Raw genomic sequence first — 72,089 nt, forward strand, 5'->3', positions numbered from 1 at the left:
GTTTTATTAGCCTTTTGTTTGGACCAGGGCTGCACCACTGACCTCCAGGACTCTGAAGCTTCCACCTTCCTGGTCAGAGTCACAAGACTGGCTTTTCTGGCCTCCAGCCTGCAGACAGTTATTACGGAAATACTCAGCCTTTGTGATTGTGTGAGTCAATCTTGTATCTATATCTGCATCGCTATCATCCTGTGAATCCCTCTATTTGTCTTCTGCTTCTTATTTTTCTCTGGACAACCCTGACTACTAAAACAAATGACCTGTGTATTTGGAAGAATGTGTGCCAATATGATGTACATATTTATTATGTGTGATATTTAAATACATGTACAATTTTAATATTTAATAAAAAATTTTAAAATACGTGATTTAAATGAAAAATGTTCTGAGTTGATTAGTATATATTGTACACATATAGTGAATGACACACTGTCTCACATGAATTTATAAAATTGAAGTCATAATTTATATACAAATTTAAGGTGTGAGGGTTTAAGTACATTTTTAAATTTAACCATGGTCACTTTTGTTCTCTAATTTATTTAAAGTTCAGAAATGATACTCATACTATTTATTTGTGTTACCAATGAGCTCAGCATTGTCTTGCTCGATTTGGATAGAAATCACATATAGTCAAAGAGCAGCTCCCTTAGTGTTAGCAGTTCTGAGCTCTGAATACCAGCAGCTCTCAGGTGCTAGTATTTGCATCTCCCCTCATTGCTCCCTAGTGGCCAGAGGTAGCTGCTGCTGGCAGTTATAGGGAGCTCTACATTGCTCACTGGCTACTACTAGCTGTTCTCAGTGTTACCAGCTCCAACGGCTGACTACTTGGAGTGGCAGCAACCTTTAGTGTTGCTTGTTCTTAGAGCAATCTGCTTTTCTTAGTCTACTTAAGATACTCAAGGGATATATAATGAGTAGGCAAAATTAAACCATTTTTAAAAAACTCTGTTAGGACATGCTGTAGCATAAGGGGAAGGAATATGTGGACTGATCCAATAATGCTATAAGAAGGTTGCTAATAGAGATAAAAATGTCAAGTTCATGCATATGCAAAGTCCAGCTGGCTCAAACCAGATTTTCTCCTCATTGGTAGGGAAGGCATTCCTCATGGATTGCAGTGGAGAAATGTGAAGCAGCTGCAGAGTGAAGTCATCCAGAGAGGCTGTGGACAGAGTCATATGAGAGTGTTGGTGTTCTTGGACATCCCAGGCTGCCCCAGTCTGTTTGGGTAGTTGTGGGATGTCAGATGTGACCACAAAGACCAGAAGTAGCAGGTGAGCTGTGCTCCAGTGTTAGTTGCACCTGATCAGCCAGATGTGTGGGAGGGGCATGGCGTCTTATCAGCAAAACAATAATCTATATGTAAAATGCAAAATCAGAGACAAAAAACAAATAGACCTTCTCAGGGAAGGTTATTTTCTTCTACTTTGTATGTACAGATGCTCCTCCCAGTACTATCATAATTTGAGAATATCAAAAATCTGACTTAGATTTATACACCTAATCAACTGAACATGTTAACTGAGTATTCTGTAGAGAATTGGTTATTGTTCCTGATGGTTGTGTGCCTGACTGGGTGCTGCACATCCTTGAACCATAAATCTTCAAAATTCAAAGTTGGATTTCTACTGAATGCTATTACATTCACATCATTTTAAAGTAAAGAAAACAAGTAAGTTGAGGAACCATTTCTATTACTTTCTGAGTTCAGATAATCCTTGTAATCCAAGATACCCATCCACAAAAAGATAATATTAAAAAGAAACATTGGACTTTATCAAAATTTTAAACCTAAAATATTTAAACCTAAAGAACTTACCTTGCTTTAAAACCGGTAAAAGCAGAAGTAGTCAAGGATTGGATGGAGGAGGCCAGGCTCCCCAGCCCTCAGTGTCAGGCACATGGCTACTCAGGAGAGTCCTGCCATGGTCCCTTCACTGAAAGGAACCATCATGCTGAGGAGTCTCCTTAGGACCTTTGCACATTCCTGCTCCTCAGATAGTAGATGAAGGGATTCAGGATTGGGTGACCTTTGTGCATATCACTGAGGCCACATCAAACTTGTCATAGAGGACAGAATGGCTGAAGGACCTAGGTAAGGCCCCTGTGTGAAAGACATGTTCCCTAGCTGGGTGGAATTGGGAGATGGTGGAAACTTAAAGAGGCGAGGCCTAGTGTGATGCCCTAGGTTACTGGGGACAGGCTCTTGAAAGAGTTTGTAGAATCCCAATCTCTTGCTCTTTCTTTCACTTCCATGAGGTAACAGATTTGCTCTGCTACATGCACCATGCCACACACCATGTGCTCTTTGTCACGGGCCCAAAGTCATGGGGTCAAACATCATGACCTGGAAACTTCAAAACTGTGAGCACCAAACAACCTTCCCTCTTTAAAAGTTGATCATCTCAGGTATATTGATATAATATCATAAAGCTAACTAACATCCAGTGCCAGAAAGCAAGGAGGAGACCACCAAGTGCTGAGACCCAGAGGTAGAAAAAGCTTTTGGACTTGCACCTGGCTGGGGAAATTCTCAGTATGTAGAATATATGAGAAGAAGTGTCCAGAAGAGAGAAAACACATAGGATGTAGAAGCTAATCCAGCTGATGTTATTGACAAGGTTTTGTGAACAGAGCAACTCAGGACTCTGGGAGGATCACAGATCAGTGTGGTATTTCCATGCAGAAGGGAGGAAGTGGAATGTGTCCATTCATGTAAACATCACATTTCCATCAACATCCCCACAATTTTCTAGCTTATTACAGTGTACATTCTCAAAGTAGTTTCTGAAGATCCTCTGGATCTCAGTAGTGTCTATGGTGACATCATGTCTGATTTTTTTGATTGAGATCTTTTTTCTCTTTCTTTTGGTTAGTTTTGCTGAGGGTGTCTCAACCTTGTTTATCTTTTCAAGAACCAACTCTTCATTTCATAAATCCATTTTTTTATATGCAATTTTATTAATTTTGGCCAATTTCATACTTAATTAAATGGAGAATTTCCTTGAAATTCAGAAACAAGAGAAGGATATCCACTCTCGGCACTCCTATTCAACATAGTCCTCAAAACTAGCCAGAGCAATCAAGCAAAAGAGGGAAATTAAAGGAATACGAATAGAAAAGAAGTCAAATTATCTGTTTGCTGATGAGATGATCCTGTATGCAGAAGATCCAGAAAATTCCATCAAAATTCCTCTAGAACTGATAAATGAACTCAGGAAAAGTAGCAGGATACAAGGTGTTGAATTGTTTTCCTATACTGCAATAATGAATGTGCTGAAAAAGAAATTAGGAAAAGTGTCCCACTCACAATGGCCTAAAACATTTAAAATAAAATACTTGGGAATCAATCTAAAAAATGAGGTGAGGGGCCTCAACAGGGAAAATCAGAGGACACTGAAGAAAACAAGTGAAAAAGATTTTAGAAGATGGAAGACCCTCCATGCTCTTGGATAGGCAGGATCATTATTGTCAAAAATGCCACATAAGTATTCAATGCAATTGCCATGAAAACACCAATAACATTCTTCACAGAAATAGAAAGAATAGATCTAAAATTCACTTGTAAGAAAAAGAGACGATAAACAGCCAAAGCAACCCTGAGAATAAAGAGCAATGCTGGAGCATCTCTACACTAGACCCCAAAATACTACAGAGCTATAGGGACAAAAACAGAATGACTTGGGAACCGAAGCAGACACAAAGATCATGGAATAGAATGGAAGACACAAACACACCCACACAAACACAGTCACCTGGTTCCACACAAAGGTGCAAAATACACACATTGCAGAAGACAGTCTTTAAAACCAGTGGTGCCAGGAAAGCTGGTTCTGAAGAAGGAAAGCAGGTGCCTCACTCTCACCCTATACAAAGTGAACTACACATGGATCAAAGATCTGGGAATAAGACCAGAAAGGCTGCAACTGCTACAGAAAATGTAGGCTCCGTGCTCCAACGTGTGGGCACAGGCACTGACTCTCTTCACAAGACTCCTAAAGAAATCAAAACAACAATGCAGAGAAGGACGACATCGAGTTAAAACACTTCTGTGCAACAAAGGAATCAGTTAAGAGCTTGAGGAGAAAGCCCACAGAATGGGAGAAGGTCTCTGCCACCTGATTCTCAGGGGATTCATATTCAGAATATTTAAAGAACTTAAAAAAATAACACACATGCAAAAAAAAATAATAAACCAAATAACTGAATCTATAAATGGGCAAAAAAATAAAGAGACACTTCTTAAAAGAAACACAAATGCAAATGCCCAATAAATACAATAAATGTAAGAAAACTTGCTCAAAATCTCTAGAAAACAGGAACTGCAAATCAAACTACATTCATGTTTCACTTCACTCCAGTCAGAATGACAAGTATCAAGAATATAGATCATAATAAATGCTGGTGAGTATGTGGGGAAAGGTTATACTCACACATTTTTTGGTGGGACTGCAGATTAGAGAAACTACTCTGGAATGTAGTCTGGAGATTCCTCAAAAATCTAGGAATGGAACCACCATATGACACAGCTATCCCACCCCTTGGAATATATCCAAATTCTAGAATCAGAATACTACAAAAATGGAGTCACAACAATGACTACAGCAGTTCAATTCACAATAGCTGTGATGGGCTGACAGAGCTGGCTCCATGAGAATATTATAGGCCAGACTCTAAGGGAAATGACTAAACAGACTCCATTTTGCTCTGAGACTCCACTTTATGTAGGAAATAAGCTTCTCCCATGGGAATACCCTGCAACTATGCCCATCATCAGTTACTTGGTGTGACCTGTTTAATAATATACAATGGCAACTCCTATGTAGTAAAGAATTGCTGTCTTTTGATTCCTATTGCTCCTAAACAATGTACCATGTGAACAGTGATTGTGTGGATGTTAGCAACCATTCTTTAGTTTGTACCTAGGTAAGGGTCATCCTGACCCACTTCCCCGTCTGTTGATGATCTCATGATATTAATGTATAATTTTGAATCATAGCAACAGACACTTATAATTAATGAGATTTGTGGTATAAGAACCCCTACAACCCTGTGGTCGGGGCTGTTCTCCCATTAGACATTTTTTGGGGCATTGTGTGAGACAGTCAGCTGGCCAGCTTAATGAAGACTTTCAAATTTGGACTTCTCAGTGGTGATCGGTCTGTTCTTAAGTTTTGCCCCATAACAACAGCCAAGCTTGCAACAGACCCAGGTGCCTGTCAGGAGACAAAAGAATAGAGAAAAAATGGTATATGTGCCCAGTGGAGTTTTAGCTGGTCATAAAAAAGATCGAAATTATAGCATTTGGTAGTAAGTAAAATAAGGCAGACTCAGAAAGTCAAGGTCAAATGTTTCCTCTCACATGCAGAAACTAGAGCAAAATAAAGAATACAAAAAAGAAAAACAAACTGAGGGGCAGGGGAATTCCATGAGAACGGAAGGGAGATCAGAGGAGTAGAGGAGGGGATTGAGGGGGAGGGAGGTGGATAGGATAAGGGGAGAATGGGGGATGAATGTGACCCAGCTTTCCTATGTGAATGTGTGAATTTCACTGTATGTATATCCATAGTGCAGGAATTATTAAACTATAAATAAATGGAGACTCCATTAGAAGAAAGGAAGGGAACAGGGAAGGGAGGGCAGAAGAATGGGGACGTGCTGGGACTGAGTAGGAGCCAGTACATTCCAGGCTTGCTTCCTCCTGTTTAAATGGACCTTAGTTATGCCTACCTGTAACAGCCTAATTTAAAAATCCTTTTCAAAAATCACTTTCCTAGATCACATTCTCCTGAGCACTGTCCTGTTCCTTAACCTGTCAACAGAAGACAGGGCCATGAGAACCCAAGGCTGGATGGCAGAGTTCCTTACTGTCCCAAATCTGTCTATTCCATTAGCTAACCTTCTACACGGACCTGAAAACAGGCTTTGTCAAGTCTGCTGTGCACCTACGTGGACCCAGCTCATCTAGAATGAACTGGAGACCTTCACACTGTCAGTTCAATTCCAGTCCCTTTTGTTTAGCGACTTTTACTAGAAGGTGGTAGGGGTCACATGAAGCAGAGAAGGTCTCATGACAGCCAACCCTCAGGTGGGGGAAAGTGCAACAAAATTGAGGTCAAGAGTAAAAGAGAAACGTCAAGGTTTGGACTGCTTAAGAACAGCTTGCTTAGATAAAATTTACTTTTTTTATTTACTATTTGGATGGAAACTCGTGAAGATAATTGTAGACCAACATGCAGTACTTAAGAAATGACACAGAGACAGTCATTGCCCCGATGCCCATCTTCCATGATGGGAACACTGGGCCAAAGCATGGAAAACATCACAGCCAGGAGGCCAACACTGTAACAAGGAAAGGAAACCAGCAGGTCCTGAGCTGCCGGCTGCCCACGCTTATTGTGGAACCATTTACTGTGGCTAAATGAGCAATCGACACGGTGCCGTCACCTCCCTCACCTTTCCTTAATGGCTAAAGAAAACGTGGTATATAGACACAACGGAGGACTATGCAGCCACAAAGAAGAATGGAAACCCAGCGTTTGTAGCAACATGGATGGAACTGGAGGACACTAGGAAAGGGCCAGGTACCAAAGGACAAGAACTGCCCTTCTTCTCTCTTGTGCTGAAGGTAAAAAGTAAAGAGTCTAAAAGAATCAGAACCCCCCGGGGTCTCCTTGTTTTATCGCACAGGCCTCAGTGTCTACCTAGATGAGGGGAAGGTGTGCAGAGAGAGGAAAAGAGGAAGTTGGATTTGATTACTGCGCAATGTGTACAAGTGTGGAAATATCACACTGAGCACATGAACATGTGCAGTAAGTACAAATTCATCAAAAAGAAAATAAAATAAAGGAATTCTTCCATCAACTCAAGGACACCATGGTTTCTCTCCTACAGCCACACCTAACCCCTCCCTCCTCATAAATAACCTCAAAGCACGTCTCTTTGAGCATCATTCTACCTAGTTGTCATGTAGAAATGCTGTCTAGAGGATGAATTACCTACAAGGAAAATGCTGAGCCAATGTCCTGGGGCCTGATTCCACCGACAAGGGCTGGCACTGTGGACACCAAGTTAAAGAGAGGCCGTGCCTGACCCTGAGCACTCAGCCCATAGCCAACTGGGGATCGGGGTGGGTGTGAAGTCATATTGTCAGGACAGGTGTCAGAGGAGCCACACAAGAAGAATGGACTCATACAGGTGAGACAGTCTCGACACGCATTATTCTATGATCACATTATGCACTCAGCCCAAGTGGAAGAAAGCAGATTTTTTTTCTCACATTAAGACAATTAATGACTATCTTTAGTCAAACATAAGAAAAATTATTTAGTGTTATATGTGTTGTCTGAGATGAAATTATGCCTAAAAAATGGGTCATTTGAGTTAGGTGAGAATTTTCAAATTATTGCTGTTCCAAAGACAGAAAGAACTTCCAGACAGTTGGAAAATGATACAGTGAAGAGACCCAGATGACCCAGGCAAGAAAGTGCAATCCAGTGAAATATGAAATTGAACTGTACAGAGAAAGTGAATCAAAGAAACTGAAACTCCAGGAATAAAACAGAAGGGCAAGTTCTGCTTCCACCCGCTGATGTGGACCTAGTTCTGGCTCTGAGGCTCTGAGCCCTGCAGTCACAGGCACATCTTCAGTCTCAGCACAACTGACGCTTTCATAGTTTCTCTCTCACAGAGTCTCCTCAGAGCGCTCTTGATGTCCTTATCCCTCAGACTGTAGATGAAGGGGTTCAGCATGGGGGTGACCACGCTGTACATCACAGAGGCTGTTGTAGTAGAGCATGCATTTTGGGTCACAGCAGAACTGAGGTACACACCTAGGCTCATGCCATAAAAAAGGAGATCACGGAGAGGTGAGATGCACAGGTGGAAAAGGCTTTGTACTTGCCCTGAGCTGATGAGATTGCATGGATGGAGGACACAATCTTGGAGTAGGAGTAAAGGATACCAGCAAAGGCACCACCAGCCAGCAAGACTGCAGCAACATACATCACCACCTCACTGACAAAGGTGTCAGAGCAGGTAAGGTGGACCAGGTGATTGAGTTCACAGAAAAAGTGGGGGATTTCCAAGTCTGAGCAGAAGGACAGCTGCAACATCATGATGATTTGCAACCAAGAATGTAGAATGTTAATGATCCAGGACACCAGAACCAACAACGCACATATCCAAGGCTTCATACTGACCAAGTAGTGCAGGGGGTGACAGATGGCCACAAACTGGTCACAGGCCTTTATGGTCAGCAGAAAAATGTCCAATCCTGAAAAGAGTATGAAAAACTGCATCTGGATGATGCAGCCTGCATAGGTAATGGCCTTGCTCTGTGTCTGGATATTTACCAGCATCTATGGGATGGTGGTGGAGGTGAAGCAGATGTCCACAAAGGAAAGGTTGGTGAGGAAGAAGTACATGAGTATGTGCAGGTGGGAGTCTGAGATGGTGGCCAGCATGATGAGCAGATTACCCAGCACAATGACCGGGTACATGGAGAGGAAAAGCCTAAATATGAATGGCTTCAGTTCTGGGTCCCCTGAAAGTCCCAGATGAACTCTGAAATTTGTGTCTCATTTTCTGGACCTCTCTAGTTTACATAGCTAACACAACAAGAGAGAAGAGCCAAGACTCAATTAGCAATCCTAACCAAACAGAAGCACAATCTAGTATGTTCCACAATCAGGATGCAAATTCTTGTTGTGTTAATGAGTTTGCTTCACTATGAAGGTCCCCTTGCCCTCTCCAGAATTTCCTTTCTCATTCAGAATTTCCCAAGCATTTACTTTCTCAAAAATCTGAATGACTTCAATGCATTTGATCAATGTGATTAAGTGATGATCAATTTCTAGGCACTGTCTAAGCAATGATTATTCAGCGCTTAGCAGAAAAAAAGGCATTGCTAAATTTAATAAGGAATAAATAATACAGGCAAATGTAAGTAGATAAAGAAATAATCGCACCAGATATTAATAGTAGATAACAGAATAACATGAGGGAGAAAAGGCAGATTTGAAAGAGAAATGAGAGAGTTTTCTTCTGTGCTGGGTGTTCAGGAAAGACCAGCACTAAGTGACACTTGACAACACCCCAGGAAGACAGGGAGGGAGCCACAAAGTAAGTCCAGAGGTGTTTCCTAGACAGGAAGAATGACCTGTGCAAAGGCTGAGGGAGGTGCTGGTTTCAGAGGTCCTGGGTCAACAGGGAGCCAGGGTGACCCTCAAGATGGGTGGGAGGGTTCAGCTCAGAGGATAATGAGAAGCAGAGGGCCCTTCATGCTGCTGAAGGTTCAGGACAAGAGGAGATTGTCCAGATGTTGTGGCTTTTGCATTTTAACTTGTCTCCCAAGGCACCTTCTGAGTGGAAAGGCACCTGTTGCTTCCTCTGTTGCCTTATGATCTGGCCCCTGTATCATGGGTTTGGTTTTGGAATAGATTGGGCCCTGGTCCCACATCTCTTAGACCTATCGTGACCCCTAAATTAAAACACCTGCTCCATTTCAAGCCTTCCATGCTCTCCTGGGGCCATGTTAACACCATGTTCTTCTCAGGCCCAGAGTAGTGGAAGCAAAGCACACCCCCAAGCTCTCAGTATCAATTATTTTTATTGAAATGGACGTACAATTGGCACCCAAAAATTCCAGAGTGTAAATGTTTTATATCCACGAACACTTGGCACTTACCTTTGCTATGGCCATTTTCTACTCCTCTGTTCAAATATGCATAGATCAAAAGTCATGCTGAGGGGGCAGCTCAGTGGTAGAGCATGTGATTAGCATGTACGTAGCATGTGCTTGGCATGTGAAAAGTCCTTGGATTCATCCCTAGCACACCAAAAACAAAGAGAGAGAGAAAGAAGGAAGGGAGGGAAGGAAAGTCCGCTTCACAGAGAAATTAAATGACCCTGATCAGGAAGAAGGTCTCGAACCTCAGGGGTCCCACAGAGACTCTAGGGAAGAAAAACATCCTTTCAATTCCAATCATATCTCTTTGCGGTCAACCAAAATATTTAAAATGTTAAAATTTTCTCAAAATCAAACATGATCATTTTTTATAGTGCTGAGAAACCTACACAATGATCACCCATTTGGGAAACAATAAGGTCAAAGGGAAAAAAAATAAGAATCCATAAAAGGAAATACACAAAGGATGACAAAATGTGTACATTATTATATGAAATATAAAGAGAAGTTTTTGTGCCATTCAGTAGTGATAAGACAAATAACAAGAGAGTAATGGTACAACACAGTAATCGTAGGTTATTTCTGGGGTGAGTTGGGAAGTTTCATTCATGTAAACACTGTCTAATGCCCCAACTGGGGTAATCAGCATATCCCCCACCTCAAACTGCTGTAAGTTCATTGTGCTGAGAGTCTTGAAAACATGCACCTATGGGTAGGTTAAAATAGGCCACATGTTGTTAACTAGGGTTATCAACCTAACCGAACACCAACACTGACTCTGTGCATGGAGCAGTGACCTGGCACATGGTGACCCACATTTCCCAGTAGCGTTTCCCAGGTGCAATGACCAGCCTTCTACTCCCTGCTTCTAGGAGATCAACAATTTTAGATTCCACAGGGAAAACCAAAAGGTATCTGTCCTGATGTGAAATAGGTCAGACACAGAAAGAAAAGTTCCACTGGGTTTGTATGCACAATAGCAGATGAGTCAGGGCCCTCTCTTGGTGTTCTTGTGTGATATATTTTCCGCATTATTTCAAGTCTTCCAGGTTGGGACATTCTGGGCAAACCCAGTGAGCACACTTTGTCCTGATTGTAGCCTTCATCCAATAATGAAATGTCTCCTAAGACCATAGCCTATAAAACTGCACACACCAAGACAAGTTTACATATGCACCCTCAATAAAATGCTGCATGTGGTGGGTGCAACCCTGAGGACATCACATCACATGCACGTTTATCACAATGAACTCTGGGCATGAAGATGCAAGGTCCACACCAGAAGACTCCACCTGCTTTATTCTCCCAGTTTCCTTGAGGCTGTGAATACGTGTGCATGGTCTAGATGAAACTTAAAGAACAGGAGAAAGTGTGACATAGAAAGAACAGCAGGGGAAAATACAGGTTGAACTGACCTGCACAACTCTAGTTTATAACAGAATAAAGCATCGACCATAAAGTGGAAGAACATACATAATAGAAATAATTTAATAAACAAGTTGACAATGATCTGGACCTGAAAGAATGGAATGAAAGAGGTTCCTCTAGTGCCTTTGTACACTGCAGGTGCTCAGTTTTCCTTTGTTGGATGAATCAGGATTTCTGTCTCAGGTGCACTGACAATATGATCAAGATGAATTTTCCTTCAGTTAGGAAACCTTGAATAGGTCAATAAAAGCTGGCTACATGGTTATCTGTGCAGAGGAAGTGAAGGTGGCCCCCTAGCTCATTTAACAGAGGAATTAAAGACCTCCATGTGGAAGTAAGAATACACTTTAGAGAAGCATCAAGAAAATATCATATAGGTTCATGGATGGGCAAAACTTCCTTACATAAGGCAGGAAATTCAGAAGTAATAAGAGAGAACTATTTTGCTAAATCAGATTTAAGACTTCTTATCACCAAAATATCTCTCCCAAATTCAAAAGAGAAAGAATAAAGTGGAAAATTTCACTGAAATGCTGACAACCATAGAAAATGGGCATTTGATAATAATAAACCAATTTATTGTTGCTTCCTCTAAGAAATAAGAAGTGCCTCACTTTGCTGTGTGTCCCTCCACAGATAACTCACATCTTTCTTCCACACAAGTGTTTGCAAAGGTCCTGGGACATGTGCTCTATGACACACAAACCACACTGAGCCTCCGCTCCCTCTTCTGATGGGGCTGCCTTTGCCATCATGTCATTGTCAACAAGGACCTGGCACTGCTGAGCTCCCTCTTCACTCCTCTTGTTAGCATGGTGGTCAGATGATTCAGCAAACCACCACAGCAGTCTCTTAGCTCTGGGCAGGGCTGGACTGGCTCTCATGTAACCTTAGGTACATGTCGTGGGTTTCCAGCATCTCAGATGTTTTTCTGCAGCACCTACTGGGCACTCAGAGTCACCTGGGTGGGTTCTGAACGGAATGTCTCCTCATGGAACCAGATTCCAGATTCCTCTGGGATGTGTGATGAGGGAGACAGAAGCTGTTTACAGACAAGACAGCAGAAAGGAGACAAGCAGCAGTGCCCACCAGATGCAGGACTCAGAGGAGACAACCACATCCCCTCCAGACCAAGGCAGCAGTGCTGAGGACTGGGAGGGAGGACACTTAAATTTAGTTGCTCATTAGGCGCATTTACCTCTTGCTATTCCAACCCCTAGCTCATCATTTCCATGGAGGATGTTGCTCTCCACCAAGCATACTTTTTCTTGCAGATTCTCTGTTCCCAAGACACAAGTTAAATGTCTACGGCTATTGGTCTTTATTTCTCCTTCTGGATGAAATCGTCTGACATCCAGAGAGCTAACCTCCTAACACCAGATCCCAGCCCTGACCCAAAATGTGTCCAAAGCTTAAGGTGGAAGATCATTTTCTCCTAGGTGTCCCCAAAGTCTGATTGTGTTGGTGACACATTTCTGATGTCTTTAGAATACTTACTTTTCCCCCTCTTCAACAAGGGGACTCAAACTAGCTTTTTCTCAGCAAAGGGTATAATCAAGAATGTAAAGAGAGAGCCTACAGAGTAGAAGAAAATCTTTTCCACACACACTTCAGATAGAGCACTAATCTCCAAAATTTGTGAAGAACATATAAAACTTTACACAAAAATACAAAGAACACAATCAATAAATGGGTCAAGGAACTGGACAGACACTTTACAGAAGACACACAGGCAATTAATAGACATATGAAAAAGTGTTCAACATCTCTAGTAATTAGAGAAAAGCAAACTAAAACAACTCTAAGATTTCATCTTACTTCAATTAGAATGGCTATTATCAAGAATACAAACAATAATAGATGTTGGCATGGATGTGGGGAAAAAGGCACACTTTTACATTGCTGGTGGAGTTTCAAATTGGTACAGTGACTCTGGAAAGTAGTGTGGAGAATCCTCAGAAAACTTGGAATGGACCCACATTTTGACCCAGTTATCCCACCCCTTGGTTTATACTCAAAGGACTTAAAATCAGCAAACTACAGTAACACAGTAACTATTTATAACAACTCAGTTCACAATAGCTATATTGTGGAATCAATGTAGATGCCCTTCAACAGATGAATAGATAAACTCTGGCATATATACACAATGGAATACTCTTCAGCCATGAAGAAAAATAATATTATGGCATTTGCAAATAAATGGATGGAATTGGAGGATATCATGCTAAGTGAAATAAGCCAAGCCCAAATAAACAAAATCCGAATGTTTTCCCTGACATGTGGAAAATGATATATAATGGGGGGGGAGGTTGGAAGTGAGAGAAGAATGAGGGAACTATAGATTATGTAGAAGGAAATGAGAAGGAGTGGGGTGTGAAAAATGGTGGAGTGAGACAGACATCATTACCCTAGTACATGTATGATTATGCAAATGCTATGAAACTACATCATGCACAACCACAGAAATGAAAAATAGTTTCCCATTTGTGTACAATGAATCAAAATGCAGTCTGTAAAAAAGTAGTAAAAGATAAATATAAATAAGAAAGCAATTTTACGAATGTCAAAATCCATGAGAAAAATAAGGATTTTGAATACATAATACTTGGATAATTATTTGTTGGAAGTAAAATAAAGTTGCATTCTTTTTAAATTTTTTTTTATTTCTAATAATTTGTTGTACATGACAATAGAATGCATTTTATCTTAATTCTAATCATAAATTATTATAATGATAATTTGACCTTGGAGAAAAAACTCCAAGAGTATAAGTATTCTGCAGGAAGTTCTAAATTTATACCCTAAAAATAAAACAAGATTGAAGAAATAAAAGGAATAAGTTGAGAGAACATGATTGATGGACTTCAGGACATTATGTTAAGTGAAGTAAGACACCTACAGGAAGAGAAGTCCCATGTGTGGTCTCTCACCTGTGGAGTTTTACAAGGCAGTTGAAATGTGCATTAGAAGTTGGTAGAGCCTGGGAGGGTGAGGAGGAGGAGGAGACCCAAGGGAGGCCAGAGAACTGGTGTCCACACACTTAGGAAGAAATAAGTTCTGTTGATCCCCAGAAGAGTGGGATGGCTCCATTTCACTGGAACTCATTGTGTATTTTATGAATAAATAGAAAAGGGAAGCTTAAATCTCCAATGAACCAGCAGTAATGAGATGGAAATGTTAATTATGACCATTAGGTCAGTACTAATTTTTACATGTTTTGAAATATCACACTGGACCCGACAACTATGTAAATTATTATGTGCTATTCTTAAGAATTTTAAAATTGCTTAAGAAAATGAAAACACTATCCTGAGTTGTTCAATATACTATATATATGTATCCATATATAATTATATGTATAATATATTATTATATTATTATTATTGTACCCCATAATTGGTACAATAATCATATTTTTAGATGAAACATTTTTTAAAAGTTCATGTCAAGATGACATATCAATGTTTATTCAGCTTAATTCACAACAGCTAAGCTACAAACCAACCTAGGTACCCTTCAGCAGAAGAACGGATAAAGAAAATGTAGTGTATAGACACAATGGAATATTTCTCAGTCTTACAGAAGAATGAAATTATGGCATTTGCTGGTAAATGGATGGAACTGAAAACTATAATGCTAAGTGAAATAAGCCTATCCCCCCAAAAAAGAAAGTCAAATGTTTTCTCTGATAAGTGGATGATGATACATAATGTGTGTGGTAAGAGAAGAATGGAGGAACTTTGGTTTCTATAGAGGGGAGTGAAGAGGGGAGGGTGCAGGAGAAGGAAAGATAGTACATAGTACGTACATGTATGACTATAAAAATGGTGTGAATCTACATCATGTACAACCACGGAAATGAAAAACCGCTCCCTATTTGTGTACAATGAATCAAAAAGCAATCTGTAAAAATAAAAATTTTAAAAAAGAAGTCACCCATCAAAGAAAATTGGGATCTAATGGCAACACTGCTGAATCCTAGAAAACATTTGAAAAGTAAATAGCAAGCTTCTTAAACTTCCTTCCAAAAGTGAAGAGATGGGAACTCTTCTAAACTCATTCTGTAAGGCATGAGCAGAACTTGCACTTCTGTTTTATTCCTGAAGTTTCAGTTTCTTTGGTTTCAGTTTCTTCATACAATTCATTTTCATATTTCACTGGAGTGCATCTTCTGACCTGGATGACATCTGAGCCTCTTCACTGTATCATTTTCCAACCATTTCGAAGTTCTTCCCATCTTTGGAACAGCAATAATTTGCAAACCCCACCTAACCCAAATGACCCATTTTTAGGAATAATTTCATCTCAACCAACTCATATGACATAAATTATTTTTTTATATTTGAATAAATACAGTTATTATTTGTCTTAGTGTGGGGGGAAAAATCTGCTTTCTGCCGCCTGGGCTGTGTGCATAATGTGAGGGTGGAGTAAGGTGTGGGGACACTTTCTTACCTTTGTGTGTAAGTCCTTCCCATGTGGCTCCCTCGATGCCCGTCCTGAGAATGTGGCATCACACCCAGCCTGTTACCCAGGTGACCACAGGCTTCATGCTCAGTTCCGGTGCTGCCTCTGTTCAGCTTGGTGTCTACAGTGCCTGCCACAGTCAGGGGAATCAGGCCCCAGGACATTAGCTCAGCATTTTCCCAGTAGGTAGTGCATACTCTACACAGCACTTCTACATGATGACAGGGTGGAATGGTGAACAGACAAGAGCTCCCTGTGGGTAGGCACTTCAGAGAGAGAGCAGTGGATGTGGTTGTAGGAGAGTGTTGAAGGCATGCTCCTTTATTTGTGTTTGATTAGCGTGTTTAAATGCTCATGTTACTTGGTTTTGGTGTGATACTCCCTCACCTGCATCCAGTGCATTATTTGAATCAGCCTCCCTTTTATCCACCCTCTTCCCCGCTCCTTCCCAGCTCCCAGCATCTCTGTTCTGCTCGACTTCATGAGGAAGAGCTTGCAGTGCTTCTTTCCTTCTGGCTTATTTCTCCTGGCATCATGTGCCCCCCCATCCATGGTGCCACAAAGGCCAGCCTTCATTCCTCTCCGAGGCTGACTGGAATCCCACTGTGTGTGGCCTCATCTCTGGGTCCATTTATCTGCAGTGGGCACTACCTGGGGTCCAGGTTCAGCCTCAGTGAACAGTGCCCGGTGAACACGCAGCAGGTGTCACCCTGCTCTGCCCGGGTCAGTCCTGCTCATCAGGGTTGGTGTCCTGCGTGATGCTCCACCATGACTGCCCTCCTGGAGGCTGAGGAGAGGGCACGGGGCCATATTTTGTCATTTCTGAACTACTGCAGGCTTGTGTGCAATGATCTCATAATAAATGTCTAATGACAATGATAAATGAAGAAAGGGGGTCACCTGAGCAAGCTGTGGGCAGCAGCTCAGATTCCACCACGTTTCCCTCTTCCCTTGAACCCCTGATTCCTCTTCAGTTTCCCCCACGTGACCAGATCCTGTTCTGGTCCATCCTGTGCTTCAAGTGTTCCTCGTCTTCTTCTAACCAAAGACGTTCATTAAAAAGGCCATAATGAAGCTGAGAGTGTGCATGTCTGCACTTCACTCTGGTCATGCTGGACTACACAGGTGCACAGCAGACCTCGGCCATGCTGTTTCCAGATCAGTGTAAACAGTTGGCTAGTGGAATGAACAGGCCTGGGACAGTAAGTCACGCTGACATCTAGCCTTCTGTGGTTACTGTGTTGTCTTCTGTTGACAGGTTAAGGGGGAGGACAGTGTGATGGACCCCTGATCTAGAAATGAGGTTTTTACCTCAGTGAGCACATTCCCCTCCTCCCTCTGCACAAACGTGGAAATCCCAGGCTGTTCTGACCTTCCCAGGCCCCAGCTGCCCTGTGCAGACAAGCTCATCAGTGACAGCATGTGCTTGGTGGCTGCCATCCTGAGCGTTCCCTCCTAAGGGTCCCTCTTCCCTCATTTTAGGTTTTTTCCCATCCTGAGCATTTCATCAGCCTGGACTTTGCCCAGAGCCTTTTACACTTGGTGGTCTCACCTCTGGGTGGTCTCCTGTCTTACAGAACTGGCTGTGTTACTCAGCTCTTCGTCACTGGAATAAAATCATGAGAAAATCAACTTAGAATTTATTTGGACTCATGGTTTTTCAGGCTTTATTCCAGAACAAGTTGGTCTTGTGATTTTGGGCTTGTGGCAAGGAAGCAGGTCATGAGGGATAGGGGACTTGTGTACAGCAATCTTTCCACCTCATGGTCAGGAGCTGACAGAGGAGGAGCCTGGATTCCCACAATCCCTTTCAAAGGATTCAAATATCTCCAATAACCTATGATCCCCACCAGATTTCCTCTACCTCTTCATAGTGTCAAGCTGAGAACTGAACCTTTAACACATGAAGCTTGACACACACACGGTAGCACTGGCCTTGGGGTCTACCTCAAGTCTGCAGTCACTCTGTCCCCCAGGAGACTTTGATGACCTCAGTGACATATTTTTACAGAGCATGTTTTGATTCATTATACACAAATAGGATGCAAATTTTTGTTTCTAAAGTTGTACACGATGTAGATTCATACCATTTGTGTAATCATACATGTACATAGGGTTATGATGTCTGTCTCATTCCACCATCTTTCATACCTCTGCCCCTCCCCCTCTCATTTCCCTCTATGTAATTCAAAGTTCCTCCATTCTTCTCTTACACCCCTACCCCCCTCCCTTATGTTTCATCAATCACTTATCAGAGAAAACATTTGTCCTTTTGATTTTGGTGATTGGCTTACTTCACTTAGTATGATATTCTCCAATTCCATCCATTTACCTGCAATTGCCATCATTTTATTTTCTTTATGACTGAATAATATGCCATTTTGTATATATACACCAGTTTCCTTATCCATTCATCTATTGAAGGGTTCTAAGTTGGTTAAACATTCTATCTATTGTGAACTGAGCTGCTATAAACATTAATGTGGCTGTGTTACCATAGTTTGCCTATTTTTAAGTCCTTTGGGTATAAACCAAGGAGTGGGATAAATGGGTCAACATGTGGATCCATTCCAAGTTTTCTGAGGAATCTCCACACTGCCTTCCAGAGTGCTGCACCAATTTTCAACTCTACCAGCAATGTACAGTTGTGCCTTTTCCCCCACATGCTCACCAACACCTATTATTGCATGTGTTCTTCATAATAGCTATTATAATTGGAGTAAGATGAAACCTTAGGGTGTTTTTAATTTGCATTTCTCTGATTCCCAGTGATGTTGAACAATTTTTCATATATGTGTTAATCATCTGCATATCTTCTTCTGTGAAGTGTTTGATTCATTTTCATTTCAGTTTTCTCTTCATACACGGTATGGATACCTTGATATTCAAGAGTAGATTGCAAGCATGTTTGTGTCTGTGATCTGTAGTACAGTTCTTGTTAAGGTATTTATACTCTCAATTTTTTTGAAATTTGAACGGGATGACTATATAGAGTTTCAACCAGAAATGTATAAATGAGTAGATTTAAGAAGAGGCTTTGAATTGGGAAAATAAATCAAATTCATTGACTTTGGTTTTAATAATTATACCACTAAGTAAATGAAGTCAGCATACAAAAATATCCCCAAAGTCCAACAATTACTGTAGCATTATTCACGATTGTTAATATATGAAGTGGATTACCTTCCCACGGATGGATGAATGGGAAAAGACAATGTGTATGTATACACAACAGAATATTATTCAGCCTAAAGATGAATGAAGTCTTGTCCTTAGCAGGAACATGGGTGGGGCTGTACATTCTGTAATGTTGAAGAAACCAGAAGACCAGTGCTGTGTGTTCCTTCTACTATGTAGAAGCTAAAGAATGTTGAGGCAAATGTATAACAGTGATTCCTGGAACCTGGGAAGGAAGAGAGGGAGGGAAGGAGGGAGGAAGAAGTGATGTGAGACAAGAATCCCAAAGGCAGTTAGGTAGCCCAACTTGGGGGACCCAGTGCACAGGATCTTGTTATGTACTTTATGAAGACCTAGGAGGGCAAAGCTCAGAGACAACAGACATGAAGAAATGATGTGGGCAGGGAAGTGGTACTCACCCTGACCCGGCCTGAGCACACTGCATACATGTTTGAAACATCATGCTGGAGCCATTAAAATCTACAGTGCTAACACATTCATAAAAATTAAATGAAATTTAAAATCGATACTCAGTACTTGCCAGTACTGGTGAGCCACCAGCCTGGTGTTCTCTCACTGAGGGATTCTATCAGCTCCTTTATGAGGAACAGGAGCTCATGGTAACTAGGCAACGAGCTGAGGTCACAGGTGGGAGGAAGAGGCTCCTGCCCACCACTGTGGATGCAGGCCCCTCTCTTAAGCTGGATGGTGAGTTGCCTAAGATGAGCTTTGTGATGATGATCACTAACACTGGAAGGAATCAGAAGCCTTCAGATGCAAACTCCTGCTTTGGACTTCTCCCCAACAAAGAAGTGCTCTGTCTCTGGGTGTTGCAGTCTTAGGAACAAAGCAGACACAGGTGAGCTTTCTGGAGCTTCCCTTGATATTTTAATGTCATTTTCTTTGTTCTTTTGTGAAACTGAGCACTTTTCATGTTTATGTGTCACTTGGATTTATTTGCTAAAACCCTTGTTCACAAACTTAGATCATTTTAAAGATTTTTAAAATTCTAAACGGTCTCAAACCATTTGTACATGCCTGTTTGCTACTTTGAATTTAATATTCTTTACATTTGAATGAAATACTATTGTGTATATTTGAGGTTTACAACATGGTATTATGGGATGTAGATAGTAAAATGTTACCCTAGTGAGCCAGTGTTCCTTAAAATACAATATATCACAAATTGACCTTAGTGCTTAACAAGGTTTTCAACATAAACATTTTTATTACAAATATATGAGGTATAGCATGATAAATTGATAATGTATAAAGTGTACAGTGCATAATGATCAAGTCAGGAAAGTTGACATTCACATGTACTTAAGTTTTAAAATTTTTTGATTTATGTAATAATTCTACATAGTTCTGGGAAAAGTATCTTGTTTCAATACATGTAAATAATAAGACAGATCAAATGATTCCATCTCCATTATTACTGCTTGTCTGGAGACCACAAGCTCCCCTTTACTAGTTATTCATATCTACCATGGGTCTCTCTCTAGGATAATCACCCCGTCATGCTATAGAAAAATAGAACTTATTCCTTTGTCTCCCTATGTCTGGGTGCTGACTCTCTATCTCCTCACTGAATCCCTTCCCGACCTCTGTCAATCACTTGCACATATTCTAATTTCCTTGTAAAAACTGCACTTGACAGATAAGATGTGGAATTTGTCTTTCTGCACCTCCCTTACTACATGAGAAATAATGCCCTGGGAGCTTCTACGACTTCCATGCACTGGAGACCATCAATCATGCTTTAAGTTTTACTCTTCATTTCATCCATTTCTAGCAAAATGTCTATCCTCTTGGACTCTATCCTCCACATTCAGTGAATTATAGTCACGCATGTTAAGGTAAGAATTGAATTTTATCTCAACAAATTATCAAGCACTATTCATTTCAAAATCCTTCTCTTTCCCAGGGATTTTTGATGTTTATAAGAGTTTTTTATTTGATGGAAATTGTTTGTATAATTCTGTTTCACTAAGATATCTATTTAGATTTAAGCTATTTTTACCATATTTTGATAACCATATTTTTTGGTATGTAGTAAAAAGGAAGCTGAAATTTACCCTTTCACTCCCTCTAACATAAAATAGACTTGCCCAGTTTTTCTTGGCAGAAAATGTGACTGAGTTGCCTTTCCAATTTCTGACTGTCCTTGACTTTTTCCATAATAACAGAACATGGATACTGTTTGAACTGTCAATACGCTCTGTCAAATGCTTCAGCTTAAGGGCTGCTAGGTGTATTAGCTTCGTCCACTCTATTAACAACTGTCAACCAATCAGTGCTAAAAATGACAATATTTTGTTACCTTTCAGTAGTTGAGATAACTGGAAACACACTATGTGTTTCATTTGGGTGCAAGAAGTTCTATCCAGAGCAATTAGAGAGGGAAATAAGAAGAATATCTAAGTTGAGAAGCAGGAAGTCAAATTACCTATTTACAGATGATACAGTTTTGTAAATTTCTTATTGGTGGATCCATAATTGAATTTGCTTATGGGACCGGTAATAACTTGAAGGGTATATATGCATTGATCAAATCAGGATTATTAGCATTCCATCTCCTTAAATGTGTATTGCCTATTTATATGTAGAGTCTGATCGTCTATTGAGCACCTGCTTCTTCCACCAACCCAGCCAATTATGTTCAGAAAAACACAAAAAATCACCCAACTCAGCTAAAATAATCACAAGTAGAAAACCAGGAAGAAATGGATAAACTCCTGGACAAGAACAACCTGGATATATGCAACCAAGAGATATTGAACCATCACTGACAGAAAACTCAAACTGACAAATAATGAGTGAAAAGGTTGAATCTGCAGTAAAACCCTGCTGTGGTTGGTGGCCTCTCACAGTGCTGCAGCCCAGGTGCATCACCCTGCAAGATCATGATTTGCTGACTCCCATGAAGAGGGCATTTCTGGACTCACTTAAGGTCCAAAGAGACCTACCTGATATCACAAGGAGCTTACTAAATGTGGAACATAAACACAATGACTGATGTGGACTTGATCTGTATTGATGTGATTTTGATATGGAGATAATCTTGCTGAACCAGGTGATTTCCCGTGAGCTCTAAAATATGACTTGTAGTTGGGATCTCCAGGTACTTGTAAGTTACTGTACGCAGATATCAGGTACTGAATCCATCATTTGACCATCTAATGTCAGAACTGAGTTGGGTGGAGTAGAAGAGATCTTAGTAGAAGAGATCTCAACATACCCACAGTGGACTCTCACACTGGACCACATCCTTAATACTCCATGAGTTATCCAAGTACCAGAAACACCACTATCAACTAGGAGCTAATTACAAATGCAGAGTCTCTGGATCACCCTGGACCTGTGGAATCAGAACCTGTATCTGAGAAAAGTTCCCATATACTCCACAGAGGCAGAGATGTTCTGGCCTAGAACAGGATTTCACAATACACACAGCTGTTTCTGTAGAGAACTCTTTGTGCTGAGGGCTGTACTGGGCCTTATAAGATGTTGAGCAGCATCTCTGGTCTCATTCCACTATATGACCATAGCACCACCCCCTTGGGATAAACAGAATTCTCCAGTTATTTCCTAGTTTCCATTGGAGACAAAATTATTACTAGATGAGCCCACCTGCATAGAGCAGGTGAACTAAAAGATCTCAATGTAGTTGCAATGAAAGCCTTTGCACTTCACCTGGTTTATAACTTGGGTTGATTAATTACCCTTCTGTGATCTATATCTGCAAAGTGAAGGATGAGGTCACCACTGAATTGACCCCACAGAATGCACTGTAATGTTGTGTGTTCTGTTAGTGTGTTAAGCGATGGGACTTGCAATTTTCCCCAGGTTGGCCCCGAATCCTGGCCTCAAGTTGATCCTCCAGCTTCAGTCTCCTAAGTTGCTCAGACAAAAGGTGCATGTTTGTTGAGGTTTTCAAAAAATGTAAACAAGAAGGAGAATAAGGTACTCATCCCAGGACAACATACATAAAAAGACCTGAATGTATTACTTAAAATTGCTAGGTGTTTCTTAAATCAAAGACTAACTGATGGTTCTTTACATGTGTTATAAGTATGATTTTCTAAATATTTTGGGAAAGCATCATGAAAGTAAGGAATGTAGGGGTGGTATTCTAATCAAAATGTCACAGTTCGCTCCTGTTTTGAAGAGGAAATAGCAATTTCCTGGCATTATCACGGGCTATGTCTCAAACACATACAGGGCTTATGAGATCCAAGAGACATAATCAGAGCAGGTTCCTCAGTGTCAGGCTTGGGATAAAACTTTAAATCAGGACTGGGATTTGGTGGTAGGAGATGAGAGCCCTGAAATCAGAAAAGTTAATAGAGAAGAAGTATAAATAATGAATTCCCCTGGCTTTCCACCTGGTCTCTTGGGAACAGAGAATCTACAGGTAAAAAAAAAATCCTTTTTGTGTAGAATCATGTCCCACAGAGGAAGGAGGTTACCAAGGATTGGAGTAACAAGAGAAAGGTCTAATGAGAAATATCAGGAGCTGTGTATATCTGCTCTGCTGTGGTCTCTCAAAATGCTTGACCTTGGGCTGGACAGGATGTGATTGTTCTTTCTGATGTCCAAAGCCTGGCTCAGAGAACAATACGTAATTCATTCCTGCTGTCTTTTCTGGGACTTCAGTCTCCATCTCATCCATTTAGAGAGAATTTAGATTTGCACACACAGTCTTCTTCTCAGAGTCTCATCCAGGTCAGTGTGAGATGCAGCAGGTCTTGCAGGAGAGGTTCAGAGAATGGACGCCAAGTATGTTCATCTGAGGTCATTGGAGGCAAACCTGCCTTTCCCTGAGCTGAGAGATGGCAGTTTGCAGGGCCATTTCCCTGCTTGATTTATTGAATTAATTAGTTAATATATTTATTTATGATGATAAGAGGGAAGTGTCAATTGAACTCATATTGTGGGGTCATCGCTGGCATTGCAAGGAAAGCAAATTAAAGGAGGGCATAGCAGGGTTAATGTCATTTTAGTAAAAGTAGACACATGTTTTCCAGTATTTTTGCAAACAAGGGGAAGAGAGAAATGGTGTCTTAGCCATGGATGGATACATTTAAATGAGGGCATTTCGTTTTTTATTTCTAGGTTGTACATGTATGCATCTGTCTATACAATGATAAGATTAGACCAATGGATGACTTGCAAATGATACCAGGCTACAACAGTCCATGTGTCAATCATATTGCAGTGTCCCCTTGCATGTTGTCTGTTCACCTTGAAAAAACTCTTCTACAGGTAAAAGTGGCCACTCTCACTCATTTTGCTTTGTGATTATTTCCTAAGACAGCGTAGTAAATATATCTTGAGACTGTAAGGTATGTCCGCTCTCCATTTGCAAGTTTCTCTAAGAATCTCTTGCTTTTCTGTGGAGGGTACAGAATAGTTTCATTTCTGTTTCTTATATCATTTTTTCCAAACTTGAGGATGGGAGTTTTCACCACTTGGTGTTTGTCACTTTGCTCTGCAATATAGGTTAAGATATTCAGGGGGAAAGTGTGAGAGTTTACAAATTATTTGTTGTCAGATGCATTAGCTGGCTGTAATCTGTCTCATTCCTTTGAAAATGTAGATAGTTCTACATCATTTGAGCAAATAAATTAGCCTTTATGTGTGTCTCAGATCTGTATTTCCATGTCCATTAGCCACTATTGTGCTTCTTGCATTTTGTGACTGGATCCATTTCTTAAAAGTTACATCATCTCCAGCATCACTTGGTTGGCAATTTTACCATTTGATCAAAACCACCTTCATTTCATAAGCAAATTTGAATCCTGTGTTTTATGCAAGATGAAATTACAGCCCAGATACTGCTTCTTGCTGGCATTTAAAAATGCTCTCTCATGTTCTGCAGTGACTGTTCAGTCTTGAATTAAAGCCTCACGCTGACGCCCTTCAGCTGTCACCATCTGGGACCTTTAGAGTTCAATCTGTATTAATGCACAGAGTCATTCTGAAGCCCCTGCTTGCTTGAGCTCTCAGGGTGCCATTATTTTTTCCTTCTCATTCCTCCTCACCTTCTCCTTGAATGTCACACATTCGCTCATCTCCTGCACCTTTCCTATCAATGTATGGACGGACCTCCATGCATGCCATGCATTCCACTGGGTTTAGTGCAACCTGCTTCCCACTGCCTATCTCCCTGGCTGCCCTCTTCAATAGCACCTCAAAGGAGTTTCTCCCATCAAGTGCAATGTTACTAATTTAGAGGGCTGTGTATGATTTCACCATATACTGTGACATCCACACTGTGGGTGGCCTTGGAATTTTCCCTCATTAAACTGATATGATCTACAATGGTGTCTGCAAAGACATTTGGAGTGTTTATATTAAACTGTGGTTCTCAAAATGGTATATTTCCCTTCCAGGGGACCTTGAGAAACAGCTGGAGATGGTGTGAACTGACACTGGGAAGAGAGAGTAGACCAAAATATTCTGCTAAACATGGTACAGGGCACAGGACACACACAACCACCAATGATGATCTCGCCCTGATCGTCCAGATTTCCTTAGCTAAGAAAAGGTGAGTTGGAGATTCTCTGAATTTCTAATATTCATAGCTGTCTGTAGGTGTTGCCCTAAGATCATGTAACTCTTCCCATTTCTGCTCCTGTTTAAAGCTTGGACCCCAAAACGTGGCAGCTCACACTTTCCTGACGGGGATGGTTTGAAAAATATTGCCTGTTGTTTCCTTCAATTATTACTGACTTTTAACAAATGTTCCCAAACCCACTCGCCATTTCAATTTCCCTGTTTTCATTCTGGGCCTGCTTTCCCACAGTTACCAGCATTTCAGGGTTTTTGTACGTTAATTTCTTTAATTCATTCTGGGGGAGTATTTTCTGTCCATAAGACGTTTTATATCCTATTGAAATCTGTCTTCTCTTGCCTGAGGTTCTTGCCTTATTCAAGTTGATTTTACCCACAATGAGCTTTTCATGCTGTTTTCCTGGGGTTCTTAGAAAACGTACTGCTTACTTTCTTACTCAATTCTTAATTTCTCTGAAATTAATGAAAAAAAAGATACAACATCATTCCCCTCTAGATACGGAGTCATTTTTGTCAACTTTTGTGGAACCGTTCAAGCTTTTCCAGCGTAAGTGAAACACCATCTTTACAAGCACACTGAGACACGACTTCTGACTCACTCAACAAATAATAACTGAACATCTGTGTGTGCCTGAACATTCTAGTAAATTTTTTTAATTTTATTTCTGGATACTAAATATTATGATTAGGAGTTCACATTGTTATCACTAAGTAATTTCTATGTTGTGTCTTGTTTCCCTTCCTGTTCAACGCTTCATTTAATTTTTGTTTAATAGAGCTTTCTTGAAACCATTGCATTGAAGAGGTTCTGACCCTTGCCATTATTTTTGTGTCAATATTTCTCCTTTCTTTTAAGCGTGTTTTTATACCATGCATACTGCTCACACTGTCTGAAAATACAAGGTTGAATAAATAATGCGAAGTCGCTGCTCCTTTATAACCCGTGATATAATGGCAAGCAGAGCACAATCAAATAAATTTGGTGGTGATGCAGCATCTTTAGGGGTACATTTTGGAGAGTATTATTCAATGTGAAAGGACACGGCTGTCTTTGTGTGTGCAGAATTGTATACTATGTGGACTCAGGAGGCCTTTGCATGTTGGGAAGAGGCCAGAACGAGGACTAGAGTGTGCTTGAGGGGTTTGCCAACAGGACTCAATTCCAGAAGTGGAGGTGCTGTGGCTGCGAGAGCTGGGGGGATGGGAGGGAGGGAACCACGAGGTCGGACTCCCTGGAGCTCAGAGGATGACTGGCCTGGATGCTCTCCAGCTCAGTAGGGTGACTGTGCTGGACGGGTGCGGACTGTATATTCTGAGGGAGCTGTTAGAGAAGATTCCTACTGTTCCCAACACAAAGAAGTGATAACTATTTAAGGTGATAGATATGCTGATTACGCCACGTGACTCTTATCCATTGCACACAGAATTGCAATATCACACTGCACCTCCTCAGCACCTAGAACTATTGTTAGTCTGGTAAACATTTAAAGATATTTTGAAAAGAGATCAAAACTCAAAGCATAAATATTGCAACTGAAGTAGCCCCATGAAAAACACGGTGGAGGGTTGATCCACCTCCAGGTCACATGGAAACCAGTGGTCAGGAATGTGTGGAGCAGCCTCAGGACAGGGCACATCCTCTGCTATCCGGGAACAATGCCAACGACATTTTTCCTTCCTTTTGTGAATTGTTGGATTTTACTCTAAGCTCATTGTTTCCATCTGGATGTTTGATATGCATGTTTCTAAATACTGAAGAGATTTTCTTGCTTCTTCTGTGTTTGAATACAGGTATTTTTTGATCTCTTATAAATTTTGCTGGGCACCAAAGGCATATAATGCGAGTGGGAATGTGGTCAAAATCACAGAAGCCTTTCCTTCCCGACAGATTCCTAGGGACCCCAGGCTTGCTAGAAATTCGCCTCTCAGGTCCTCTTAACTCCCACTGTTCATTGAGCATAATTTCTTGTTAAACTCAGGGGAGAAAATGTCCATACAAAAATGGATCTCCAAGGTTCCCCATGATGGGAGATTGACAGACTGGAATTTCTGGGTACCATTGCTCCATTCTTTTGAGTGTAATTATTCTGATACCTACAGTTTATCTGTATATGCATGGCTTTCTAATCCCATTGTGAGAGCCTAGGTTGCACATGATGCTGTGTGTGTGTGTGTGTGTGTGTGTGTGTGTGTGTGTGTATGCACAGGTGTGTGCACTGGTTTCAGAGCAAAGGGCCTGGACTCAATGCATAGACTGTTCAAAACCTTGATGCCTTGACCTTTATGATAGTGTAAAAGCAATACACATTTCATACACTCTGACCTTTGAATCTTGAGTGTAGATCTTTCCTCAGTCTGGTGGTATGTAGTACAATACCCTCTCATGATACTGGGCCCTGGCTGCCCAGAGCTGAACTCCAGGGCAACCACACCCTCCCCTGGTGTATACCCTAGATTCCAGGGCTGCTGAGCTGCTCAGCTGGGAGAGTAGGGGGTGGGGCATGTCAGAGCATTGCTGATCTGTGGGGTCCCAGCCCTTCTGATGGCTTCATCAGGACACAGCCCACCATCATCCCCGAGCTTCTACATTTCTAATGGGGTCCCTAATACACAGCCAGGACTCAGGTCGACAGGTGAAACTAAGTGACAGTGCACTCCTGTCTAAAGGAATGTCCTGCAGCTAATTTATGGTGTGAATGCAAAAGCTTTGCACAGAATCATTTGTCTTGATGTTTCAGAGGCACAAGACAACTGCACTCTTCAACGTGGTAAATACGATTTTAAATGTATTTTAATGGACACATAACATTCCTTCCTATTTACATGGTAGAGGACAGTAATTTGGAAGATGCATGTAGGGTGAAATGAGCAAGGCAGGGTGGTCAGCATTGCTTCTCTTCCAGCATTAGTCACTCCTACATGCTGAGAATCTTCAGGATCTTATAGTTACTGTAAAGTGTGTGGAAGGTTGCTGTGGCCACAGTTTCCTGACTGTGCTGCACACCTCAGAGCTGGCTCCTCCGACCTCTTAGTGTTTGGGAGCTGATCATCTTCCCTGCCTCCGACTCCCCTCCCTCCTACACTTCCCAGTCTCCAGTGAACACAATTCCACTCTTCATGTGTAAGACCAGGATTTTAGCTTCCACACATGAATGACAGCAGGCTCTGTTTCCATGCACACTGCTGCAAATGGCAGGACTCATTGTTTCTTAGGCTAACTATGACTCTGTAGTGTTCTGTGTCTGTCCTGCCATTGACGGACAATTTTCTTTCTCTCTTCATCCCATGTTGGACGTCCTGGTGGATTCCACATCTTGGCTCTTGTGAACAGGGCTGCATGAGCCCAGCCTGCAGGTGTCTCTGCGTGGATTCACTGCCTTTCCGTCTGCAGGCAGCAATGTTCAGCTTCTCTGACACCATCGCTCATCCCTCTCCCTCCTTTCTAAGATTGAATTCAATGTTTTGCTTCTCACCTCATTTAATCTTCATGAGATCCTTATGCACTGACCACCATGATTGTCAAATTTACTGCTAGAGAACCTGGGCCTCACTCAGAGTGCTTAACCATTACTGGGCACAACAAGAACACCTTAAGTCAGTGGGATTCAGATTTCTGAACCCAGTAACTTACTCCAAGTAACTTGCTCCTTAGAGCTGCACATACAGCTTCTCTTAGTGAACATATAACTACATCTTGTGGTTCAGCCTACCAAGGAAAATTAGAGTGCAGATGCAATTTCAATGTGGAAGTTCTTTCAGATCTCTTGTGATTTGTAATTGATGCATAATAGCTGTAAGTATTTGAGGGTTGATTGTGATATCTGGTTACACACATACTGTGGGTAATGCAAAAATTAGGGAGATGCTCATCTTCATACCATTAGGCATTTTATTATTTTATGTTAGGATCGGTCTCTATTTGAGTCATTTGGAATTATACAAAAATCAAGGTCAGCTGGAGTCACCCGATTGTGCTGTGGAACACTGGGCTTCTCTCTCCCCTCACTGTGTTTTGTAACTGATGGCAGCATAGCCCTCTGCATCCTGCCTTCCTGCCCCAGCCTCTGGTCTTCTCTCTGACTCCACCTCAGTAGAATCAAGCTTGCAGCCCCACAGCTGAGCTGGCCCTTGCTCCTGCTCTTCTTGTTGCCCACTGGTTCCTATTGACCTTGGACATCTGAACCAAGTTTCCTCCTCAGGGCCTTTGCATAGTCAGCACCTCTTGCCAGATCCTCTTCCCCAGGCAGCCTTGTGGCACTAGCTCTTTCATCCTTGAGAATTTTGTTCAAATGTCACCCTGTTGGCTGGTGTCTCCTGAACCCCAGGTATATTAAAGTACTCTCCCACTCTTCCTTTTACCTCCTTTCCTTTTCCTCCAAGCGTCTGCCATCTCCTGATATGTTATATCATGTCATACTTTCTATATTTTTTCTCCACCATTGAATGCAGAGACATTTGTCTTTTTTTATTATTCACACATTTTCTAGAGAGTTCCTGGAACATGGTTGATAGTCACTTTTCATTTGTAAAGTGCACAAAGGAATTTTTCTTTATGTTTCCATTAGTGCATGAAAGTCTTACATACCTGCAGGGTTCGCACGGACATGGTTTCGAATGCACATAACATATCTTGCCCCATCATAATCCCCCGTACTACCTCCTCCCTCTTCTCCTCCCTTTCCCTCATCCTCTACTCTACTGGTTTTCCTTCCATGTTTTGAATTGGTGCATTATATTTATGCATCAAAGTGGAATGCATTGTGATGTTTCACACATGCCTAGTATGTTTTGGTTATTTTTTCCCCAGCCCTCCTCTCCTCTCTTTGATTCCCTTCCTCTTCTCCACTGCTCCACACTATATTTCCGTGGGGTCTCCTGTTCTGAAGTTCCTTTTTCTCTCTAGCTCTCACATGAGGGACATCATCTGACCCTTGACTTGCTGAGTCTACCTATTTCACTTGGATGATGCTCTCCATATTTACCCACTCACCAACAAATAACATGTTTTCATTCTTCTTAAAAGACTTTCTTCATACATTTTTAGAATACATGAATGCTTGAAGAAAGGTAGAGACTTGGAGAGGAACTTCTAATCAGAGATGCAGGGTAAGGCATTAAAGGTGATGAGATTCATAATGAAATATAAAAGTGATTTCTAGACAGTAGAATATTTCTATCATTTCTCATAGAAATTCTTAAAAGGAGACTTATGCATCTCTCTCTCTCTCTCTCTCTCTCTCTCTCTCTCTCTCTCTCTCTCTCTCAGTAGACAGATGGACCAAGTGGAATGAAAGAATGGTACACAAATTTCAGAATTACTTCTTCTGGGATTTTCAGAGGAACCTGGGTTGCAACCCTTCCTCTTTGGGCTTTTCCTCTCCATGTACCTGATCAGCACATTTGGAAACCTACTCATCATCTGGGCCATCACCTTGGACTCCCACCTGCACACACCCATGTACTTCTTCCTCATCAACCTGTCTTTTTCTGACATCTGTCTCACCTCCACCACTGTCCCAAAGATGCTGGTGAATATGCAGACACAGAAGAGGGTCATAACCTTTGAAGGCTGCATTATGCAGATGCAGTTTTTCAAAGTCTTTGCAAGTTTGCAAAAGTTTCTTCTGGTCATGATGGCCTACAACTGCTTTGTGGCCATCCGTCACTCCCTGCACTACACATGCATCATGAACCCCCCACACTCTGTATTCATGGTTGTGGTGTCCTGGATCCTGATTCCCCTGCATGCCCTGTTCAAGGATTAATGCTGTTGCGAATGTCCTTCTGCACAGAATTGGAAATCCCACATTTTTTCTGTGAAATTTACCAGGTGGTCCAACTTGCCTGCTCTGACACTTTCCTAATGACCTGGTGATGTATGTTACATCTGTGCTGCTGGGAGGTGGCCCCCTTGCTGGCATCCTTTACTCCTACTCCAAGATAGTGTCCTCTATCCTTGCAATCTCATCAGCTCAGGGGAGGTACAAAGCCTTCTCCACCTGTGCTTCTCACCTCTCTGTGGTCTCCTTGTTCTACTTTACAATCCTAGGAGTGTACTTCAGTGCTGCAGCAACCCTTAATTCACATTCAAGCACTACAGCTTCAGTGATGTACAGTGTGGTCACTCCCATGCTGAACCCCTTCATCTACAGTCCGAGGAATAAGGACATCAAGCGTGCTATGAGGAGATACCTGTGAGGAAACTGCAGAGGCTGTATCTTCAGAAGCCTCCCTGACTGCTGCACTCTCATCCTCAGAGCCAGGAATTGCAGTTCCATGGTCAGGACATGGGAATACAACTTGATTTTTCTTGAGTTTCATCTTCTTTGGCTTCAATGAATTTATATGATTTTAAAAACTTCCTTTATTAATATTTCTGCTCTTTCTTGTACTCAATGGTTCCCCCCCACACACTTTTGGTCATGTTTCTACTTTCTCAAACTGTGTACAAATTTTGGGAAATATTTTGAGGTTCCTGCTCTCTGACCTGACTATTAGTTATACTAACATGGTGTGAGCTACACTAGGCAGCTGAGGTCATCTGCATAACTTTATAGTAGGAAAGGATCTGAATGGCAGATTTTGACCTTTGAGTTCTTGATTCCTTGCTCCATCTCTAACTTATCTCTCTGGTAGCATACACCTTAACTTGCTCCTGTGTTTCTCAGCTGTCCTGGAGTTGATTCTCCTCATTACAGTCTTGGTTCTTCTTCAGCGTGGTCCTTGGTGCATCTTATTTACCCTGCATAGGGTAGTAAGGCAAAAATGATGTATCGATACATGTGTGAAATGTAATGGACACAAAGAAAAATTTCAATGACTTGATTGACTTAGAGTCAGATATGACCTAAAATAGTGTGAAGTCAAACATCCAATCATACTTTGAATTATTCTGGAAGCTTTACTTTTGATGAAGTACATTGTTCTGCAACAACTGATCCTGGTGTATGAGAACCAGTCACAACCTGCTGGGAGCCTTAAGAAAGAGGCAGACAGACCCAGATTGCAGAGTGAAGTTTACTGGGGACTGACTGACAGAAGCATGGTCCTGGGTCACAGCAAGACCACGTGGATCCCTGCAGCTTGGGTCAAAAAGAGGGGCATATATATGGTTAGACAATGACTTCATCTAAGCCAGAATCTACCTGGTATATCTTAAGCTAATATCAGATTCAGGTGCATCCCTGGAGCTGGTCCAGGTGTACAGCTGCACACACCACTCTGATGGTTGGTCTGTTAGAGTTTGCTGGAAAGGCTGTAGGAAACATACCTCTGGGTAGGAGACTTGCACTTTTTGCCTGCAGGTTACTTCTGGAAAAAAGAATCTGCTCTTGGAGGGAATGGAAGTTATTAGGGAATGAGATTCACCAAATTATGTTTTATGTATATGAAAATATGACATAGAAAACTTCTCTATCTATAATTATAATGCATTAATAAAAAGTAGATGAATTTTTTAAAAATAAATATTCTTCCACTATTTAGGAGGGTAAATCAATTGTATTCTCTTTTATAATACAGGTATTTGAAATAAACAGGAAAACCCAGGTCTTCATGAATGCTGGCTTCAAACATCAGAAGAAATGCATGAAATAAGAAACAAAGGATTTTTCGGAATGATCTCTCATCTGTTTGCATTGATCACTGTATCAGTAAGCTATTGCTGCATAACCACCTATCCCCTCAGCAAATGGTTTGAGGTCATGTTTCTCTTATCTGATAGGCATCTAACAGAATGTGCCTGCCATATTTCTCTTAGAACAGCTTGCTCCTGTTTCATTCATGTCGTAAAGGAAAACTGTCATCAGTGTGGCATTCCATTGTATGAATACATACCACATTTTTCTATATTTATTCATCTGTCAATGGACATCAAAGGCATTGTTTTAAACTTGCTTTATTTTCTTGCTATCCTTTTGATTGCTAAGCTTCTTTCCATATTTTTTCTTCATAGCACACATGTATTACATAATACCATGAGAATGGAAGGACCAACAGAGCAGGTGAAGTTCCTGCTCCTGGGGATACCTGTGTGGATATCCTATGAATGGTATTCATGTGAATACATAAAACAATGAGATAAGTGTGTGTATGGTTGCTGTCTTCAGGGAGAAATCTCATGAAAACTGCCATCCATTGTAAAAGGACATAATCCTCATGGTGTGCACAGAATGTTAAAGAAAATGGTCTGGAGAGGTCACTGCATGTTGGAAGAAGACCAGAGCCAAGTTTGCAGAATACCCACTGGAGTTGTCAAAATGAGGTCAACCCCACCCACCCTACCCTCCAATAAAAGAAAGAAAATATGCCACACAGAGCATCAATAAATTCTATGTTAATGTGCATACAAATATACCACCATGAACCCCACCATTCTGTATGATTAACATGCATGAATAAAAGATTATATAATGACATAAAAATAATGTGAAACTCAAAGAAAAAATGAAACACAGACCTGCTTCTCTGCTATTGGATTGTGTAAAAGCCAGTCATTCAAATAAATATAAAATAAGTACAGGATACATCAGTCTTATGTTTTTGGTAACAAATGACCAAATTGTATTATTTTTGATACTAAATTGTTCTAAAATCTTTGCTTGTTCCCTTTGTTTATTTCTTTCTCTTTAATATTCAGTCTGCAAAATTTCTGATTTTATCAAAAAGATATTGTTATTTTTGTCTTTTGCGTGGATCTATTTTCATTATTTTATTGCTTTGGCCACCAAGATTCTGTGATGTAGTGGGAATGTTCCCAGAAAGAAGGAAGCTTTTAATTAATTCCTCTCTCTTTTTCTCTCTCTCTGTATCTCTCTCTCTCTCTCTCTCTCTCTCTCTCTCTCTCTCTCTCTCTCTCTCTGTCTCTCTCATTGAAACAAAATGGCCACAACAGACGGAGGCTCAGTTCACACATGCATAAGAGATTTCTGAACTAGAATTTCTTGGTTCCATTCACACTTGCTTTTTCTTCATAATTCTTTAAAGGAATGACCGTCTGGTGATGACAGCTTGCCTTGTATCCACACCTTCTCTAATAGTGTGACTGGGGGTAGCAAAATGAGACTGGCACCAACATGGCCCCAGGAGGCGACGTCATAAGTGGTGTGTGTGTGTGTGTGTGTGTTTCACTGTAGGTATGAAAACAGATTTCAGAGAAAGGGGACCTGGGCTCAATATACTTGGAAAGGTGACTTATACCACCCAGGCCAGAACTCATGATAGCAAATGGAGATAGGATTGCATTTCACTTCACAGACATCTTTCTATCCAGCTGAATAAGGTGTCCATGCAACACCTGACCTGAGCGACTCCTGGGGTCCTCACTACACAAGGAGGCAGCCTGGATCTTCAGCCCTCGCTGTCACCGTCTCCCATCACCCTTCCTCTTGCTCATCCCCCTCACCACACTGGCTGCTTTTGTGCAACAGACATTGTAATTGCTGTTAATATTTTAATTATTTTCATTCAAAGTACAGAGTTTGCATTAGGATCCTCTCTGTAAGTTGCACATTCTGTGGCTTTTGACAAATGCATAATGACATTTATCCACAGTCCCCTACAAAACCATAACTATCCTAAAGATCTTCTCACTTCCACCTATTCATGTCCCATGCCTCCGCCCAGTCTAATCAACTCAGTTTTGTGTTTTGTTTTGTTTTTTGCCATTTGCACAGGCCTTTGTTGTCTTGAATGTCATACAGTTAGGTTTTTTATTGTGTTAGTATTTTTGGTCTTGGAGGTCAAACCCAAGGCCTCATATGTGCTCTGCTCTACCACCAAGGACATAGAGTTGGGCCACACAGTTGGAGTCATGCAGCATGCAGCCCTCTGAGGTTGGATTTCTCACTTAGTGGTGAACACTTAATATTCTTTGATGTCTTTCTGAGACCTGATAGCTCTCTCTCTTCCATTGCTCAATCATGAATTTTCCATTGTGTGGATGCACCACAGTTTGATTTACCTATAAAGGACAACTTGGTTGCTTCCAAGTTTTGGCAAATATATAAACCACAATAAATATTTATGTGTAAATGGCCATTTGTTGTTCTTGTTTTTGCCTGTGTGGATTTAAGTTTTCCACTGATTTGGGTGACACCAAAGCAGTGCAACTGCTGGATCATATACTACCAGTCCATTTAGTTTTGTAAGAAATTCCCAAACTGTATTCCGAATTGGTCATAATACTTTCCATTCCCATCATCAATGAACACAGGTTCATATTTCTCCAAATCATTGCCATCATTTATTGTTTCCATTGATTTGAATTTTAACTATACTAATAGGTGTGCCATGGAATCTCGTTATTTATTTGGCAATTCTCTAAGGACAGATGACGTTGAGGACGTCCTCATGTGCTTATTTACCATTTGATTGTCTTCTTTGGTGATATCTCCACTCAGATCTTTTGCCAGGTTTTCCAATAGGGTCTTCTGTCTTCTTATCAGTACCTTTGAAGATTTATTTGTATATTTTGAACAGAAGTATTTTATCAGATATCTGTTTTGCAGAGATTAGCTCCCATCTGTGAACTGAATTTCATTTTTCTAACAAAGTATTTCTCAGAGAGGAAGTTTTTGGTTTAACTGATCTGATTTACCAATTCTTCCTTTAGTGTACTGGGATTTTTGTATTTTATCCAAAAGGCCATTGTCAAGTCCAAGGTCACCTGAACTGTTCTCTGTTACCTTTTGTGATTTATACAGTTTTGCATTTGGTATTGACACTTGTAGATGATTTTGAGTTTATTCTTGCTTTGGGGATAATTCTGTGTCTACATTCTTTTTCATGTATGCTGTATCAAACCCCAGAACCATTTCTTGAACTACTATCCTATCTCCATTGAATTGCCTCATCTCCTCTGTCAAACCACTTAATGGCATTTGTATGGGTCCGTTTCTGTTTCCATATTCTGTCCCATTGGTATACTTGTAATATTGTCTGTTGATTTCACACTGTTGTGATTACTGTCTATTTACTATAGTCCTGCAGACAACATAGTGTCAATCCAACTGTTCTGATCCTTGAAAAAGCTAATCTGAGTCTTTTGTTTTGCCAAATAAACCACAGAACTTGTTCATCAATAAAGTACAATGTAGGATTTTGATTGGGATTGGGAAGAATCCATAGAATATTCTGATGAGGACTTACAGTTTGAAAATTTTGAGTGTTCCAATCCATATGTAAGAAAACTTTCCATTAGGGGGCTTAATCTTTTTCTAGAGCTGTGCAGCTTCTCTCAAACATATCCTGTGAATATTTTTCTATATTTAGAGCAAAGTGGTTTTAAAGGTTGAACCAGCTCTGCATCCCTGGAAGGAATCCCACTTGGTCATGAAGTAAAATTATTTTTATACATTGTTAGATATGATTAGTTAATATTTTCTTATGTGTTTTTCCACAGGTGTTCATGATAAATACTATTTTGTAGGTTTTCTCTCTGGTAAGTTGGGTTTTGTTCTTTTAAATATCATTGTGTGGTTTTGATATCAGAGTAATTCTGACTTCACAAAATGAATTAGGGAGTGGCTCCTCTGTTTCAGCTTTCTATAGAACACAATAGAGAATGAGACATTTTCCCCTAAAATGTTTGGTAGAATTCACTCTACACCTACATAGAACTGCTGCTTTCTTGAGTGGGAGGTAATTCTGATTCATTTCCTTAATAGATGCCTTAAGAGATGTAGGGTCATTAGGTGACCTAGTTCTCATTCTGTGAGTTATGGTAAACTGCGTCTTTCAAGAATTGGTTCATCTTCTTGTTATCTGCACTATGTTCTTTGCAAATGTTCTCAGCTCTCCCCATACTACGTGAGACAGAAAGCCAAAGCGGCGGGGGGGAGATGAGTGATTTACCCCCCCAGTTGGGTAAGGCTGTGGTAAATGTGTTGCATAGAGTTTTGGCATTTGTTTAGGAGAATAGTTGGTGTATTTAAAAGACTGAAGTTTTTCAAATTTTCAATTGGTATGTAAATATCATCCATATTTATGGAGCACATTGTAATAATTCAATATATGTATAAAACATATACTGACCTACTCAGGACAATTGGCAATTTGTGTTCCCTATACATTTACCATTTCTTTGTGTGGAGAATGTTCCACCTCTTCTCTTCCAGATTTTTTAGAAAGTGCATAGTGAACTATTATAAGCTATAATCACCTTGCTTGGTATAGAAGACTAGAACGTTCTCCTCCTATCTGACCCATTGTTCAACCTCCCTCTGCCTTCCCTCTCCCTTCCCTTTCATTTCTCAGGGTCTCTATTCCATGCTCTGCTTCTGTGATGGCAATCATCCAGTGTTCCTTCCTGAAAGAGTGAGAGGCTAGTAGTTCTTAGACATACAGCCCATGAAGACATGAACATCTCACCTGTGGGTTGGGCTCCCAGACTTCCTCATTCTCACAGGATCCAAACAAATTTCTGTTGACAGAAATTTGTCAGAGTTGTCACTCAAGTGTGTGTGTGCGTGTGTTTGTTTGTTTGTGTAGCACATTATTGTATGGACACATCTCCCAACATACATTCTCAAAAGTATCTGTTTCCAACCAAGTCAAAGAATATAACTTTCCCCAAACAACCAGGTGAGTTTTTTCCAACTCTTTATCATTAAAAATTCCAAAATCAACACTGAGGTGAAAGAATTATGCCAAGAGCATCCCCACTAAATCACATGCATCTGCAAATAACTTTCTGATGTTTGCTTTCTTACATGTCTTCCCCTCTACTCATCCCTCCACCCTCCCTCCTATCCCCCATTCATCCACATCCCCCATCCATCCATTCATCCATCCCATATCCATCCATCCATTACATCTATCACCCATCTCCCCATCTATCCATCCATCTCCCCATCCATCCATCCATCCATCTTCCTACCCATGCATCCATCCATCCACACATTCATCCATCCATCCCTCATTTATCCATCCATCCACCCACCCATCCATCCACACATCCATCCTGCCACCCATCCATCCATCAATCCTCCATCCATCCATCCCCCATCCTTCCATCCATCCCCCATCCATATATCCTTCCATCCCCCAACCCAGCCATCCATCCATTCCCCCATCCATCCATTCAACCATCCCCCATCCATCCATCCATCTCCCTACCCATGCATTCATCCATCCACACATCCATCCATCCATCCTCCATTTATCCATCCATCCACCCACCCATCCTTCCACCCATCCATCTCCCCACCCATCCATCCATCCATTCCCCCACCCATACATCCATCCTTACCCTATCCATCCATCCATCTCCCCACTCATCCATCCATCCCCCATCCATCTATCCATCCTCTCACCCATCCATCCATCCCCCCACCCATCCATCCATCCATCCCCTCACCCATCCATCCATCCATCCCCCCATCCATCCATCCATCTATCCATTCATACATCATGGGATTTTCTTCCTCCCTAGGCTGCCATGCTGGTTCTCCTTCCAGGGCCATTTTGACTCACTAGGAAATATTTTCTAACTCCTTAGCTCAGGTTCCAGGGTTACCTTCTCATTGTGAAATTCCTTGTCACTCAGTGACAACTGGTCACCTTACACCCATCACTTGGTCATGTGAATAATTTAATAATGGTGCACAAAATATTGTATTAAACTAAACAAGAATTGACAAATATTTTCTGTTGCAATACAAGGAACAGCTACAGGAAAGCAGGAAGAGAGCCAAAGGAAGAAACTTATGAGAATGAGAGAAAGCACAATATTAAAGAAGATAGGGAAGGAAACTGCAGGATGTAAATGAAAAGAGGCAGGTTCTCCCTCCAACCCAACCAGAGAATAAGGTTTTCTGGCTTTGAGGCTTTGAGCATGAACATCAGAATCACATTCCCATCCTGGGACCATGGGTAGTCTTTCTTTCCAAACAATATTTTTAGACCAGTTTATCTTTTTATTCCAAAGATTGTAGATGAGGGGGCTCATAAAAGAGGCAAAGATGGTGAACCTCATCAAGCTGCTGCACTTTTGGGTGAGCTGTGGACAGTTCTAGAATCAAGACACCCTTAGACTTGCACAGTTAAATTGACAATTGTGAGGCAAGACACAAATAGAAAGCACATTGTACTTCTGCTTAGTTGTACAAATTCCACTTCTGAGAAAACAGTGTTAGAGTAAGAAAAACTATGACCAACCTGTACACACACATCTACTGCATGTTTAAAGTAACTGACAGGAGAAATGAACCAAGGCATCCACTGATGGATAGGCAAAAAACACATGGGGTACAAACATATGGTGGAATATTACTCAGCCAAGGAAAGGATGAAGTCCTGTCACTCAGCACGACATGGGTGGAACTGGAACTCATCATGTTAAGTGGACTCACCAGGCAAAGAAAGATTCTGTCTACAAACACCCTCACAGGTATCTCCTCAGAGCACGCTTGATGTCCTTATTCCTCAGACTGTAGATGAAGGGGTTCAGCATGGGGGTGACCACACAGTACATCACTGAGGTTATTGCACTACAGCGTGAGTTCTGGGTCACAGCAGAACTGAGGTACACACCTAGGCTTGTGCCATAAAATAAGGAGACCACAGAGAGGTGAGATGCACAGGTGGAGAAGGCTTTGTACCTGCCCTGAGCTGATGAGATTGCAAGGATGGAGGACACTATCTTGGAATAGGAGTAAAGGATACCAGTGAGGGGACAGCAAGCCAGTAGCAAAGCTGCAAAATACATCACCATGTCATTTGCAAAAGTGTCAGAACAGGCCAGCAGGACCACCTGATTAAGTTCACAGAAAAAGTGGGGAATTTCCACATGTGTGCAGAAGGAGAGCCAGGACACCATTAAGCTTTGTAATAAAGAATTCAGAACACTCAAGATCCAGCACATCAAAACCAGCAACACACAAAGTTGGTGGTTCATAACAACCTTGTAGTGCAGGGGGTGGCAGATGGCCACAAACCGGTCATAGGCCATCACAGTCAGAAGAAAGAAGTCCAGCCCTACAAAGAGTATGAAGAAGTACATCTGGGTGATGCAGCCTGTGTAGGTAATGGTCTTGCTTTGTGTCTGGATGTTCACCAGCATCTTTGGGACGGTGGTGGAGGTGAAGCAGATGTCCACAAAGGACAGGTTGGAGAGGAGGAAGTACATGGGCGTGTGCAGGTGGGAGTCTGAGATGGTGGCCAGGATGATGAGCAGGTTTCCCAGCACAGTGACCAGGTACATGGAGAGGAAAAGCCCATAGATGAGGGGCTGAAGTTCTGGGTCCTCTGAAAGCCCCAGCAGAAGGAATTCTGAAATCTGTGTGCTATTCCTGGGTTTCATGTGGTTGGTGTGACTATGAGAGAAAGAGAAAAGATGCATTACTATCCTTTAATTTCTATTTTACTCTCATTTCCATTTTGTAGAAAAGGCACCTTATTATATTTCTTCTGAATCTGGTCCCTTCCAGGCATCACTCTGATTCACTGATAGAAATTCCTTTCCATGTCTGAGCATTTCCTCAAGATGTCGTATATTCTACAATTTTACTGAGCAATTCCTAGCACATATAAGAACAAAAATTGAATATTTGCCAAGTTCAATGAATTATCTAGAAAATGTGTGAACAGGCAGAAAAATGATGGCACAATCCAATGATGGAGAAAGATGATAAACAATTTTGAAAATGATGTAGCATTCAGATAAGGAGACACTTGGAAGAAAAAGTAAAAAGGTCAAAAGAAGAAAGTGGATGGAGGGACGCTTTTAAAATTGGGCTTCTGACGAGACCAGCAAAGGTGACAAATCAGATTTGGAAAAAAAAAAATCTGCAGGAAGACAGAGCAAGTGCCACAGGCTGTCAGGGAAGAGTGTCTGGCAGGAGGCAAAGACCATGCCAAGGTCCTGAGGAAGGTGCCCGTTTCAGACGTCCAAGGCCAGCAAGGAAGCCAGTGTGGCAACAGGAAAGAGCAAGTGGGTGAGAGCTCAGAGGTGAGAGCAGAGCAGTGACCAGAGGCTGGGAAGGGAGTGGGAGTGGAGGACAAGGGTGGGCTAGAGGACGGTAAAAGGCACAGGGAGGAGATGAAGTCCAAGTGTCCCACAGCACAGCAGGGGACTTGAGTTCCCATATGATTTGTTTATTTCAAAATAGTTAGAAAACAGGAGTCTGAGTTTTCCTGTCACAATGACAAATGCTGAAAGACGTGAATGGGATGATCACACTATATTGTCATTAAACATTGGCACATGTATCAAAGTATCACATGGTCCACCAGGAATAGATGCAATTGTTATGTGTGAATTAAACATGGAAATTGATTTAAAAGGCGATTCTCCTTGTAATGTCTTCTGTAGGACAGCTTCCTTGGTGGTGTGCGTCACAAGGGTGATTATGCCTGGTGAGAGCAGCTGTGTGTGGCTCCTCAGATCTCAGAGCAGACAGCAGCATGCTGAGTTCACAGTGTCAGCCCCAGTGTTACGTTTGTTAGCACTGCATGAACATAGAAAGGCACTATGAAACTCCGTTGCTTTAGCTGTAAAATGTTGCACTAATGTCACCCAGTGCATAAGGACCTGGTGGGAAGCAATGAGGAAACATGCAGAAAAATCTAACTTAATTTACAGAAGGGGGACAGTGGAAAGGGATGTGGACAGAAAGAGCGCTCTGTGCAGATGCAAAGTCAATGAATCCACACAGGGACCCTGCAGGTTGTCCTCATTGCATCCTGTTCACAGCAAGCAAGTTGTGGAATTCATCAGGGTATCCATCAGGGCATGAATAGATAGAGGAAGTGTAAGGACAGATACAGAACACAAGGGAATCATATTCAGCTAAGAAACAATGAATCCTGCCATTTGCAGAGGCATGCATGGAAACAGAGCATGCTGTGGTTCATGTGTGGAAGTTAAAATCCTGGTCTTACACAAGAAGAGAGTGAAATCTTGGTCACTGGAGACTGGGAAGTGTAGGAGGGATGGGAGACAGAGACAGAGGACACAATAACTCCCAAACTCTGAGAGGCAGGAGGAGCCAGCTCTGGGGTCTGCGCACAGTAGGGAAATGTGGCCACAGCAACCTTCCACACACTTCACAGTAACTACAGGAGCCTGAAGATGCTCAGCATGTAGGAGTGACTAATGCTGGAGGAGAAGCAATGCTGACCACCCTGCCTTGCTCATTTCACCCTGCATGCATCTTCCAAATTACTGTCCTGTACCACGTAAATAGGTAGTAATGTTATGTGTCTATTAAAATACATTTAAAATCGTATTTACTGCATTGAAGAGTGCAGTTGTCTTGTGCCCCTGAAACATCAAGACAAATGATTCTGCCCAAAGTTTTCTAATTCACACTATAAATTACCTGAAGGACTTTCCTTTGGACAGAAGTGCACTGTCACTTAGTTTCACCTGTCGTCCTGAGTCCTGGCTCTGTGTTAGGAACACCATTAGGAATGTGGAAGTTAGGGGATGATGGTGGGCTGTGTCCTGATGAAGCCATCAGAAGGGCTGGAACCCCACAGATCAACAATGCACTGACACATCCCACCCACCAGCCTCCCAGCTGAGCAATACAGCAGCCCTGGATTCTAGGGTATTCACCAGGGGAGGGTGTGGCTGACCTGGAGTCCAGCTCTGGTCCACCAGGGCCCAGCATCATGAGGGGGTATTGTACTACATACCACCAGCCTGGAAAAATACCAAAATTGAACATTACAAGTAGTTATTTTGTAATGCAAATCATTTCCGCATGGTCATAACATTAAAAGATATGATTGATTTGATCCTATAATTTGGGGACTGTCTGCATACTACTCCCAGGTCCACTTGCTTTGGAGCTACACACACACACACACACACACACACACACAGAGCACGCTCTTCTCACCCACCACACTATTCAACAGGAAGGGGATACAAGGCAAGTTGCCAATTTCAGATTAACTTTTCCCTAAAGAATGAAGCAATGGTAGTCAGGAACTCCAGTCTGTCAATGTCCCATCACAGGTAACCTTGGAGATCCAGTTTTGTATGGGCATTATCTTCCCTGAGTTTATAGAAACAAAAAAATATGCTCAATAAACAGAAGGGGATGCTGAGGGGGGAAATGTCCAATAAGGCAGGGTCCCTCAGACACTGGAAGGAAGGGGACACTTCCTTGATTCTGGTGGCATTCCACCTCCCATGTATCTCCACAGTGTACAGAAAAGCTGGAAGGAATCAAAACAAATAATGGACATCTTTTCAGTGTCCATAACATGCATATCAAACACCCAGGTGGGAAAGTTGAACACTGTAAGCCAACAATTCATGAAAGGAATTTTACCAAGGATAGAAAAATGCTTTCAGCACTGTTTTTAGGACAGCAAGAGAACCACCTCCCGGAGGCTGCTGCATCTCCCTGGCCATTGTCTCCACAGCACTGGACACTGGGTGAGGCAGGTCCCTGTCATATTTTTCTGATATGGCTTTTACTATGTAATACTTAGGCTTTGGTGTTGACCTCTTTTAAAAATATTTTTAAAGGTTTAAGCAGCAATGATAGTTGTGTGATCATTGAATACATGTGAGCCATGTGTGATAATCAGTCACACATTGGACTGCTCTGTGTGTGTGTGTGTGTGTGTGTGTGTGTGTGTGGTTCCTAAGCAAGCAGACCTGGGAGTAGTATGGAATAAACATCTCCATCACCCTCAACATTGATCACTCCTGTGTGTTGGGAACAATCGGAATCTTCTCTACCAGCAATTTCAAATCCACAACCAGCAACTGTGACCACATTACTCACTGAGCAAGAGAGCACTAGAGTCTTTCCTCCTGTGAGCTCCACCCTGTGTCCATGGCTGTCCTCTCAGTTCCCTGCATGTCCTCCCAGCTCTGGTAGCCACAGCTCCTCCACTTCTAGGACTGATCTCTTTTTGGACAAAAGTTAAATTGCCACTTCCCATTTCAGCATCATAAATAAATGAATCAATGAATTAAGCAGGAAAGCAGACCATCCAACAGCCTGGTAACCACAATCTCTCAGGTCAGGCAGTTCTGGTTTGGCTCTGGATGATCTCAAGTCAATGCTCTTCGTGTCCATTCTCTGGACCTCTCTTGCAGGGCCTCTTGTGTCTCACTGACCTGGGTGAGCACTGTGAGAGCAAGAAACCACCACATCCTGTCCAGTCCAAGGTGGAGCATTCTGAGGAACAACAGAGAGGAGACATACACAGCTCCCCAAGCTTCCCAGTAGGCACGTCCTCACTGGGGCAACGCTGGGCACTTGAGTAATTCCCCTGCTGGACAGGGTTCTGCACCAAGGACATTTCTCTTTCCAGGAGATTCTCTATTCCCAAGAGACTGGGTTTACAGTCAGGAGAATTCATTCTATTATTCCATCTCACGCCCTCTTCTTCCTTCCAGAGATTTAACCTCATGAGCTGAAGTTCTCTCCCAGGTCTGACACAAGGAACCTCTCTGGATTAGGTCCCTTGGATATCCATAGCCTTGGGTTGTGTTGAAGACACCGCTCCTGATACCTCCAGGAATTTTCTATCCCCCTCTTCACCCAAGCTTATAAACCATGGGTACTACATTCTTGGCTTTATGACACTGTCCCCACACCAATTAGAACATCCTCTCAATACATGGTCAAAGTTCTCATTTAGTCCTTCATTGACAAAGCCTTTGGTAATTATATGTGAAAACATTTGTATCTTTCGTGCATGAGACTCTGAGATTAGTACCTTACAAATAGTCTTTTATTTTCACAGAGGTGGCTTCTAGCTGGATGCACTATCACCCACCTAGAACCCCAGCTACTGAGGAGGCTGTGGTGAGGGGATCCCATGAGCTCAGGAGTTCTGGGCCAGCCCAGGCTCCATGGAAATGCTCACATCATGAAGCTCAGGGAACCTTGTTCACTAAGTGCCCTGCATCTCCAAAGCATGGACTTTTGGTCAACTTCAGAAAACTGTCCTCCTCTCTGCTCACTGGGGAGTCAGTGGAGCCCGGAGAGGTTGCTCACACTTTATTTGCTTTATTAATTTTGTCTTACTTTTCATTGTTATTGACCACATCTGGTGCAGATTGATTGGATTCACAGTGACCTGCACACCATGCCTGCAGGGGGCACTGGTCATGCCACCTCCCTCCACTCTCCCTCCCTCCCCACAGCACGCAGCACCGTCCCCAGCAACACTTCCACTCTAGCTCCTCCGTGTTTGGGTTCCTGTGTGGGAGAGGGAGGGGGCGATATCGGCCTCCTGTTTTCTGCCTCATTCTAATCAGTTCCACATCCTCCTGCTCCATCTGTTTGCTGTCAGTGACAGGATTTCATCCTTCTTTATGTCTGATGCTCCCTCTGGTGTATGGGTCACATTTTCTTTACCCTTTGACTGGTTGCCAGGTGCACAGTTGAGTCTATATTTTAAAAATCTGTCTAATAGTTTAAAAATATACATTATCTTTACCTGATGTCAACCGGCAGCAGGAGAGATCACTAAAACTCATTCCTCCAGTGTAACTGAACCTTTGTGCCCTTTGACCAACAGCCCCTTCTTCCCTACACACTCTTCCCACCCTCCGTGACCACCTTTCTGCTCTTTTTCCCAAGAGGTCATCTTGTTTAGGTTCCACACACTGGTGACATCAGGCAGTGTGTGTCTCTCTGTGCCTGCCTTATTTCTCTGCACAGTGTCCTCCAGCTGTAAATGACCACTATTTCTTCTAAATTAAGACTGCAACATTCTGCTGTGTATATATAGCTCTTATTCTTTTGTTGGGCATTATAATCATACACAATAGTGGGAATAGTTATGCCATATTCAGACATGCAGGTCACATGATTTGATCAATCTCAATCCCAGTACCTTGCTTGTCCCTCCCCTCTCCCTTCCCTTGATCTGCTGTTCTACTCGATTGATCTCCCATCTAGTATTATGAATATTACATTGTTCTTTAATTGGTGTTTATATATATATATATATATATATATATATATATATATATATCACCAAATATCTGTGGTTCAATGTGGTAATTAGAAAGTGACCATTGTTGAGTTTCCATTCCTGGTAACCAGGGCAGATGGGAAGAACAGGCACGTGTGTGGGGGACACTGTGTGACCCATGCACAACCTCCTGGCCAAGGCACGGCAGGGCAGGTTTCAAGTTCTTATGGAAGCCCTCCTTTGCTCATGAGCACTGGAGAGAGTTTGGAACATAAAAGATGAAATGAAAATTAAGTTAGAGTAGATGTACTCACAGTTCACTCACCTTCACTTTAATGTTTACAACAAAAAAAATGTAATGGGTGAGATACTTTGTTAATGTCAAAGGAGTCATGATTTTCCTCAGAGCCAGGAATTGTTAAACAAGAAGAGTGACTTTATGTCCTGAACAGTAAGAACTTTATGCTAAATCCTTCAGTCACTGAATAAACCCGTTATGCATAGAAGACAGGATTTCAAATTTCAATGAGTAGATGTGCAGCATGAGAAATACACCTTTCATGGAGGTGTGACTGAAAACTCAAAGTCTGATTGACATTTGAAAATGTAAGGTCCTCTGACTCTAAGATCACATTGAGTCACTGATTTGTGTAATTTGCCCTTCTGTGTGTTTTTAATGTAAACATGTAAGATCATTCATGTTTAATGTATATTTGATTGCAATGTTTCATTATTATTCCTTACCATGGAATACAGCATGTGTTGAAAACTGTGCTGAATAAGAGCATCATATACCTGTGACTATAAACTCCCATGATGAACTGTAAGGTCACTTGTATTTTGAAGTTTAGATCATAACATAGACCAGGTAAGGCAGCTTTGCAGAGAGCAATAAGGAACAGAACATCAAGAAATTGTGGTCCCAGGTCTTTCTCTACAATAAAATGACATAAATGACCCCAACTGCAAGTGTAGTTTATTCCAGAGGATGAGTGCAACTTCTCTCTGTGAGAATGACAGGAATCTCCGAACTGCCTCTGATCTGAGATCCACGAAAGAATACCAGGAGAGTAGAAAACTGAGAGAGAGAAAAATATTGGCTAGCAGAGCAGAAAACTTACTAATGAGGTTGCTTCCATTTGACAAAGAAGTTGAAATGAAAGAAATCAAGACTACAGGAAATAAATGGAAAGAGCACATTCTATGTCAGGATCAGATTAAGGAACTGCGATTTCTGGCTCTGCAGGTTAGCACCCTGGGACCACAGGCAGTTCCTGAAAAAGGTCTCCTCTAGAGCTTCCACTGAAGGGTCTTCTCAGAGCTCCCGTGATGTCCTTATTCCTCAGACTGTAGATGAAGGGGTTCAGCATGGGGGTGACCAAGGAGTACATCACTGAGGCTGTGGCACTGGAGTGTGAGTTGTGTGTAGCAGATGAACTAAAGTACACCCCTAGGCAAGTGCAATAGAATAAGGAGACCACGGAGAGGTGAGACGCACAGGTGGAGAAGGCTATGTACCTGCCCTTGAGCTGAAGAGATTGCACGGATGGAGGACACTATCTTGGAGTAGGAGTAAAGGATGCCAGCCAGGGGGGCCACAAAACAGCAATCCTGCCACAAAATACATCACCATGTCATTTGGAAAAGTGTCAGAGCAGGCCAGAAGGACCACCTGATTAAGTTCACAGAAAAAGTGGGGGATTTCCATGTCTGTGCAGAAGGACAGCCACAATGCCATTAAGCTTTGCAACATGGAATTCAGGGCACTGGTGATCCAGGATGCCAGCACCAGCAACACACAGAGTCGACGGTTCATGATGACTGTGTAGTGCAGAGGGTGACAGATAGCTACGAAGCGATCATAAGCCATCACAGTCAGAAGGAAATTGTCCAAAACTCCAAAGAGTATGAAAAATATATCTGTAGGATGCATCCCTGGTATGCTATGACCTTGCTCCTTGTCTGGATGTTCACTAGCATCTTTGGGACGGTGGTGGAGGTGAAGCAGATGTCCACAAAGGACAGGTTGGACAGGAAGAAGTACATGGGTGTGTGCAGGTGGGAGTCTGAGACGGTGGCCAGGATGATGAGCAGGTTCCCCAGTACAGTGACCAGGTACATGGAGAGGAAAAGCCCAAAGAGGAAAGGCTGCATTCTGGGTCCTCTGAAATTCCCAGAAGGAATTCTGAAATCTGTGTCTCATTCTCTGTACCCACGTGGTTTTCTCTTTAAAAGACAGAGACACACACAGAGAGAGAGAGAGAAACCATGGCACAGTTTTATGGAATAACTTGACATACATATTATCATTTCCATTTCACACTGGAGACACAATTGCTCTGTTTTCTGCATTAATCTGCTCCCTTTAGGGGATCCTTTACCATCTCTGACTTCGAATTCATATCACCCTCACAGTTTCCCCAGTAGATTATGTATTCAATAGTATGAATTTATTTCATGCCTTCATGTAAATTAATTTAGTGATGATCATGTTCTAGGGAATACCAGAGCCATGATGGATCAGGGCTAAGAAAGCAAGTATTCCTAACCCCTGATGATGGAGAAGTAACACCAGCAAACACAGTGAGGCAAGGAAATAATCGTGTGGCAAGTGCAATGTGACATTACTATGAAGGAAAGAAAGCAGCTGTGAAGGAGAAGGTAGAGAGGGGGTCTCATTTTATACTGGGTGTCCAGGCCAGACTGGCCAGTAAGTGACATTTGGAAAGAGACCTCCAGGAAGACAGGGCTGGAGACACCATCTGCAGAAAGTCAACAAGAGTAGGGAGAGGGTGACATGCACTGGCCTCAGACAAGAATGAAGAACAAAGCCGCCTCGCTCTTGATGAAGCTCCATGCAAGCAGACTCTGTCCAGGTCTCCTGCAGGGCCTTCCATGAAGCTGGCTGACGAGGTGCCTGTGTGGACTTAAATATAATCCTGGTTTATTACCATCTGCTGCCTGAAGTCCTGACTTCTGTAGTACAAGTTACCTTTTGGAATTTGTTAAATCCTGGGTCCCCTTTTCTGAAACCTGCTCTCACCTTTATAGACAGACACACAAAAAAACACAATCCCCAAAGCACACCAGAAGTCCTGCTCTCCTGGGCCTGTGCCTCTCATACCCAGTCTCACTATTCAAAGGGAATGGACGCCAGGCAAGCTGTCTGCATCAGTGCATCATTCTGCAAAGTGGGTATAAGATGGTACCCAGCTCCACCTTTATGTATATCCATAAAGCACCAATTAAAGAACTATAAGTGAACAGACAGAAGACCAGTAGGGTAGAGAAAAAGGAACAGGAAAGGGAAAATAGAAGTACTGAAGACCAGAATGGAGCAAATTACATCCCTGCATGACTATGTCAAAAGACCACAATATTATGTAAAACTACAATGCACCATTACAACACTTAGAAAAGCAAACAGAGACAAGAAAAAGTGGGACCCAGAAATTCCAGTTTGAAAATCTCCCACACACATGTAACCTGGGAGATCCTTTTGGCATTGCCATTTTCTACCCTGTGGTTAAAGGAATAGGAGAAATCTGCTCAACTAGAGAGAAATTAAAAGACCTTAAGGGGAAAAACACTAATGAGATCAGGACCCAAGGGACTGTGTGGAAGAAAACACTCCCTGTTTCTGGCAACCTCCAACTACAATTACACCCCCCAAGGACCAGGAAGTATGCACAAAACAGCAAGACCAAATTCCTCAAAGTCAAATGTAATAATAATAACTTGTTGGTCCAAGACATTTACAGGTGGAATATTCATGTAGGAAAAAACAGTGTGAAGGGAATAATGCAGCAGAAATTCAAAACAGGACATACACAAAGAGCAACAAAATATGGCTATTTTCATAAAAAATATTAGAAGAGGATTTGATTCTGTGATATTCAATATAGATTTCAGTGATTCGTTTTTTTAATGTTTTATTGCATTTTTTGATTGACACATAATGGTGGGGTATGACATGTATATATTGTGTAATAATATAACTGGGGTAATTAAATACCATCACCTCAAATATTTGTTATTTTGTCATGCTGAGAATAATCAAAATCCTCCCTTCGATTTATTCTGAAATGCACATTACTGCCAACTGCAGGCACCACCTGTGTAATAGATTCCAAATGTTCTTCCTTTGCGTGACTATAATGTTGTACCTGTTAATTGGAACTTCCCCACTATTACTTCTTAGTATACACTGTCTACTTCCTGCTTCTCTGAATCAATATTTTAGCTTCCACAGTAAAAACCAGTTGATATTTCCCATTCTGTGAAATAAAGAGGGCACAGAAAGATTAATACCCGCTGGTCACTGTATGGACAGCAGCAGAGGCAGGCCCTCCCTGGTTTTTCTGGTGAGGTTCACTTTCTGGATTATTCCTGGGCTTTCTGTTGTGAACTCTTCGAACAAATCCAATGGGCACACTCTAGTCCTGGTTATGATCTTCTTCCAAGATGCCAAGGCAATTTTCTATAAAATCCCGCACACGCCATGACACTGACCCTTTTACACTGAATACAATCCTGCCTGTGACTCATCCCTACACAGCACAACATATCACACAGCTATTACCAGGAACTGGCTGTCGCTGGCATCATGGAACAGGACCCAAGAGGGCAGAGTTCGCCTGCTTCACTCACCTTTATGTCTCATAGCAGTGTGTGAATGCGTGCCCATTCCATAGGATAAAACTGAAGAGAGAAGTGACCCAAGAAATAGTAGTGGGGAAGTAGAAGCAGGTTGAGCTGAGTGACCTCAAAACAAATGCACTAGCAAAACTGAAGACAGCATCAAGCACTAAATAAAAGAGGATGCATAATATCAACACTGCTATGCCGCCATGATGATCTAATTACTAAGTTGGCACAAACCTGGGCATAGAGGGGCATAACACAGAATGCTCCTTGAATGTGTGGCACAGGGAGTAGCTCATTTGGTGGATGGACCAGAAATTCTGCTTTGGTGCATGTGAACATAGAAACCATGATACAGTTGTAATTCAAATTTGTTGGAAAAGTTTGAATACTTAGATAAAACTGGTATCACTGGCCACCTATAGGAAAATAAAATCTCCTAGTTCACATACCTTAGAAAACTTCAGAGGATGTGAAGACGATAGTATGAAAGTAATAGACACATTTTGTAGGAAATCAGGAAAATTACATGTAAACTTCACATGTTAATAAAATATGTGGAATAAGGCAAGAACCTCAGAAGTAATAACATAGATATATTTTAGTAAAAAAATTTAGAAAACTTTGGGGGGGCAGTTTACAGGAGATTGAACCTGGGGCACTTTACAACTGAACTACATTCTCAGCCCTTCTTATTTTTATTTTGAGACAGGGTGTCATCGAGTTGCTGAGACTGGCATCAAACATGCCATCCTCCTGCCTCAGCCTCCTGAGTAACAGGGATTATGAGCATGAGCCAACATAAGTGGCTAAAATTTAAAATATTTAAAGGCTAAAAAATATCACTCCAAAAATCAATAGAGAAACAATTAAAAGGAAAAATTCTTTGAAATATTGAGAGTCATAGAAAAATGGGTAATAAGCCAATCAAAATGGTGCTCCATCTCAGAAACAGGAAATGCCCTCTCCTCCTGTAGGTCCCTCCACAGATAATGCTCTCATTTTCCCTCCCACCTGACTAATTGCAAATGTCCTTGAATATGTTCTTACTTGAAAAGGCTTCAAGCTTCTCACTTCCAACTCGAGCTGAGATTCCAGGACCTCACTCCATGGTCAGCTTCACCCATGCCCTGCTGAGTTCAGTGTTCCATGCTTTTTTTTTTCCATGCTAAATAAACACATCAAGTAAAAATCAAACAAATCAACAAATAACCACTGCAAACTCTCCGCTCTGGGTGGAGCTGGGTTGGCTCTTGGGTGATCTCAGGTAAATGTTCTTGGCTCTGAGAAGCTTTCCTGCAGCCCTCAGACTTACCCACATGGGTCTTCTGAATGGAAGTCTCAATGTGGAATCCAAATTCCTCTCTTTGATGAAGCAAACTGAGGTTTTGTTGCCAGGTGAGACAGCTGGAAGGAGTGCAGGATCAGTCTCCCAGTCAGAGGACTCCATGCAAGCAGCCACACTCCATCCAAATAAAAGCAGAGCTCACAGAGGACACCAGCAGGGAGTAGCTTCAGGCCTGTGAGTCTGCTCACTGGACACTTTCCCTCTTCTTATTCCAAGCCTGAGACATGGTTCCCAGTGAGACCTTGCTCTGCACCAAAGGGAATTTGTTCTTAATTCTCCGTTCTGGAGGCACCAGGTTAATATCAGGGGAATGAGCCTTTATTTCTCCTCATGAGCTCTTCTGTCTTTTGGAGATCTAACCATAACACAAATCCCAAACCTTACTGAAAGTTTTGTCCAAAGTCTAAAATGCTTTGCCTTTTGCAATTCCCCTGGGTCCCAAAAACCTTGACTTGTGCCAGGGAAAAACTACTGACACCTCCTGAATACTCTTCCTCTCCTTAATGAGGGAGCTGCAGTCCCTTGATATAAAACCATGAGCGCTAAAACCCTTGGGTTCATGTTATTTTTACAAAATAATTGAAAACATCTTGTATACAAGATATGTTAGGAATCGCCATTGAGTCTTGTATTTATCATTCGATAATTCAAAGAGATACTTTTGAATTTTTTGTGCACATTTCGTGAGATTAGTAAATTTTAAGAATTCTCATGTTTAGCTTTTTATTAAAGTCCATTATTTTTTCCCACATTTTAATGGTGCATTGAAATTGTACATAATGATAGGATACATATTTGCCCACACACAGAATATAATAATACAAATTGACTAATATGATTCCTGGCAGTTCCCCCAACACCCTCCACCACCCATTCCTTTTTACTGATTTCCCTTTGGTTTTTAGGGCATCTACCCATGCGTTTTTCTTTTTCCTAACTTATGTATGTGAGAGAAAACGTACATTGACCTTCTGAGTCTGATTTATTTCACTAATAGGATGATCTCTAGTTTCATCAATTTTCCTGCAAATGCCATGATTTTATTTTTATTTATGGCTGAGTAAAAATTCCATTGTGCATATGTAACACATTTTCTTTATCCAATCATCCACTGTTGGACACCTAGGCTGGTTCCATAATTTGGCTACTGTGAATCGTGCAGCTGTAGACATGGGTATGCATGTGTCACTGTACTAAGGTGATAAAAGTCCCTTCTTTGTCTTTTCTACTGTTATGAACCTTGTTCTACATTCCTACAAATGAGGCTTAGAATGAATAAATGATATGCCCAACTGGGTCCACAAGGAGATAGGATCTCAAAATAAAAATTTAGAGGTCACAGAAATATTCAGCCCACAACAGGAGAGAAACACCGTGAGTGCAAGGACTACATGCCTGAGCACTCCAGTGTGCTCCATATAAATTTGGCAGAATTAAAGACAAAAATCATATGAGCATCTCAATAGATGCAGGAATGGCCTTTGATAAGATCCAGCATTCAATCATGTTAAAACAGTAGAGAAACAAAGGATAGAAGGAACTTACCTTGAATTTAAAAGCATAGAACATTTACTCGAACAATCCATTAGCATTTAAGCTGACAGTTGTTTCTGCAATTTGCATGATTGACAGCTCTCCCCAGTGTTTCCAGGGAGATGAAATGAGGTCATTCAGAATAACAAATTGGCATAGTTCCTACAACTTGGAAGTTTTTATAAATATGATTTAACTTTCATATCATTTCCTGATCACCTTCAATAAGTCAAATCCTGGTCAGTGTATGTTGCATTTCTATGGTATATTGAATAAGATGTTTTTCGTATGATATGTCTATTGCTGGAAATAGGGAAGAAAATGATATTATAATATGGATTTTTTTGGCACCACTCTGGCCTCATGCAGGCTAGGTAAGTGCCCTACCACTGAGCTACAACCCCAGTCCTTTGGGTTTTGAGACAGAGTCTCTCCAAGTTTGCCCAGACTGGCCTCAAATTAACAGTCTTCCTGTGTCAGTCGCCGAAATAGCTGGTACTACAGGTGGGAGCCACTGCACCTGTTTTTAAAAATTATTTAGCTTCATCAAAATGAATTCTTGGTTGTAATTGTTTTCCAATAGATTTTAGCTTGTCAATTTTATCACCTGAAAATGTTTTCAATATCCTCTTATCCAAGCTGTGAAGCTGAGATTGCTTTTGCTTTCTGAATAACATGGGTTTGAAATTTCAGAACAGTGTTGTGTAGAGACAGTGGCAGGCCCCTTGTCTTCCATATGAGTTTCATGTGAGTGCAGATATTAGCTGACAGTCAAGGAATCAATTTTGTAATGTATAAGAAAGATGATAGATTTCATGCTTGTATAAATATGTCAAAATAGATCCCATTACCTTGTGTAACTAAAAAGTACAAATGAAATTTTAAGAAAGATGTTTCTATTTCTGACTTTCTCCCAACTGTTTTTATATAGTGTCTTTTCCATCTGTTAAGATGACCCTAGATTATTTTTCCACTTATTTATTATAACATAATAATAAATAACAATGCCAGTATGAAATGTGCATTGCCTTCTTGGGTTGCTACCTGGTCGTCATATTTAGTATGCTTGACAAATTTATGACTATATTTTAGAGCTACTTTGTTCCAGTTTTTTCCATTTGTAGTGATTAATTAAACCAATGGATGCTTTCTCTTATGTTGCTGCTACTGCAGAAGGCTGTTTTCTTTTGGCCTTAAGGTTAAAATAGTTTCATAAAATACATTGGATAATTATTTTCATGTAATTCCAAATAATTTTAAGAAACTGAAATCAGGTGAGATTTAAAAATTACTACTTTGGTGTCTTTTTTCATGGGAGAGATATTTTGTTGGTAGGTGATTTCTGCCTTGATGAATCAATGCATTATAATTTTAACTAAAAATTAACCAGCTATATAAAATATGAGATTACCAACAATTATGGAAAGTTCATAGATTCATGACTTTAATTTGTTTATTGAAATATTCATTGCTATTAGTGTATTAAAAATAAAGTACCAAAGGAATTCAGAGGTCATCTCAGATGACAAAGGCTGGCTGAGCTGGTGTCAGGGCAGTTGAACAGAGGAAGTCAGCTTTGGATACAATTAGGTGTTGTGTCTGGGTTTTCCAGCTAGTGGTGGTAACAAAGGGGAATTTGGTGGCATTGAGAAGCCCCAGTCTGACCAACCACAGAGAAGGCACCACCAAGCCAATGCTTCCTCTCCTCAGAGCACTGGGTTGAAGCTCCAGGCAGCCAGGTTCCTGATGGCTGTGGACTGCTCACTTCCTCTAGCTGCTGCTTCTCTCCTGGAGTCCTTTACTTTACATGGAACCAAAAACCCACACAGGGATTCCAGTGTTTCTCCTCCAGGGACTTTCTGAGGAGACAGAGTTCCAGTCTGTTCTCTCTGGGCTGTTCCTGTCCTTGGACCTGGTGGCCATCAATGGGAACCTGCATATTGTCCTGCATACCCCATGTTCTTCTTCCTCTCCAGCCTGTCCTGTTCTGACATCTGCTTCACCTCCTCTACCATCTGAAGGATTCTGGTGGACATCCAGACACAGAGCAAGGCCATTACCTATGCAGGCTGCATCACCCAGATGTGCTTTTTCACAGGTTTTGGACTGTTGAACAATTGACTCCTAACTGTGATGGTCTGTGACCACTTCTTGGCCATCTGCGACCCCCTGCACTATACCATCCTCAGGAGCCCCAGACTCTGTGCCCAGTTACTTCTTCTGACCTGGTCTTCAGCATGCCAAGAGCCCTTCCTGAAAGTTTAAGTGTACTGACGCTTTCTCTCTTCTTAGTCTGGGAAATCCTGCAGTATTTCTGTCAGTTCCCTAAGGTCCTCAAGCTCACCTCCTCTGACACCTTCATCAATAACTTTCTGTCTTATACTGTAATGCATGTGATGGTTTTTTTTCCTCTAGCGGATCCTTTTCACTTGTTTCCAAATTATGGCTTCAGTCCGGTGGATCTCAGCAGCAGGAGGGAAGTACAGAGTATGTCCCCTGTAACTCTCATCTTGTGCTTGTCTCCTGATCTACAGAACCTGCCTGGGAGTCCAGCTCATCTCTACTTGGGCCCATACCTCCTCAACAGGAGTGTTTGTGTCCATCCTATACACCCTGGTCATTCTCATGGTAATCCCTTCATCTACAGACTGAGTGACAGGGATGTAAAGAGGGCCTGAGAACACCTCTGGGTAGCTCATTGTCCTCCTCTGACAGCAATACTGACCCTGTGCCAGGACAAGCATGACCACGGACAATGGAACAGAGCACACCATGCTTTGTATTTTGCAGCCTTCCTGACTGGACTCACATGCAGATGCTTTGCTTACTAATGCCTTCTGTAAATATTTTTGAATGTGGTCTTCAAGAATTTTGTCATTTTGTATTTTTTATTCTTTTCAACTTGTAGAAACACGTAAATTCTTTATCAGTTATGTGTATCTATTTTTGATAATTAGAGTATTCTTTCCATTTTATTTGCAGATTTTTGATGAGAAAATTTAAATTTTTTTGTTAAGTTTGATTTTCATAAACAAGGTAAGTTGTTAAGGTTTAAAAAATATTGGCCTACTTCACTTATGACGCTGAGGGATACTAAATATTAAAATATAGCAATGCGTGGTACATAAAATTTTGATAAAGTCCAATGTTTCTCTTTTTAAAATTATCTTTCTGGGGATAGGTATTTTGGATTACAACGATTATTTGAACTCAGAAAATAATAGAAATGGTTCCTCAACTTACTTATTTTTTTTACTTTAAAATTATGTGAATTTTAATAGCTTTCAGTAGAAATTCAACTTTGTATTTTGAATGTTTGTGGTCCAAAGCTGAGTGGCACCCAGTCAGGCACACAAACATCACAACCAATAATCAATTCTCTACAGTTACCATGTTCAGTATATTAGGTGTATAAATTGATTGATTTTGATATTCTTAAATTATGATGGTATTGGGAGGAGCATCTGTACATACAAACCAGAAGAGAAATAACATTCCCTGAGAAGATGTATTTCTGTTTTTTCTGTGATTCTGAATTTTACATATAGATTATTGTTTGGCTGATAAGATGCCAGGCCCATCCCACACATCTGGATGATCAAGTGCAACTAACCCTGGAGCACAGCTGACCTGCCACGTCTGGTCTTTGTGGTCACATCTGACATCCCACAACTACCCTAACAGACAATGGCACCCTGGGATGTCCCAGAACACCAACACTCTCATATGACTCTGTACACAGCCTCTCTGGATGACTTCACTCTGCAGCTGCTTCACATCTCTCCACTGTAATCCATGAGGAATGCCTTCCCTACCCATGAGCAGAAAATCTGGGTTGAGCCAGCTGGACTCTGCATATGCATGAACCTGACATTTTTATTTCTATTAGCAACCTTCCTATAGCATTATTAGATCAGTCCACATATTCCTCCCCCTTATGATACAGCATATGTCTTAACAGAGCTTTTTAAAGATGGTTTTATTTTGCCTATTCATTCTATATCTCTTGAGTATCTTGAGTAGACTAAGAAAAGCAGATTGCTCTAAGATCAAGCAACACTAAAGGCTGTTGGCACTCCATGTAGTCAGCCATTGGAGCTAGTAACACTGAGAAAAGCTAGGAGTAGCCAGTGAGCAATATAGAGCTCCCTATAACTGCCAGCAGCAGCTACCTCTGGCCACTAGGAAGCAATGAGGGAAGCTGCAAATACTAGCACCTGAGAGCTGCTGGCATTCAGAGCTCAGAGCTGCTAACACTAAGGGAGCTGCTCTTTGACTACATGTGATTTCTATCCAAATTGAGCAAGACAATGCTGAGCTCATTGGAAACACAAATAATTAGTATGAGTATCATTTGTGAACTTTAAATAAATCATTAAAGAACAGAAGTGACCATGATTAAATTTAAAATCTACTTAAACCCTCAAGCCTTAAATTTTTATATAAATTATGACTTCAATTGTACAAATTCTTGTGTAATTCACTACAGGTATACAGTATATACTTATCAATTCAGAGCATTTAACATTTTAATGAAATATTTTAAATTTTTAATTAAAGTATTAAAGTTGTACATATTTATTAGGTATTGTGTGATATTTAAATACATGCATGTAACATGTACTAATCTAATCAGGATAATTAACATGAGTTTGAAGCCTCCAAGCTGCTCTCATCTAGTTGTTCATAAAATATATGAAAGGGTATCAAGGACGATAGTCACCAGACTGTGCTATAGGAAATTTGAACTTATTCTTTCTATTTTTGGTACTGATTACCCACCTCCTCTACCCATCTTCCCAGTTTTTAATTCCCATTTGCAAGTCACCCAGGGAAACAGGCTTGAACAATCTTGGATTCAGCAGTGTCTAATTGGCAGGTAGTTAAAAATTAAATATTTCTCAACACCATAAAATGGTAGTACAGTTCCTATTTGCTCTCATAACAAACAGTGCGTCAAATTCCAATGCTTTCATAAAGAGAAAGAAGAGACCCAGTGACATTGAATGTAGGCTCAGGGCATGTTGCTCTGTCCTGTGTTCTCTGTTCCATGTGTGGCATCAACCTAGGAATGTGGCCACAGAAGCAGCACTTATGTGTGAGGTGCCCATTCTCCTAACAAGGGGAGAAAGGAGAAGCAGTAGAATCTCATGAGAGTCTTGCATCTTCATTCTAATCATCGAGCACATCATATTGGCACACATTCTACCAAATACAGCAGGTCATTTGTTTTAGTAGTCAGGGTTGTCCAGAGAAAAAGAAGAAGTAGAAGACAAATAGAGGGATTCACAGGATGATAGCAATGCAGATATAGATACAAGACTGACTCATACAATCACAAAGGCTGAGTATTTCCATAAGGACTGTCTGCAGACTGGAGGTCATAAAAGCCAGTCTTGTGACTCTGTTCAAGAAGGTGGAAGCTGCAGAGACCTGGAGGTCAGTGGTGCAGCCCCTGTCCAAATGAAAGGCTAGCAAGACCCCAGAGGGCTAATGGAGCTGCTCCCACAGTCCAAAGATAGGAAAAGCAGAGTCTGACAGGGAGGGTAGTAGCAGGAGAGAACGTGCCCTGCTCCAGAAGGAAGACCAGCCAAGGCTTCCTCTCCTCCACCTGTCCTACCAGTCAGTCCCCAGCAACTGGAGGAGTTCCCACCACACACATTCAGGGAGGGTCGATTTCACCCACTCCCTGACCCCCACACAGCTCTTCTCTGGAAACTGCCTCCCAGACACACTCAGAAGTAACAGTTTACAGAGTCTCTAGGATTCCCTCCAAGTAATTAAACTTGATCCCCCACATTGATCACCCTTTGTCTAGCTCAAAAGGCACACAAAAGGCATGCATGCTCCTACCACGGGAGGCCCTGTCCAGACCCAGGTGGTGGGTGGGTTTGTACCGTCTCCCTGTAGACAGCAGAAGAGTGACAATCACCCATAAATGTAAAACACGGGAGGCATTTCACTCTTCCTTAAACATCGAATGTTTATAAGTTGTATGCTTTGGAATTGCCACAGGAGGATGAGAAGAATGGGGGAAATGATTTAATGCATCAAGAACCATCAGCTGCATTGATCTGCTAAGACCTTAACAGAAAAGCAGCATAAAAGAGTCTAACAATTCTTACTGTGCCTCTTGCAGCCCACACTAGCAGGTCAGAGTCAGTGCCCATGAGTCCAGCACAGCGTAGGGTGGTGGAATCAGGCCCTGAGCTGCCTGCCTGGGGCCTGGGAATATTCCTGTCATCAGGGAAGCATTCCCGAGGCAAGTGTCAACATGTTTAGGCAAAAGCTGAGCTACTGAGTGCACATCTCAGCACCTAAAATCAGAACTGAGGAGGGGGAGGCATTCACAGGGGAGAAGGCCTCAGGATGCATACTTCACTCTGATGCTGGAGCACACCCTTGGTGCTCAATAATGGAAGTACCACGTGGTTCAGCAATGCCACCACTGTTGTTTGTTTTAAGCAGCTTGTTCACTGCTGTGACCTGAAGACCTGACATGAACAACATAGGGGAGGGAAAGTTGATTTGGGCTCACAGTTTCAGAGTATACAGATGGCCGACTCCATTGCTCTGGGCCTGAGATGAGGCAGAACATCATGACAGAAGGGTTTAGAGCAGGAAAACAACTGAGGGACATAGCAATCAGGAAGCAGAGAGAGCTTCCTCACCATGGGCAAAACATGCACCCCAAAGGCAGGACGCCAAAGGCCTAATGCTTCCAGCCACACCCTACCTGCCTCCAGTTACCACCCAGTAAATTCCTTTCAGTGGATGAATGCACTGATTAGGTTACAGCTCTCAAAACCCAATCTTTCCACCACTGAACTTTCTTATGCTTTTTGACACATTGTCTTCTAGGAAACACCCCATATCTAAACCATAATCAGTATTCATACAACAAATGAAGTATCCCAAAGACATTCTGCACTTCTTTATTTGCTGCAGCCTTATTCAAAACAGCCGAGACATGGATTCCACCTACGTACTCACTAACAGATGAATGGATAAAGAAAGTACAGCACATATACACAATGGAACAGGACTCACCCATAAAAATAGATGAAGTCCTGTCCTTTGCCAAAAAACGGAAGTAATTGGTGGTCATAATGCTAAGGGAAATTAGGCAGACACAAATATTCTACTCAAATGCACAAATTAAACATTTTAATTTCACGGAAATAAAGATTCAAATGGTAGTTACCAGAGATGAGGTTGTTTTGGGGAGGGAAGGTTGGGAAAATATCAGTCAAAGAATACCATATTTCCATCAGATAGGTGGAGTGAGCTCATGAGATCTGCTGCACAGCATGGTGACCACAGTTAACAATATCTTGAAAAGTACCCAGAGTGGAATTTCACTGTGCTCATCACAAAACACTATGTGAAGTAATGTGTAAGTTAATGAGCTATATTTAGTCATCCATATACATATATATGATATCCACCAAGGGATATGTTCATGTGAATATACAGGATTATATATCAAATATATATATCAAAACATTATGATTTGTGTTCTAAGTGAATACAACTTTATCGTCAATTTATAAAAAGTGATCCACCAATCGAGGCTGGCAGGCTCAGGATCAACCGGGAATTAGTTTCATATGCACAATCTCTGGGCCACCCAGATCTCCCCAGTCATAATCTGCATTCAAACAAATCCCCAAGTGATTCATATTCACATCAACATTTGAAAAGTTTTGGTCTAGAAAAGTGTTTCTCAAACTGCCCCCTGTTGACCATTGAGTCAGGTAACTCTGTGGTGCATCCTCCTGTGTGTTGTGGAATGCCGAGCAGCATCCCTGCCTCGGCCCACTAGGCACAGCACCAACTCCCAGTTTACAACTCAAAAAATTCTCCAGATGTCAACCGTGTCTCCTGGAGGCATCATCAACCTGGGGAAGAACCACTGACCCAGAGCAGAACCAAGAACATTTTGAGAAAATCTCATTCTTCCTGAAGTTGTGACTTTGAGCACATCACTTAACTTATCAGAGCCTCGTTTCTGCAAATGTAAAGTGGGTCCCTAACAGTATTAAATTCTTACAATGGACATGAAGAAATTCAATGATTTTATACTCAAAAGATTCTAAATTCAACCCAAGGTGCATAAAAAATCTAGAATACCTCTCATAATTACCAAAAGTTTCGTAAATGAAGGAATAAATGACAAATTTTGTATTCCAAGTATGAAACACCTACATGTTTTGTAAAAACCAATAGGAAACCGAAAGATGTAGTAACTTGTCATGGTTTTTATTTAAAAACATGAACACAGTTCTCCCCTTTGTTAAACAGGGAATAGCAATTTTCTAAACAAGTCAGGATCTGTGCCCCTGTACAAGGCAGTGATTTGGAGTTCTGAGGAATCTAACAAATTCAGGTAACTCAGACCTTAAATAGAATTATAAGTAAGAATTGGGCAAAAGTGCTAAGGAGGTTAGACTTCTAGATGGAAGGGAAATTAATGAACAAAGAGTAATGAAGACCAGATTCACCCTATTGCTAAACTGGTCTCTTGGGAACAGAGAACAAGCAGGAAATTTTCTTTCTGCTCAGACCAGTGGCCCACAGGGACATCAGGGACTCAGGCGTTGGAGTTAACAAGAAGAACTGTACCTAATGAGAAGAGGTAGGGAGCTATAAAAAGATCTTCTGATGCTGTCCCTCTGAGAGGGGCTGGAGAGAACAGGGTGGTTTCTTTTGGAGTCCAAAGTCTGTTTAGGGCACCAGGGCTTCACTCCCTCCTGCTGCCTTGTCTGGGGACAGAGCTTCAGTCTCCATCATCAGCCACCCAGGGAGGAAGCCAGACTTCCACACAGAGCCCTTCTCTCCAGACACCCATCCAGGTGAGTCTGAGGCACTGACAGGTGCTGCAGGAAAGGTTCAGCAAGGATGGAACCTGACAAAATTGACCAGAGGTCCCTGAGAACCAAGCCAGCTCAGCCCAGAGCTCAGAGACCTCTGTGTTTGTTCACTGGACTGAGCTCAATTCATGTGCTGTGCTATGAAGAGAAGTGCCTGTTAGTCTCTGTGATGCATAGGTCCTGTGGTCAGTTATGTGGTGAGCAGAAATCATCTTCTGTCGCCCAGTGGAACATGTATTTTGCATTCAACTAAAGCTTGCCTACATATTTCTCAGCTTACATTTTACACCCAAAAGCTTCATTATATTCATGGGGTTTCCCTTGCTGTACATTGGGTATGAATATTCATTATTATAGGTGAGGTAAAGCCAGGTGTGAGGATATTTTAATCATATGTGACTTAATTTCATTATTCTTGCCATCATGTCTGGTGTCATAAGCACATCTGAATGCATTTGGGTTTATATAGGATGGGATTATAACCTTGGATACTATTCCTTCCACTGCTCCTAAGGAAGCTTTTTTTGATAATAATTTATTTATTTTGATTCATTGTATGGTAGCATTTATTTTTGTTATTTTATTTCTATATGTTTGCAATGCAATGTTGACTCATGATGGGATAATATCATGGCTACTTTAAAACATTGCATTGAGAATTTATTTAAACTTTCACCCCTTTGCATTTAATGCAATTGCTTTGAATTCATTTATCCACCTGTCATTCTTTTCATTGTACAAACCATCAATTTTAAACTTTTTCCTTTGCATTCTAAATTGTTTTATGGTTGTGTGAATCCACACGTGAACGAAGCAGGTAAGATCTCTGCTGTGTGCATCTTACACTGTGATGGCAGAGGAAGAGTGCCAGGGAGCAAGTGCATCTGTGGCAGAACCTCCACAGGAGTGCATCTTGTGAAGGAGGACAGAGGGCCAGGAAGGTGTGAAATTCTAAAGACATTAATGGAGAGTGAGCGGTCCTCAGAGCCAGGGTCCCTGAGCTCATATATTCCATATTGGGAATAATCCTTTAACATGGTGAGCTCATTTTGCTAGTATTTGTTGGGGATTTTTACATCTGTGTTCATCAAGGACCTAAACCTCTATTTTCTTTTCTTGTACATTTGTTGTCTGGCCACACTGTGCCTTTTATGACACAGGCATCTGACTCCTAAATAACAGAGAGATATCAGGAGGGAGCCAGAGAATGTTATTTAATTCAAAATACTGCATGATTCCGGTACATGATGTCAATCTGATGGACGCCTGGAGCAGCGTGGTGTTAGGGAGAGCAGGAAGGGATGCATGAGCTGACTTTGGTGGATATGAAGTCAGGGTTACATAGGATCATTCATTTCCAGACACCTGCTGTGCAACACAGGGCCAGGCAGTAACAAAGGACACTGTGCACTTGAAGTTCTGCTATGAGGACAGAGCTCATGCTCATTGTTCTTACCACAGAAAACAACATGCAAACAAAACTGCAAAGCCCACTCTGGGAGGTGAGGGATGTGTCTATAGCATTGATTGGGTGAGGGGCACCAGGTCCACATGTGTCTGAACTCACCAGATTGTGCATATTATGTACATGCAGTTCTTCAGATATGACTACCCTCCAGTAAAGCTGGTGAAAACAGAAGACAAGGAACAACGTGTGGACAGAGGACCCTCTGCACCTTGAGGATCACAGCCTTTCAGCAGTGTCAGGGAGGCCACCTCCTTCCTCCCCATTCTCAGACTAGGTCCCTCCTCTGTCTCCTCCTGTTGGCTCTGGTGGCCACCATGGCTGGGTTTTGAAACAGCATCACCTGCAGGGACATTGCACTGCTCACTCCTCCAGCCAGGCACACACTCTGCAGACAATCTCACTGATTCTCATTTCTTCCTTGAGATCTCCACTCAAATGTCATCTTGTTCGCCTGACTTACCTGTGCCCATAAAAAATAGCACCTCCATCCATCTACTCCTCTCTTACCGGCCCATGTTTTCTTTATAACAGTTATTACCATCTGATATGTTAAAGGATCATTTCTTTTATGAAGATTTTTTTGTTTTTAAATAAAATACAGCTATGCCTAATGGTGAGGTACATTTTCAGATACTCACACATGCATGGAATATACATTTTTCCATTTCAGTTTCTAGTACCTTCTCTCTCCCCTTTCACTCTGCTTTACTCCACTGGCCTTGCGTCCATCTATTTACCATTTTTATAAATTGCTTATTTATAGGGATACATAAAGGTGGAATTCACCAAGTCTTTTGATCTTTTAACTGATGTAAAATCTCTGTGTACATATGGGATGCGGTGTGATGTTTTAATTCATGGATAGTTTGTATAAAGTTAAATTGTGTCTGCTTAAATATCTATCATTCCCTTATGGTGAAAATTCTCAAAATCCTCTTCCAGTTCCTGGTTTTCATTCATTTCCTTACATACATATGTTTTTCTTTGTGAATAAATTGTAGGTACTTTTACTTCAAAGGCTCACTGCCAAGACAGAGCCAGGAACATAATTGGACCCAATTTATATCCCACATATTCATGAAGGAATAGTCTCTTAAAACTGTGGAGCATGTAATACAGAAAGGACAAGGTACAGAGGGACAGGAATTTCTTACTGGACATAGCAGGGGATGACTTAAAGGGAACCAGATAGAAAAATTAGTGCTGTTATTTTTCTCTTTCCTGGTGTCAATCAAAGCACATGGAACCACGAAATGACACACAAATTGCAGAATTTCTTCTTCTGGGAATTTCAGAGGACCCAGAAGTGCAACCCCTCATCTTTGGGCTTTTCCTCTCCATGTACCTGGTCACTGTGCTAGGGAACCTGCTCATCATCCTGGCCACCATCTCAGACTCCCACCTGCACACACCCATGTACTTCTTCCTCTCCAACCTGTCCTTTGTGGACATCTGCTTCACCTCCACCACCATCCCAAAGATGCTGGTGAACATCCAGACACAGAGCAAGGCCATTACCTACGCAGGCTGCATCACCCAGATGCATTTTTTTGCATTATTTGTAGCTTTGGAAAACTTCTTCTGGCTGTGATGGCCTATGACCGATATGTTGCCATCTGTCACCCACTGCACTACATGGCCATCATGAACCACAGGCTCTGTGGATTGCTGGTGCTGGCATCCTGGTTCATGAGTGACCTGAATTCTTTTTTGCACAGCTTACTGGTGTTGCGCCTGTCCTTCTGCACAGACTTGGAATTTCCCCACTTCTTCTGTGAACCTAATCAAGTGGTCCACTCTGCCTGCTCTGACACTTTCCTTAATGACCTGGTGGTATATATTTCAGCTGTTCTGCTGGCTGGTGGCCCCCTTGCTGGTATCCTTTACTCCTACTCCAAGATAGTGTCCTCCATCCGTGCAATCTCATCAGCTAGGGGCAAGTACAAAGCCTTCTCTACCTGTGCGTCTCACCTGTCTGTGGTCTCCTTATTTTATTGCACACTCTTGGGCATGTACCTCAGTTCTGCTGTGACCCAAAACTTGCGTTCAACCGCAACAGCCTCAGTGATGTACACTGTGGTCATCCCCATGCTGAACCCCTTCATCTACAGTCTCAGGAATAAGGACATCAAAAGCACTCTGAAAGCACTCCTTGAGAAAATAAAAATGTCTCCATTATAGTGACCCCTAAAAACTGCTGCTTATGGCCAGGCTTTAAGCATCAGAGAAAGGAAATACAATATTTTGACCAGATTGTGCAACTAGAACTGGATCATATTTACTTTTGTAGTTTCCATTTTTTGATTTTCACTTATCTGAACATTTGTTAAATCACCCTGGATTCTTGCTGCTCAGGCATCCACTCAGCATCCCCTTTACCAGCGGCACAATCCCTCAAACTTGGTTTCCATCATGGATTGGAAAAATTGGAAATTCCCATTTATTCCATGGGACAACATGACTTTCTGAAGAATAGTTTCCTTTAAGGACATAGACCATACGAGTTAGTTTGGGTTTGTTTGTACTAAAACCTTGCCCTGTGCTGTGCTCTTCAGATGGAAAAACTCCTGCTTCACAATGTAGGTCCTTCACATCCTTTTATGCTGGAGGAGAGGCCAGGATCAGAGATTCCCCTCAGGGTTCATCCTTTCTTTACACCTCACTGTCCTTGTCTGCTCCTCCCTAGGATATGGGTTTTAACAAACTAGTTTGTTTTTTGATTGAGCAGAAGCATTTCTTCTCTTTATCAGGATTATTTTCCTTCTACAACTCGGTGTCCACAGATCTGCCATTATCACAGGCAAAAATAAGTTCAAGTTCTCTCATCTACAACTCCAATAAATGCTGCGACAGAAAGTAAATTAGAAATAATAGGTTGAATTATTTGGCTTCAGAGTCAGATGGGACCTCAAATATGATGACAGACTTGTACATTGCATCTTGTATTGCTATGCAAAATGTCTTTTCATAGTTCAGATAATATTACTGAAGTGTGGAAGAGTACTCTCCATGTGTAAGGGGGTTTGCTCACTGAAGATTGGTTGGCAAGACTTAGGGTTCATTGTTAACTTATCTTTCCTTTTTTTTTGAAAGTTTCTAGTGCTGCCTAGAAAATGAATCCTTCTGTTGTTTTCAATGAAATATCCTCCCCTCTCTGAATTTTGGATAACCACTAGAGGGGTAGTGAATGACATTATCACTGTCATCCATTGTATATGTCCTTTTTGCTCAAGAATCACTTCAATCATCATAACCTCAGCATAACTTGCAAGAGAGTCTGGATTCTTGCCCAGTGTTGTGATATCAGGCCAGAAGCACTCCTGCACATACATGCATGCTGTTTCACTAAAGCAAGTTCAGAATAATTTTTCCATATGACCCTATTTGAATAAAGGCATTACACTAAATCATTGGCATTTAGAGTTGCTTGTCACATAGCAATATCTCACCATCACAATAAACAAAGGAAACTGAATGGATGGCAAGAATAATAATCTGCTACTTCATTATTTGATATTTGTTATAAATTTTAAAGACAGCATTCACAGTTGTGTGCTAAAGGTGAGGTAACATAGTCACAGGCTGCAAGGGTGAGGACTTGGATACCTGCTACTTGGATTCCTTCCCCTGTTTTATCTACTATCCACTAAGAAGCTCTTACCTAAGAAAGCTCATGCACATACACACACATTCACTAATACTGTTCTCACCTGACCCACTTGCTTGAAGGGAGGGGCCATTGAACCTCTGTGGAGGGGAAGATAGTAAATGTCTCACGCTTCACAGGCCAGATGGTCTCGCACAGTGATTCAGTTCTGCCATAATGTGGAAACCATCACAGACAACACACAAAGGAGTAGGTGTGACTGTCTCCCAATAAACTTTACATAGGGAGACCAAAAAGTGAACTCGATGTTAATCAAAACCACAGTGAAATGGGGGAACTTTAGCTTATGTAGAGGAAAATGAGAGGGAGGAGGGGCGTCCAAAAAATGGTGGAATTAGACAGATATCATACCCTATGTGCACGTATGATTACACGAATGGTGTGACTCCACCTCGTGCACAACCACAGAAAGGAAAAGATGTACCCCATTTGTGTACAGTGAATCAAAATTCATTCTGTAAAAATAAAAAGAAAATTTTAAAAAGTTAAATATGGCTGAGTGCAGGGGCACACACCTGTAATCCCAGCATCTTGGGAGGCTCAGGCAGAAGGATCACAAGTGTGAGGCCAACCTCAGTGACATAGTGAGGTCCTAAGGGACTCATTGAGACCATGTCTTAAAATGAAAATAAAAAAAGGGCTGGGGATGTAGCTCAGTGGTTAATTGCCCCTGGGTTGAATCTCTGATACCAAAAAAAGTAAAATATGGAGTTACTATATTTCTCAGCAATTCCCCATCTAGTTATGTACCCAAGAGAGCAGAAAGCATGGGTCTGCACAAAAACTTAAGCATGCATGTTCATATAAGCACTGTTCATAATAAGTAATAAATGGAAACAGCCCAAGTCCATCAACTGATGAATGCAGTAAGAAAATGTGGTATATTCATGTAATAGAATATTTACAACCATGAATGGTAACAAGGTACACATTCATTCTGCAAAACTGATGAACCTTAAAAAATATGCTAAATGTAAAGAAGCCAATTTTGAAAGACTACACAGCATATGGCTCCATTTATGAAATGTTCAGAAAAAGTACGTTAGTGTTTGCCAAGGGCTCTAGGGTAGGAAGGAATGAGTTCAGTCATTGGGTTTCTTTGGAAGTTGATGAAAATATTCTGGAGGTCAATACTTGTGATAGTTGCACTACTCTGAATAAACTGAAACATTCCCTTTGAAAGGGTGGATTTTGACATGTGTGATCTACATCTCATTCTAAAAACAGAAAATAAATAAGAATAATAGTGCCACCTCCCCCCCCCAAAAAAAAGAAAACAAAACCACAGTGAGATGCACTTCACACCTCTTCAGTGAACCTAGAAAAACTAATCAGCATGATTTCACTTGCAGGGAGAACTTAATAAAGCTCATCTCATGAACGGGGATTATGAGGGTCTAGATGAGAGAAGTCAATGAATGGATACAATGTTAGTCAGATTGGAGGAATAATTCTGGTGTTCTACTGTGATTAAAGCTAATAATATATAATATGTACATTACATATGAGATCATATATGAGATTGACTCACATGATAACAAAGGCTGAGTATTTCCACAATGGCTGTGTGCAGCCTGCAGAGCCAGAGAAGCCAAGTTTGTGCCTCAGTCCAAGAAGCCAGAGGCCTCAGTGCCAGGGAGGTCAATGGTGCACCAGTCAGTCCAAGATGAGAGACACCAAGACCCCAGAGGCTGCTGGTACCAGTGGACGAGGCCAAGGCTTGAGATACTGGAGTTGGATGCCCAGCAACAGCAGCAGAGAGAACACACCTGCTGCAGCAGAAAGAGGCAGCAGAGAGCTTCCCCTTGTTCTGTTCTCCTGTTCATTCCAGACTCCCAGACATTTGGATGGTGGTGCTCTCCTGGAGAGAAGCTTCAGCCTTCTGTCCATTGACTCAATGACAATCTTCTCTGGAAACATTCTCCCAGAGAAAGAGAAATGAAATTTACAAATTTTCATGGAATTCCTTAATCTACTCAAGTAGACACCCAAAGTTAGCCACCCTCTTGTCCATGTCTAAAGCCACACAGAAGGAAATGCATTCATATCAGGCAAGACAGGGCAAGACCCCCAGTAGGGGGTAGGTTTGTGATAACTAGTCATAAAATATGAAACAAAGTCTCCAAGGGCAGAATCAGAGGCAAACATTTTATATTTCCAGTGGCATGAATCATGATCTATGGATTTGTACCAGGAATCATTAAAAGCAAAGGAGAAATAATTTGATGCACCAAGAAACATCAGCTCTATAGATTTCTCAAGAGTAGCACAGTAAAGCAGCTTAAAAGAGTTTGAAAATATTTACTGTGCCTTCTTAGACCCACCATGGGTGGGTCAGAGATGGTGTCCATGAGTCCAAGAACCATAGGGTGGGTGGTGGACTCAGGCTCTTAGCTGCCTGCCTGCATCCTGGGGCCACGTCCCCTCCATCACCATTCACTGTCTCCCAGGAGCAGGTCAGTGCTGGACTCACTTCCTCTGCCAGGATACCCTTGTGATGTCACAGTGACCTGAGACAATGAGGAGCAAGGTGATGGTCACATGGCTGTGTCTGTGGAGCATCTCCGCTGGACAGGTAGTTTCCTGTAAGCCTATGACTTAGTTCACACAGAAACTCCACGGAGAAGAGGGAATCTACCAAGTTTATATATTAGGAGCCAAGGTCAATAAGTTTGATTTCCTTTCATGAGGGAAGTGTACAGGCAGCAAGTGTCAACTTGATTAGGCAGAAGCTTAGCTTCCGAGTTCAATCTGACCACCTAAAATCAGAACAGAGGTGATGGAGGTGTTCATGGTGGAGAAGTTTGAGAACTTCAAAATACCTGAACCTGACTCTTATCCACATCATAGCCTCGAAGTTCCATGCATGCCATCATGCACAGACCAGGATGGTCATCAACAATATTGAATGCTATTAACAAATGCACTGAGTGGCCCTAAACCTGCCAAATCAGAAATCATAGTCTGCCTTTGAACAAGACTCCCAAGCAATTCATATTCACATTGAAGCTGGAGAAGTTCTGATCTGGTGTCCTCGAACTTTTCCCTGTTGACGTTTGTGCTAGATAATACCTTGTGATATGGTATCCTGTCTCTTATAGGATGTTGAGAATCATCCCTGGGTTCATCCTGCTAGGTTCAGTACCAACTACCCAGCTATTATAATCCAAACTTTCTCCAGATATTTGCAAGTTTCTCCTGAAGGCACAGTCACCCCTGGTGGAGCCCACCAAGCTGGAACAGAACTGGGAACGTCTTGATGAAATTCCCAACAAAGTTCAATTCAGGGCAGATGTATTAGCATTTTGAGGCACATTTCCACAAAGGTAACATGAGTCCCTAATAGTAATGAGTTATAATGAACACCTGTAAAATAAAATGAGAGTCCAGTAAATTCTAACTTCAGATCATGGTGCCTTAAAACATGTAAATGTACCTCTTAGAACTACCAAATGTTTTGTAATATGACTGCATGACCAATGTGATCCTACAATATGTACAATGAGAAATTACATGCCATTTATGTATGATTTCTCAAAATGTATAAATATCATGAACAACTAATTAGAACAAATAAAAATTAGAAAAACAAATGTGCCATTTTATTTTTTTTTAAAAAAAGAGTAAATGACAATGCCTACATTGTATTCCAAGCGTGAACCTCCTCTGTGCTTTACAGACATGAAGATGAGTTATAGAAACCTCGTGGTTTTTTAATAAGTAAACACAATTCTCTCTCTTGATGATAAGAAATTCTCTGAAGGGAAATGAAATACTCTGAATTCATCGAGAGCTGTGTTGCCTCACAAACAAGAGCTCGGAGGTTCCAAGTCATCTTGCAAAGTCAGGTAAATTGGACTTGAGGGAAATTGTAGCTAAGGATTGGACAAAGGTGCTAAGGCTGTTAGATTTCTGGGAATCAGGAGGCTTAATGGAGAAGGAGCAATAATGACTGGAGTCCCCTGATTTCTAACACTCCCTTGGGAACAGAGAACAAGCAGGACAATTATCCTTTTGGCTCTGACCAGTGACCCACAGGGACATCAAGTGCTCAGGGTTTGCAGTAATAAGAGGAGATGTACCTAATGAGTAGAGAGATGAAGCTATAAATAGATCCTCTGCTGCTGTCCCTCAGCAAAGTACTGGTCTGGACAGGACATCCTGGAACCTTAGGTGTATTAGCGGACTAGTTCTTCACTCCCTCCTGCCTTCTTGTCTGCGATGGAGCTTCAGTCTCCATCATCAACCAACCAGGAGGAGTCCAGACTGCCATGTAGAGACCTCCTTCTCAGAAACCCCATCCAGGTGAGTCTGAG

General features: G+C 41.6%; 2 protein-coding genes and 3 pseudogenes across 2 annotated transcripts; 2 read left to right on the forward strand and 3 right to left on the reverse strand.

Moving 5' to 3' along the window:
* Positions 1–7,841: 7,841 nt before the first annotated feature.
* Positions 7,842–29,951, reverse strand: LOC124968173 (olfactory receptor 7A10-like). The gene is made up of 2 exons (XM_047530481.1): positions 29,931–29,951; positions 7,842–8,363 (listed from the first exon to the last, which is right to left on the reverse strand). The coding sequence occupies exons 1-2, from the start codon at positions 29,949–29,951 to the stop codon at positions 7,842–7,844; spliced, it is 543 nt and encodes a 180-aa protein (XP_047386437.1).
* Positions 29,952–30,618: 667 nt separating this feature from the next.
* LOC124968174 (olfactory receptor 7A5-like) lies at positions 30,619–31,543 on the forward strand (annotated as a pseudogene).
* An 8,185-nt stretch (positions 31,544–39,728) lies between these two features.
* LOC124968175 (olfactory receptor 7A10-like) lies at positions 39,729–40,646 on the reverse strand. Its single transcript, XM_047530482.1, has one exon. It carries the CDS (start codon positions 40,644–40,646, stop codon positions 39,729–39,731), a length of 918 nt encoding a protein of 305 aa, XP_047386438.1.
* Positions 40,647–47,487: 6,841 nt separating this feature from the next.
* LOC124968176 (olfactory receptor 19-like) lies at positions 47,488–55,822 on the reverse strand (annotated as a pseudogene).
* Positions 55,823–65,346: 9,524 nt separating this feature from the next.
* On the forward strand, positions 65,347–66,287 carry LOC124968177 (olfactory receptor 7A17-like; annotated as a pseudogene).
* Positions 66,288–72,089: the final 5,802 nt, after the last annotated feature.

The sequence above is a fragment of the Sciurus carolinensis genome, chromosome 17 (genome assembly GCF_902686445.1).
Source record: "Sciurus carolinensis chromosome 17, mSciCar1.2, whole genome shotgun sequence".
Lineage (NCBI taxonomy): Eukaryota > Metazoa > Chordata > Mammalia > Rodentia > Sciuridae > Sciurus > Sciurus carolinensis.

Coding starts and splice junctions, on each gene's coding strand:
- LOC124968175 (XM_047530482.1), bottom strand. CDS start 40,646: ATGAAACCCAGGAATAGCACACAGATTTCAGAATTCCTTCTGCTGGGG.
- LOC124968173 (XM_047530481.1), bottom strand. CDS start 29,951: ATGTCCGTGCGAACCCTGCAG. Junction 8,364..29,930: donor TGTCCGTGCGAACCCTGCAG/GTATGTAAGACT, acceptor ACCATCCCATAG/ATGCTGGTAAATATCCAGAC.